Source organism: Protomyctophum parallelum, assembly GCF_964188405.1.
Source record: "Protomyctophum parallelum genome assembly, chromosome: 3".
In the NCBI taxonomy this organism is placed as follows: domain Eukaryota; kingdom Metazoa; phylum Chordata; class Actinopteri; order Myctophiformes; family Myctophidae; genus Protomyctophum; species Protomyctophum parallelum.
Genome location: NC_139698.1, coordinates 26430776 through 26502864, shown reverse-complemented (window position 1 = coordinate 26502864; position 72089 = coordinate 26430776). Strand labels below are relative to the sequence as shown.

General features: G+C 45.1%; 2 protein-coding genes across 4 annotated transcripts in view; one reads left to right on the top strand and one right to left on the bottom strand.

Moving 5' to 3' along the window:
* The first annotated feature begins 29806 nt into the window (after positions 1–29806).
* Positions 29807–51076, top strand: fam131bb (family with sequence similarity 131 member Bb). Its single transcript, XM_083761859.1, has 6 exons — positions 29807–29912; positions 32117–32341; positions 34086–34226; positions 43255–43601; positions 49240–49506; positions 50682–51076. The coding sequence occupies exons 1-6, from the start codon at positions 29813–29815 to the stop codon at positions 50892–50894; spliced, it is 1293 nt and encodes a 430-aa protein (XP_083617985.1). The 5' UTR covers positions 29807–29812; the 3' UTR covers positions 50895–51076.
* Positions 51077–59032: 7956 nt separating this feature from the next.
* Positions 59033–72089, bottom strand: part of clcn1b (chloride channel, voltage-sensitive 1b) — a 71907-nt gene continuing 58850 nt past the window's right edge. For all 3 annotated transcript variants that reach the window (XM_083761839.1, XM_083761838.1, XM_083761837.1), the window contains exons 20-23: positions 67269–67316; positions 66997–67101; positions 65516–65602; positions 59033–60443 (exon numbers count right to left, since the gene is read on the bottom strand). In XM_083761839.1, the coding sequence (XP_083617965.1) occupies positions 59847–60443; positions 65516–65602; positions 66997–67101; positions 67269–67316 (837 nt within the window). In that variant the 3' untranslated portion in view covers positions 59033–59846. The remainder of the gene's footprint in view (positions 60444–65515; positions 65603–66996; positions 67102–67268; positions 67317–72089) is intronic.

The following is a 72089-nucleotide window of genomic DNA, read 5'->3' as shown; positions in this document are numbered from 1 at the left end:
AAATATCAACTCAAAATGGAACTGACAACGATCACAAAAACCACAGAGCGAGATAAAGGCTATATTTCCAAATGGTAAAGTTATATAAAACGCTCAATTGTTCCCCAGAAGTTCAATCTAGAGTTAAAAAACTCACTTTACAACGTCATGTTTTCTCACTCCCATTCCCCCCCCCCACCCCTCTCTGTGTGGTGCTGACACACACCAGTGACACCACTAAGTGAATAAGCACTAGGAGCCAATTCTATTAATGCTGTGTTTGTGTGTGTGTGTGTGTGTGTGTGTGTGTGTGTGTGTGTGCGCGTGCGTGCGTTTATCAGGCTAATATCTGAGTGCATTTGTCAAGACTAGATGTTTAAACTAAAGTTAATATTTCATTATAATGTGCATAATTGGACATTTTAAATCTCGACATCCAAAGCAAGCACAAACTTATAGTAGGCTAATGTAGCCTCTGGCTGTGGCCCCCCATTGCAAAAAGGCTTAAAAAAAGCTTATGTGTTGATGTGTGTTTTCGCCCTCCTGAAGGCCACAGCCCCAACTTAAAAAACCTCTGACTTAAGACTGTATAACACTGTTTAGTTATTCAACTGTGTCAACTATAATGTTACACGTTTATTTTGTTTATCATCAATTAACCCATTCTGAACGGGCACCCATTTTGGTGTCAGCATCATGTTATGCTTTAGCTATTTAAAAATAGCAGATCTACAAGCTCATATCGCGCCACCGAGTGGCGCGATACGAGCTTGTAGGTCTGCTATTTTTGAAAAATCGAAGAGCGACTGACATTTTTAGAATCTGATCTCAGGTCAGAATGGGTTCATCAGACCAGTGTGTGTCCGGCGGAAACCTCGTATGAATCTGATCTCAGGTCAGAATGGGTTAAGGGTCTGAGATCTGTATAATTATATACTGTATATCGCAACATTTTGTCTGGATGGTAATCACAAGGTTGCCAGTTTGAACCCGGGCTCCCTACCCAGGCATAGTTAGTGTCGAAGTGTCCTTGAGCAAGACTCTGAACCCCTAATTGCTCCTGATGTGCTGGTTGGTGCCTTGCATGGTTTCTGCCGCCATCGGTGTATGCATGTGTGTGTGAATGGGTGACTGTAATGCACACTCTATGTGTATATGGCTGGACCATATGTGTATATGGCTGGACCATATTTAATCAAATGATTCCCGAGCGCGGCACGGCTGCAGCTCACCGCTCCTTGGCTGCAGCTCACCGCACAGCACAGCACTATAATTGCATTGTATATAGTCATAGCACGCCATAGTACATAATAGCATAGTAGTATATATGTATAGTTTCATTATATAGATATTCCACTGTTACTTTCTTAGCTTACGCATGTTTCATGATAAATGCTTTTATGTGATGTATTCCCATGCTTTTGTTCTTGCTTAATGTATGTCGCTCTGGATTAAGAGCGTCTGCTAAATGCCTAAATTGTAATTGTAAATTGTCTCACCGCTCCAAGTGATGGGTCAAATGCGGAGAACAAATTTCACTGTGTGACGAATCGTACGACTTTGACTTTGACCTCATGGTCATATGTGTGACATCCTGGGCAATTCTTTTTAGATCACATATTTCAAATCACATATTTTCTGTAGTGGTCCTCCTAGTAATATTTCTTGTTAAATTGCACTGAAGTAGCATTATCACAACACTTTACATGGTTGATCTACATTTGATTAAACCACACCAAGGAGAACTAGCCCTCATTAGTTTGTTCGTTTGAACACTTGCTACCCAAATGTCGATGACACAGTTGGACATACGGAGCGTCGCAGTCCCGTCATGACGAAGAGCGACCCGGAAGGTCGTTATAGGTATGGATGTACAGATCAATTCACGCAAATGAGTGAATTTTGTCTGCGATTTCAAGACGGCACCGTGTCATGATATTAGCTTCAGAGCAAGCTTCTGCCTGCACTTTTAACCCATTTTGGGTGGGAACCCCTTTTGGTGTTTTAAACATTGTTATCATTTTGCTATTGAAAAATAGCAGACCTACAAGCTCATGAGCTTGTAGGTCTGCTATTTTTGAAAATAAATGGGTTAACTGCCAGGCCAACATTTTAGCCACTGCTATACTGTCAGTGTTTATGAGAGATGGAGCACAATGCCATACAATAATCAAATAATAGGAAATTGTTTGGCTTTGGCCGAGTGCAGTTTTTACACAAAACCATTTGAGCTACAGTATGGTTACCTACAGAATATGCTTAAACCAGGAGGGGTGCTTTGAATGATGTTGTTACCATGGATGCGCATTGCTGTTTGATGACCTTGCGTAGAGTGGTCCTAATGGGCAAAAGAGGTGGCTGAAATGATGTGCCTGAATAATGTGTTTTATATAACTGTACACAATTGAAAGACAATGAGGGAGGGATAATAGCCTAGAACATTGGCAGAGTACTTAGTGTAGTAGTGGGATGAACAGCTGCATAGCATTAAAGCAAGAACAAAATAAATGTATTGCAATAATACATGTCTTATTGCAAGCTAACTTTCTGTTTCATTGCATGTATGATGGGGGAAAAGAACTGTCACCAACGCTATGCATCCAAGCCAATTAACATTGGTCTGCTACAGACTGCTAACCTAGTACTGCATGTAATTAGAAGATTATATTGGACCAGAAGACAATGTAAAGTAAACCCAGAGTGTAACAGAGATGTCTCCAAAGGGGGCCATTCAAAAATCTATCTGTGTCAGGTACTAGTCAGCTACCTTTAGCTTGCGTTAAGTTTGTTTGCCACTTTGCCATTCGGAATGATGTAGATGACTTTATAGGCTACAATTTACAATTTAGGCATTTAACAGACATCGATTTACAGTCAGCAGGAACAAAAGTCATGGCAATACATCAAATACATAAAAATAGTCATCATGAATCATATGTATGCTAAGAACCTAACAGTGGAATATCTATATAATGAACTACGCATTTATACTATATAGTGCTATGTCTACATAAAATGCTATCTAAGGTACATAAGTTGAGCCTTTGCGTACGCTTGTTGTAAGGTCGTCGGGCAGTGGCAAGTGCTATGTGCTAAGATGGAGTCTGACTGAGGTGGGTTTTCAGACAATGGCGGAAGATTGGGAATGAGTCTGCAGTTCTGATTGCAATGGGAAGTGCATTCCATAGTTTTGGAGCCAGAAGGGAGAAGAGTTTAGGACGTGTGGAGCGTTGTCCCGGTGTTTTTAGTGAAGATACTTCCAGCTTCCCTGCGTTGGCTGATCTGAGCACGTGGGAGGGCTTGTAGGGTTCGATCAGACTAGCAAGATACGGGGGGTGCCATACCTTTGGTTGCTTTGAATGCCAGCATCACAGTTTTGTACTCGCCCCGGGAGCCAATGGAGGGAGCGGAGAAAGGGGGAGACATGTGAGAATTCTGGCTGGTTGAAGACCAAGCGAGCTGCGGCCATTTTGGATCAATTGGAAAGGCTTAAGTGTTCATGCCGGTAGACCAATATGATGATTCATATGATGTTGAATCACTAATGTTAGACACACAAATGAATCACGTTGCTGTGAAAGTCTGAGGCTGCAACGTACACTCCTGTTCAGATACTTTCAGGTCAGTTTATCAGGACTGAATGTTCTACTAATATCATTAAGTTCTGTTGTGTTCTGTTTTATTGCCTCCGCCACCTGAAGAAGTTCCGAGTGAGCCCCACGCATCCTCAGAGCGTTCTACAGCAGCGCCATAGAGTGTCCTGACAAGTGGCAGCACCGCGTGGTTTGGAAACTGCACCGCTGTGGAACGCAGATCACTGCAGAGAGTGGTGCGAACAGCACAGCGCATCGTGGGCGGGGAGCTTCCCCCCCCTCCAGGAAATACATGAGAGACGCTGCGTGGCTAAAGCGGAAAGCATAATCAGGGACATTCACCACCCCGGCCACAGCCTAGATAGATAGATAGATAGATAGCTTTATTGTCATTCAGCAGATACATAAAATGCATAAGAGAACGAAATGTCGTTTCACTGGCTTTTAGTATGCTAGTTAAAAGAGCTAAAATACTATTAAAATCTAAAATCCACTTAAAAACAAATAAATTAAAAAGCACCATTAGTTCATTTGGAGACAAGATATTGCACAACAGGAGTCCTTATAGCAGCATATAGGGGGAAAGGTTAGGTGTATATATATAGGTGTTCAAGCCGCTGCCGCACCCACGGCCAGGCAAGCGTTTCAGGAGCATCGGGAGCAATACTACGAGGCTCTTGAACAGCTTTTACTTGTCAGCAATCAGATTGCTGAACAAGAGCTAAGTTTTAGACCTTTTGCCTAGTCGTATACATACATGCACCCATGATGAACTCTATTTATTTTGCACTCACTTTGTTATGTTATGCACTTTATGTTCTTTCTCTCTACCTTTAACTGCAATATGAGCCTGCACAACCACGTTTTTCACCCACCTTACTTGTAATGTGATGTGACAATAAAGATTGATTCTGATTCTGATCATCACTGATTTAACAAACATGGCTAAATTAAATTAAAGCTGTACTCCAGCCCCCCAACCTGCACAGCCCCATAGACTCCTCCTAATATAGGCCATATTTCTCAAACTGGACCATATGCCCACATGCACCGCCACTCCTACTCTGTCTCGGAGTGTAACTCTGTTTGAACTTGAAGCACCGTTTATCAAATGTAACTTCCCTCTCTCTAGCGGAAAGCTCTTTCTTTGTACACAATTCAATTCCATTCTAAAGAGCTTTATTGGCATGAAAAAACGGATGTTTATATTGCCAAAGAGAGTGTCAAAAACATAATAAAACTAGGATAAGTGCCCCTCGGGGCACAGGTCTCCACCAAGGCAGGTCAGGTTGTGGCCTCCTGGTGGCTATAATAGGCCAATGGGTGCAATTTCTTCTTACGCCTTGGATGGCAATTGGATGATTTGAGGCATTTTGTTCCAAAAATCTACCTGTTGGTGGCGCTATAACAGGCCAATGTGAAAAGGGTGCGATATAGTCTAGTAGGAAACAGCTCTTGAAACAGAGTACGTCTAGACCCCCCACCCCCTCCTGCACGCATTAGTCGAATCAAGTCATTTTATGTTTTCTGATACAATGTAGTTCCATTCATTTCTACTACAGTACATTTCTGTTCCTGCATATCTCCCTTTGTGATTGTTTTCATCATTGTCTCCACCAGGCCGAATCATGGTGATAGAATATGTTTTTTTCATTCAGAGAGCACAATGCAGCAAAATACAAGAGTATATATAGGCCTACACACTATAGTGTGAATTCCGTCTCATACACCTCAGTTGAAACTGAAAGGAGAGAGAACAAAGAGAGAAAGAGAGAGGACTTCCAAACCTCTCACATCAGAAGACAAAATGTTCAGCTCCTCACAATGCGTCTCGCTGCCGTGACACATAAGCTTTTAGGTCTATGCTTTGTTCCAGATTCATGATTTGAGGCATTTTGTTCCAAAAATGTGTTTTGCAAAAATCCACCTGTTGGTGGCGCTATAACAGGCCAATGTGAAAAGGGTGGGATATATTCCTCAACCTAGTAGGAAAGTCTGTAAAAGATTTCACGTAAATTGCACGCTACGTTCATAAATGGTAAATGGTAAATGGTGCATTTTTATAGCGCCTTTATCCAAGGCGCTTTACATAGATTGTGCATTACATTTACCCATTCATACACCGATTGCGGCAGAAGCCATGCAAGGTACCAACCAGCACATCGGGAGCAATTTGGGGTTCAATGTCTTGCCCAAGGACACTTCGACATGTAGACAGGAGGAGCCGGGATTTGAACCGCCGACCCATGGATCATTGGACGACCTGCTCTACCTCCTGAGCCACAGTCGCCTTGAACGGGACAATCCTGCAAACTTTGAAAGCCAATGTTAGCTAAACACATGCATGACTATAGAGATATAGTTTGTAACGATTTGCGGGATTTTTGGACAGAATCTGGAGTAGTAGGCCAATATAAAAAAATGTGGCGCTATAACTGGCCGTTCTGGAACATTTGGGGCAGAGGTTGGCATCCAGGGAGTGTGTGTGCAAAATTTGGCATCGACCGGAGATTAGCTGTACACGGACGGACGGACGGACGGACACACACACACACACACACACACACACACACACACAGACGGAGTGCAAATCATACTCTCTCCCCATGCCTTCGGCCTGGTGGAGACAACAATTGAAGAAAGATTAGGGAAAATGTGAACACTTGGAGTGGGTAGATACCGTACATCATTGTCTAAAGTATGTCACATTGAAATTTGGAGAAACTGTCTTACAAAATCACTTTATTGAATCATTAAAAAAAAAAAAAAAAAAATTGCTGTTAGAAAGTATACGGTATATTTGCATGGGTAGCTTGGTATAAAGCTTGACTTTCAGGATTTTTGCACTTTTGGGATAATCAATAGTATTTCTTTTCGCCAAAACTATATAAAATAGTATAAAAAAGCCTTACCGGTAATTTAATTGTTTATACAACTGAAATAGTTTATAATAGATAATAAAAGTCAAGACCATATTGAGATGTAACACTCAGAGGTTGTGAACGTCTAAAAGGATTGTCAAATGTATTATTTATTTCCATCTTATAATAAATGCACCAGGTGTGTGTGTGTGTGTGTGTGTGTGTGTGTGTGTGTGTGTGTGTGCGAGCACGCACATGTGTGTGTGTGTGCGTGCGTGTACGACGTACGTATGTACGTATGAACGTGTGTACGTCTGTATTCCACGTAACTCGAGAACCGTTCTTCCCCACCGACTTCAAATTTGACACACGTGTTAAAAAGGCTCTGGTCAGGCTCTGCCAGTGGACCTAATGAGTCCCCTCACCTGTAGAATTCCTATGCCTCAGCCTATTGATTGCCATGGCAACCCCACACCTGCCATTTGATTACTTAACCAGTCCACTTTTCACAGTCAGTTTGCACTCTTCGTACACAGGCAGACAGACGGATACAGAGATCACCATTATGTGAGCACAAAAGGGACACAGTTAAAACGGGTGCTATGACAACGGGTATTGCATACAAGGTTCCCAACTTGCCTCGTTCCCAAGTAGGCCGGTGGCTAACGGGAGACGGGCACAGGCCTAGTTGAAAATTAACCATTTTGGTGCCAGTACCGAAACACTAAACTCACGGTTGGATGGTTTTATAACCATTTATAACCAGATTTGGGATATGGCAAAGCCTGCAGTGGAAGTGGTACAGGGAGGGTGGTTTGAGAAAGGCCTACACTCAGCTCACTACATCCCATTAGGCAATTCAGGGATGTACTACATTGCCTGGAAAGTCAGTCAGTCAAGGACATTATGTCTGTCTATTGGGCCAATTTTCCCATTTTAGCTCTCTGGTTTTGGTACTTCAGTGTAGAGAAACACTGTCTGCTGACAGGCCATTCAGACTCTCTAGAACTGTCCACAAACATTATCCTACACAAACATTAAATTCCCATTGACAACCAGTATCTTGCCTTAGGGCGACGGGCGACCGAAGGACAAAAAAAACAAAAAAAACACACAATTAAATGTCAACCGCAATTATTTGTGTTACAATTACTGTCACCGTGTCACGTAACATTTCATAATCGTGACAGCCCATATAGTACAGGGATGCTGCAGCACTGTCACAGAAGTTTCATTTTAAATTGTCTCATACATATAAGCAGGGGTGCACATTAATATTTTGGGCTAGTTCTGCTAGTTCTCAAAGGAGCACCTGGACATATTAGTTGGTGCAGCGGGGGGGGGGGGTGTGTGTGTGTGTGTGTGTGTGGCGTCGTGTCTCGTTTCGCGTTTCAGGCAGCGTCATTGCACGTTTGCATAGTAAAGGTCATTACACACTGGCGAATTAGCGACGCGATGCGAATAAGCGATCTGAAAATGCGAAATATTGCATGTTGCAGTTCGCCTGCGAATCTCTGCAAAATACGACACCAGAGCGAACAAATAAAAGCGAAAACGGTCGCATTTTCGCACATTCGCTACTGATGTGGAAGCTTGCATGGACTTCAATTGTTTTTTTTTAAATGTGAATTATTCGCACGAATATATCGCGTCGCCAATTCGCCAGTGTGTAATGACCTTAAGTGTGCGACCTTCGGTCGCAATGAAGGGAGAATTTTACTTCATAGTGTCTGAGCAAATAGACAGTGTCTATTTCACGTCATGATGATGTACGATGATAAGTGCGCCCCTCACTTCACACGGGTGTGATTTGTTATAGTGTTATTGGGTGAAGATCATGGTGGAGTTCATATTTTTGCCTGTGTGTGTGTGTGTGTGTGCGTGCGTGTGTGTGGGGGTGTCTGCAGCTAATCTCACAAAGCTCTGTACCGAAAGGTGTCACACTTTACGCACAAACTCACACCCAGTAGGCCAAGGGAGACATTCCACCGCAGGTTCTTCTAATCGGCCTCATGGTAGCATTACAACAGGCTACTTTACACATAGACTTTGACCTATAATTAGTGTGGTTGCCAAAAGGGCAACCAGACTACTGTATGATATTGTCACACTTTCTTATTTTCCCTTTTCCGGAGTAACGTACCTAACTTCCGCTGTGATTGGCCGTTTGCAGTAGCTAATTGGCTGTCGTTGGTTACGTAACCAATCTATGTTTTACAATCGTTTATAAAGACATGAATTCCCTTGCAGGGGCAGAAGACCAAACTATTTAAGCGTTTCCCGTTTTTTGGCAAAGAGATTTGATGTAGAGGGAGAAATAAAAAAGTACCGGACCTAGTATATGAGCCCTAGATATGGGCTTTCAGTGGTGTTAACCACTTAACACTCTACCCTTAAGTGCTTTACAGAGTCGAACGTAATCGACGCAAGAAGCACTAAGCAACAGAGGGTGAGAGAAATCTCTCCCCTCCAGCGCGTCCCTTACGTGATCCGTCGGTCTGGGGGGCAAATCCTAATTACCACGCAACGCAAGGCAATGATGCAACGCAACACAGTCTGAGAAAAGCACCCCTGGCCACCTTTGGCAGCAGAGAGCAAGAAGGCTTTTCCTCCTCTGCTCTGCCCCTCTTTCTTAAAAGAGGACAACACCTCCGCCGGCACGAGTTGTAAACATAAATACGATCGGCGTGGATAGATCACATTGAATGTTAAACAATCATCGTTCGACAGCACAGCTGTGCAAACTCCAAAGCACTTTACATAGATTGTGCATTACATTCACCCAGGCATTCACACACGGATCCATATACACCGATGGCGGAGGAAACCATGCATGCAAAGGCACCAACCTGCACATCGGGAGCAATTCAGAGTCATGCTCAAGGTCACACTGAAGGACATTAACTCTGGGGGAGAGAGACCGGGATTGAACTGGGCGGTTCCCATCCAGCCGATTTACCGGCTCGGTGGCTACCGGCCAATTGTTTTCCTTCAACACCGAATCTCTGCCAGAAATAGCCCCGTGTTGTTAATAGGGGGGTGGATGATGGCATATAGGGGCTTAGGGTGATTCATACTTGGTTGAGCGAGTGCCGGTGTGGTGTCGCACAGCCATGTATAAATCAGGCCATAGTGTGACATACCGTGTGCGCGTGGCCAGCAGATATGCTCTTCACTTGTCACATTAATGTGAGGTCATGTGACTCTTGACTACCTGCTGTGCCCCATAGTGTACTGTGTCATTACGGCGTGCTGCCATGCCATGCATGGTGCCGGGTTACAAGCCACAATCATTATATTGGACAAACAGTGACATCGACGTGTATATAAGAGTGTATAGGAGAGTGTGTGCATACTACTGTATACTGGTGTGTGTGTGTGTGTGTGTGTGTGTGTGTGTGCGTGCGTGTGCGTGCCTCCCTCCCATATGTGTCACCGTATGCCAAATTTACAGCCCTGTATTATTACGTTGGAGAAAGAGAAAGGTTGTTGTGAGCATATAGTGTGCACGTGCACGTTTGCGCCTTTGTGTGTGTGCCTTTGTGTGTGTGCGTGTGTTTGTCAGTGGCTTTGTGGGCGAGGCAGTAGCTGCCCTCTCCATATCGCCGCTATCGTCGGGCAGAAACCTTGCATGTCCAAAACCATTGCTTTTTTCTGATCCCTTTAAAAACATTTAAAAACAGTGGAAATAGCCGATCTACAAGATCACAGCGGCTCGCAACGCGAGTCATTATGAACTTGTAGATCTGCTATTTTCACTACTTTCGTGCAACACTCTTGTATGATGAAGTAGGACATTAATTTACGGAGAAAATAAAAAGATAACAAGTTGAACCATGGAGATACAAGGCTTCTGACTGAACACGACGACGTGCACTGTGACTCAGCCTCGATCTGCCGGTCTATCATGAAACCCAAATGCAACGCTGTGAAAAAAGAACTGAGAGGTTTATCTGCAAAGTCTCATCTGTATGTGTTCTCCTACCTTTATGAGGACCAAAGGTCCCCACAAGGGCAAAAAGCTGAGGGGAAAGAAGAAACATTTTAATAGGTTAACATTTTTGCTAACTGTAAAGCATGCAGTGGGGACAGTTAAGCTTAGGGATCAGGTTTATAATGCGTAGCGAATGAAAATTCTTAAAAAGCTAGTAAGACGCGCGCGTGTGTGTGCGTGCATGCGTGCGTCTCAATAAAGGCGTTTCACTTGTAACTGCGTCGCATGTAGGGCTATTTTGCCTGAGGAGATTGAGCTTGATATGCTGTGTACACCAAACACTGATTTCGCCACTGGTTGCCCGTGCGTGGTTGTGCATTCAAACTCTGTAAATGTCAAACTCTTACGGTTTTTAAGTGTTATCTATCCGCCTCTGTTGAAAGGAAAAAGGCTGCATGTCAAAAATCTGTGGAAAGAGAGTTTCCGTCTGCATACAAAGTACCTCCTCTGTCAAGCATTCAACTGGTTTCTACTTTTATCTCCCTCCCTACATTCTATGTCAGGAATACTATATTTGGGGCTGGTGTATTCAAGTATATATTCATATATCATGTTCACGGTATACACGACAAGAACGTACATGAATGGCACAACGAGGTGGTATTCACTGTACGTACTGTACGGTGAAGTTGAACTGTTCGAATACTATGAGTTCACGACTTGTGCGATTTGTGGCCGTGTCTGTGATTTCAATATGGGAATCTAGAGATGGTGTTCATATTGATTGTCGATTGTGCCGTCATTGTCAGACAACCCTAATAGTCACCCTGTTCACTTCATAATGATTCTGCCGCAAATAATATGCCAGCAACAAGAGCGTGAGGAGCTTCCAAGCGGTGATCATTTTGCTGCTATTCGTGGCTAAAAGCACTCGGACACGTCGATATAATCACAGTACTCTTTCCAAACTTGCCAGCTCAGTGGGAACCACGGCCACTACTTGAATGCAGCCTCAGGCTCGCTGCTTGTTAATCTAGATGCTCTATCTAGGCAGTGATGTTTATTGGATGGTTGTACTTGGTTGCAAGTGCATTTGGATTTACAGCTGTAAAATGTAAAGAACGTTACAAGCGATAGTCCCATTATTTATCAGTCCAAAGGATGCAAGCGAGATCAGATTACAAAAAGGGTTTTGTCCATTACAAATAATGGTAGCAATTCGTTGTTTGTTCCAGAAAGGATTGGAAGGATTTTTCCAGTCATGAAGCCCATTATGCACTCAACTGGCCATTACGATATTTGTGTTGATTTGAGTGGTTGTGATTCAACTCAAATTAACCACTTAAGTCTATTTTATACCATGGCTCTTTGAGTAGTAGCCGATGTAATTGGCCACCGACCCCCATCTGAACATATGTAGTTCCAGGAACCCCCCCCAGAAACAAAGATTTGAGTTAAAAACGTTCGCTCTGAAAGTATATATATTCAAAGATTTGTGCCGCATTTTCACGATTTTTCAAAACTAGCAGACCTCACAACAAGTTGTGAGCTTGTAGATAGGTATACGTTCAAAGAGTCACGCCGTGTCTTGAAAACAGGGATGCCAGGATCGGCGCGGTTGAATTCAGCACAATCCAATTCAGCCTTTATGTGACTCTGATGAAAATCATGTCGCTGTGTGCGTTGTGCACGTGTTGGATGCGCGTGCGGCGCAAAGACATAATGCCTCCTTGCTCCTGGCAGGTTCTTTTAGCGTCCCGTGGTCGGTGCACCACCACTGCTGTAACCTACTTATCCTGCATCGGTGATGTGAACCTGCACTAGATAAACGAGGCTGCCAGCTTTTTAATGGCTGAACAGAGTAATGAGGCATGCCCTCTCTCTGCCCATGACAGCAGGGGCATGTAGCCTGGGCGTGGGAGAGGCTGACAGGCTCTTCTGTGCTGTCTGAGTCCCATGGCATTGATGTACACATGGCCGTGTGTGTGTGTGTGTGTGTGTGTGTGTGTGTGTGTGTGTGTGTGTGTGTGTGTGTGTGTGTGTGTGTGTGTGTGTGTGTGTGTGTGTGTGTATGTGTGTGTGTTTGTGTATTTGTGTGACTGTGTGTGTGTTTGTGTGCATGCAATGCGGGTAAGTGTGCATGACTTTGTCTGCGACCCATGTTTGTCTGTGTATGGCAGTGTACTGTGTGCTCAGGTAAGTGTGCACATGGTTCTGTCTGTATGCGTACTGCAGATGTGCTTGTGTAAACGGTGTACTGTACACATCTGTGTGTGCGGAAGTGCGCGGTTGTGTGTGCAGTCACAGTGTATGTTATGTCCTCCACAAAAGTCCCCTCAAACTCTTGGCCTTTCAGGCACATCTGTCTCTCTCTCTCTCTCTCTCTCTCGGTCTCTCTCGGTCTGTCTCTGTCTTTCTCTCAATCTATCTCTCTTTCTCTCTCTCTCAATCTATCTCTCTCTCTCTCTCTCTCTCTCTCTCTCTCTCTCTCTCAATCTCTCTATCTCTGCCATCTGGGCTCATGTGGACCTCAGCTGCTTTTCTTGCCGGGCCTGTAAAGCTCAATAGCCGCAGCATCTGCCTCGGTGGTGGCATCAGCGGCACCAGTAGGCTTTCCATCCACCCTCCCCTTGTGCCAACCAGTCATAATGCAGATGTCATGGTAAACAACCTCTGAAGCACTCCACAACATCCATCGCCCCCTCCGCCCCCCCCCCCCCCCCCCCCTCCGGCAACATTTGCCATTATTGCCGCGGGCCATCAAGAGCACATGCAGACAAACAGCAGCCGAGGAAACAGCGGAAAAACAACAAAACAAGCCGATGCTCGGTGATGGGAGATGGAGTCAGCGGGGAGCCTTCAGGCTGGCGCTGTCACATGTCAGAACCTGTGAGAGACCTGGAGCTGGTGCTGCTGTCAGAAGCTGCATGGCTCTGGCCGCCATTGTAGCTGCGTTGATTTTGTAGACTAAAACTATGCCGGAAAAAATGTTCATCGACTACGTTTTTTTGCTGACGAAAACAAATTCGAAACTAAATGAAAACCAAGCTATGATGACTAAAACCTGAGACTAAATATATTGACTAAAACGTTAGGGAGGGACTAGTGGAGAAGAGATCCAGTAGAACTAAAAGACAAGCCATTTTATGTGTGGTTGCACTCGGGTGTTATACTGTACACTATGAAAATGCTATTTTCAGCAAGCAACCAAGTGTAAAATCAGGCATTACGACCCCATCAAGGCCTGCCATTTCAGTCGACTAAATAAATAAACTGCAGATATAGTCGACTAAAATCTTATATTTAGTCGACTCAGACTAGACTAACACAAAAACCTTTCAGATGACTTTCAAATAATACTCAAAAACTAAACAAAATTGTATCCAAAAAGCCTATGATTAAACTAAATCAAAATCTGCTGTCAGAATCAACACCTCTGCCACTGCAGATCTCCATGCAGTCTCTGTCTCTAGTCGTTGGTTACGCACGGCCGCCTCGCTCCCCTGCCTCTTTCTCTCTTTTCCCAGTGCTCCTTCACCTCACCCCCCCCCCCCCCCACCCTACCACCCCCCGCCCTCCATCACGCTCACGCTCTTTTCTCCTCGCCTGAGCTGAGCTACCCCCCCCCCCCCCACACACACACACACCGTTGCTGCTGCCGGGTGGGGGTGTGTGGAGGTGGTGGGGGTGAGGGTTGCTGCATCCAGCGCCATACCACTGGGCCTGACGTATGTGTGTGTGTACAGTATCTGCGGGGGAGGAGGGAGAGAGAGAGAGAGAGAGTGTCAGGGGAGAGAGAGCTGGCTCAGAGCTTTGGTCATGTGCTCTGTTGTTGTTTTATTTTTTCCTTTTTCCTGGAGGGTTATTCTTGCTCGCCTCCTCGGGAGCAAATTTACGCTTACACTTTACTGTACTTACTGTAACGGCTGTGAGCCTCGCAAAGCCTTACCTATACTCTTCAAAAGGGCTGGGGGAGAGAATGCTGTATAGCGTAGGGCATGCTACGATGCCGGACTAATGACTAACGACCTTGTTTCTGCACTTCTTCAAGCATTATCGCGACCTCTAAACGTTTCATGTAGAATGGTCACTGAAGACGAGATGCTCAAAATAGACTGTATGGTGAGGCAACAACAACAGAACAACAGATGTTGGCTATTATTGCCATGGTGATCCATTGACACTCTTTCAGAACTATATATAGCCCGATGGAGATGTTCAACGACTGTGGTGCGCTGGGCGTGGAGTGGAGTGGACTATACTCACGTTATTTGTGTCCCACTTCAGAAATACAAGTGTTGTCAAGTACAATAAACCCAACCGCCATTTAACGGAACAAATTTGACAGATGACCTTGACCCTCAAACGTCTAACCCTTCAAATCTTTAAAGGATAGCATTATACTGTAGGTCGAATATGCAAGGGATGATTGTGTTTATGTAAATCATGCTATTATTTAGAGTAGTGTTTGGAAATGATCAAAGGAGAATGACTTTGACCTTTTTCATAACTGTTGACCTTGACACAGTTACCCACAAGATGTAAAGTAATTTGATCAGATAATCCGGGGATCCATTGCTCACCTTTCTGAAAGGTTTTTGTGTCATTCTGTGCTGTCGTTTTCCTGTACAAACAGACCGACAAACAGTATGAGTTGGTATTATGATTTGATGTCATGTCTTGTGAGAACTACATTCTGGGGCTTCTACACTAGTCACTAATAAGGGCCTTTCTCGGCCCCACGCCTCTCAGATTGTTTCTATTGTATTTAGGATCCAAGATGGCCGCAGCACCAGGAGGGGGTGGGGCGGAGGTGAGCGGGCAGGGTCGACATATGCCCTTACTGGGCTGCATTCAAGACACTTGCCTTGTGTCTGACACCTGACTTGTGTCTGAACACAGCTTTGATGGATGTGTTCTGCCCCCCCCCCCCCCCCCCCCTCCCACAAGACAGGTGTCTTGAATGTGTGAACTTAGCCCAGTAAGGCCACCCCCTCCTGGTGCTGCGGCCATCTTGGAAACTAAAACACAATATAAACAATGGGCGAGAAAGGCCCTTATTAGTCCTACACTAAACCCCACCCCAAAAGCAATTGTCCATTAATTTCCAATCCAAATAGTTTAGCAACCGTTGCTAAGGATGGCAAACTTGATCGTCACCTCATACAATGTTATTTTGCATGGATGACCGCAACAATACTATGGCATGTTGCTTCTTACTGTAAGTCAGACTATTGTATACACTACAGTGTTATTTTAGATTACTTTCTTTCTTTGTGAAAGTAATTTCTTTGTGACCTTGTGTATAAAGCAATATAATTACTTAATTTTTTTCACTACTGACCCACCCATGTGATGGCAATAATACTTAGGGATGCACCGAAAATTCGGCCACCGAAAATATTCGGCCGAAAATGGCTAAAAATGTATTTTCGGCCTATTCGGTTTCGGCTCAAATAAGCCGAAAAATATCACCGAATAGTAGTAGTGGTCCTAAAGTTGTGAATTGAACTAAACTGCGGGAAAAACACAGATGTACAAGCCCAACGCGCTGTGCATTGCGACGGGTAGACAGCTTGTAGATCTGCTACTTTCAGCGCAGGAAGGGCGCATGCTTATGACGCTCTTGCATCAGCTCAGCAGGCAGCAGCCAGCAGTCACAACACAACACACGAGCAGCAGTCACGGAATGCTTCAATGCACAGGCAGATCCGACACAACTTCCACACATCCACGCTTCCATAGCCTTTTAAATCTTATTTCCCATCCACGGGCACAAGCAACGTGATATCAGCAGCTCTTCCACCCAATCTGTGGATGGGTGGTGTTCTGTTGACGAGGGAAGCTATAGCTAGCATGGGAGCTAACGTTAGTTTTAACAGTAGGCCTACTTTCCATCCGTTCCCCAACACCTCAAACTCGCTGCTGCGTTTACACGGGCAGACACAAAAACGAATGGGAATATCATTTGGAGCTTTAACAATGAATGATAGACTATCGTTGCCTCTGCCTGTTTAATGGTCAGGGTTTCACTGTCCACAGCAGGCAGACCTGTCAAAACGATGCACTTCCCAAAACTCAGAGACATGCCACCACCGGGGGTCATCCTTTTGTCCGACAACTCATAGGCCCGACGGGGCAATGCTCCGAGGTCTGGAATATTGCTATCTCATTCCACTTTAATTTATTTTATTCCATAGTCTTAGTTTTTCTCTAATAAAGTTGTTTTTATTTGTTTTCTCATGTTCTCCTTGAAAAGTGTCGATAAGTACTCAGAGAAGCTTTATATAAATAATATTATTATCACTATTATTATTACTACTTGTTTTATTGCCTATGCTTATGTAGAAAAAAAAGGTCAAATAGGCCTATTGATATGCGATTAAAATGTGATTAATTGAGATTAACAGTTTCCGTGCCGGGAATGGATTACTCCAGGTTAATGTCGCTGCCGTATCGGACATACCCGCCTTTTGTTTTATGTGTTTAATCCGCCGTAATGTAATGAATCAAAAGAAAATCCGTCTTCGTCGCGGAGTATGAGACTGGATGCCTTCGCTGTGATGACGAAACCGGAAATCGTCACATGCTGTGGGCTGCTAGGGCTTCTGGGAAATTGAGGCCAATGGAAATGCATTGGATGCAACGCCTCATTGAAACCAATCTTGTGTGCGTCTTCCGGGTGCACCAAGATGGTGGATGCTACACACAGATCATAACAAACCACGGGAGCTTTTTTTGATGGATTTTCGCGGATTAAAAGCCCAAATAATTCAGCGTATGCTCTAAAGGTAATACAACAATCTCGGCAGTGAAGGGGGGTTGATTAAAATGCGGGGTAATCGTAAAAAACAGTCAAACTGTTAATTAATCACAAAGCCTCCAATTAATTAGATGTTTTTTAATGGACCCATAAGTGTTTATTATTTAAGTTAGGTTTTGCCATAATCATGTCTTTTGCCATAATCAGGTAGCTTTATAACAAATATGTATTCGGCTATTCGGTTTTCGGACAACTGTTTCCTATATTCGGTATTCGGTTTCGGCCAAGAATTTCCCTTTCGGTGCATCCCTACTAATCACCGTAGTCTTACGGTATTTCCACACAGCCTGCGTTTTTTCGAAATCCGCAAAAGGAACATCACGCAAAATATATTCTGTGTGTGCGCGTGCGTGTGCGTGTGTGCGCGCGCGTTCACACCCATCATGTTGGTCTGTAAGGACACAGCACTGCTGAAAACCTTTTATACGGACGCAATATTTGGCGGCAGTGTGCAAACGTCATTGACATTGCGTGAGGTCGATTACACAGGCGTAAACAGCACTTCCGCATACTCCGCATACGTCACAGTCTATGACTTGTACAACTTCTCAGTTATTGTACATATATATATATGTACAATAATCTATCTAATCTATAGTTCCTGAAAACACTACTGTAATAGTGAGTAATAATTGTCATGAAAATGTCTAGCTTTTTGTTCTCTTCATCTTGAACTGTCCATCTCTTCAATATAGACACATTCTGAAAACCATATAGCCTATGGACGTAACTACCGTAGCTGCAATTAATCACAGCACGATACAGACTCTTAAACCCTTGTGGCCCACTTCGCAAATAGAACATTCTTTGATGTAATTTCTCACGTGACGGTTCACTGTGGAGCTCACTAGACACTACTAGACAATGTACAGTATGTTGAACTACACAAAGGTAGGCCAGCTTCAGGGCTGCTCTCCCGTAATGCGAGCCACAAAGACGTTTCTGGTCGCGTGGCTTTGTATATGAGGCCTGGAAGGCTTCCCCGTGTCGTAGTGTAGTGAACACTGCAGCAGTCTGGAGAGCCCTCGGGCCATACCGGGGACTCATACGAGAGGGAGAGTGACTGATAATCTGCTAATTGGCTAAATGAGGCTGAGGGATAGCAGAGGGCGAAAACGAAACAAGAGGAAGGAACAGGGAGATGGACAGCGAGATAAGAGTATGCGTGCCTTTGTCTGTTCATGGGGCTGCCACGCCATATGTTTTGTGTGCGCCTCGACGTACTGTATACGGGTGTAACGTGTTCATGCATGTGTGCGGGGCAGGGTGGGTTTTAAAAGCAGCACAGATGGGGAATAATGTACAGTATATCTGGGACAGTGTGTTCCCCGCAGACAAGAGGAAGAGAAAGAGACCTCTATATGTCAGACCGATCGGTCTGTAAAGTTATCGTCTTCCATCCGAGCTGCGCGTCGGCTCATTAGGGATTTCATTTCAGAAAAACCTAACCTGCCAGACAAACGTGGGCCCTTTTGGTGCAGTTGAGGTGAAGCAGAGTTCGGGCTCATTACAATGAGCCCGACGTGCATATATGCTTCCTGCATATGTTGGCATAATATGCTCTCAAAACATTTCACTATTATAAAGGTTGGACTTGTTACCGCTGCCAGAATACTGTTGCGTCATTGGAAGGTCCCCAGAACGCCTGGGCTTAAAGAATGGAATGAAGAAATGATCAAAATAACATCATATGAATATATGTCGGGCAGGGTAGATGCAGAAAGCTAAATGAAAGAGACATGGGATGAGTTCTGGATGTATATGAACATTAATTTCCTTGCGGTTATTATTTTTCTTCTTTTTTTTAATTATTGTATTGTTTCTTGGACTGGCTATTTTGTAAGGTTTGTAATGTTGATGCTGTTTTGTACTGAACTTAGATCTTGTACGATTTTGAAAAACAAATACAAATTTGAATTATAAAAAAAATATGCTCTCAAAACAAAGCAGACATTGCCTCATTTGTTTTCATGGGAAGCAAAACTTCCTGTGCCTTACTGCCTTATTTGATGTGCATGATCACATCAGTCACTGTTTCTTTATTATTATTATTATTATTACCGCCATCCTCTGTTAGCAGATGTTCTCAAGCAGTTATTCATAGTTTTACACAAATCTTGGTGGGAAACGTTGGTCCTGGGCCAAAGGAAGAACTGATTTACTGGTCACATCGTTTTGTTGTCACCCTCCAGAGGTCACCGGGTGTCACTACTCTGTGTGTACTAGGCTAATGAATCATGAAGTTATTGGCCAAAAGAAGCACCACACCGCCACTCAGACAAAGTGCCACCTCGGTGGATCAAGGTCCGCCTTCAACTGTGTGTGCGTGTTCTGAGGCTTATGTCCCGCAAGACCGGCACTATACGGTAGCTTATCAGGTGCCTGTCCATTTTGATTGATTGAATACTTTATTAACAGTTTGCAAAGGTTACAGTTATACAATAATGCTAAAAGGATAACACAAAAAGCCCTGAGGTGAGTGGCCTTGTTTCCATTGGTCCTGCGTATTCAATTAATCAATTGGGATGTACCTGTACTAGCCAATCAAAGGCATGCAAAAAATGCGCTGGTACTAGTTTACGTTAGAATAACACTAGTCTCGCATAGCCAGACAACTATTCTACAATATCCGAATGCTTCTATTTTTGTGTGTGTACTGTGCACCTTTATTGAAAGGTACACAGTAGTCTGACAGGAAATGGGGAGATAAATGGAGGGTGACACGCAGCAAAGGTCATCGGGACCGTGACTCGAACCCGCGACACGCTAGCTGTCAAGCTGGATTACCAGCCTACAGTAGGTGCCCAGACATATCTCTGAATGCTACATAGAGCCTGGTGGAACTATACACGTCCCAAAATCAGAGTAAGGAAGCTGGCATTTCCGTTCACAAAAATACAATTGTTAATATAAATTTCTGCTAGACAGCAAGCTGTATTATGCTTAGATGATTTCGATTTATAGTAGGATAAATTTGACTGTAAAGGCAAAACGGAAGTGGGGAGAAGGCTTCACTTCACTTCATCACTTGCTCATGATCAGACCTTCCGTGCTCCAGACTATATTATGACGGAAACATTTGAAAATTGTGGGAGGCAACAGTCTGGATACGTGAGACTAGATTAACACCAATATACATTCATCAATGTCCCACCCTGCACATTAATTCAACAGCTTTCTTAACCATTTGTCTTAAGTTCTTTTAACCATTTGACTGTAATCTGTATAAAAGTATATGTGCAGGCAGGGCCTACTGAGACGGAGAGTCCCGCACACACACATATCGCATGTATTAACGTCATGTTTGCTCTAGTGATGACAACATGCCACAGTACTTTCCAAAGATTTGTCTCCGTACAGCCTGTCTTCTCGGGCTGCAGTCCTTTGTCAGTCACTCTATTATATTATCCCCCTCCCTCATGCCTCGTCATACACGCAGACAAACCCAAAAGATTGAAGTTGAAGACAGAGCTAAAATGTATTTGGACTGATCGAATCATTGAGGAATCAGTTTGAGAAATGTACGCATCTACATTTGAAACTGCGCATTAAAGGAGAATTCCATGCTAGAAGGCTTTCTTACCTTTATTTGTAGTTGTTACGTCCCCACCAAAGAGGTAATAGCGCATTATTGGCTATTTCCCCTACCATAAGCCCTCAATTAATTGAATTGAATTGCATTGAATGGGGCATTGGGGTGCTAATTCGCTTATTTCCATCGCTCAAAAATAAATTGTACTTATTCCAATGGAAATAAGCGAATTAGCACAAAAACCTAACCCCCATTGAGGGCTTATATAGTTATATTAGGGGAAATAGCCAATAATGCACATTTGCACAAAATGTGTCAATAGCACACTTTTGAATTGAAAGATTATCTGCACTCCAGTTCATGATCTTGATTGAATGTTTTCATGTATAATTAGGTCTTATTATACAGTATTACTATGTGTACTAGTTAGCCGAGTCAGCGGGTGTCCTTCCTTTTACCGCATGTGCAGAATTTGATGCAGCCACGGTAAGGTAAAGGCAGCAGAAACACATAATATTTTGTTACGTGATCATCTAGCTGTTGTTTGTGTGATAGTAGAAGATATTACTATAGGGATTACCTCAACAAACAAACAACAAAGGCAACCATGGAGCTCTGCACAGACGAGATGCAAAATGTCAACCGTCGACATACATTTACATCATTGTCTCAAAGCATCTATGAAACTGCAATGCAGGCACGCGGAAATGGTTTGAGACATGACTTTAAATGCAACCAGTCTTCTTATCTACGATAATTAGCTGAGAATGTATAGTGTTTACAATTATTGACCTTATTTTGTCCTTGACCTTTGACCTTCAAATGTTGTCAAATATTCAGTAGTTGGAGATCTACTGTAATAAATGGTGTTTCAGAGTCTTGTGATTTGATGTTGATTCATTGAGTCATTGTGGACATTGTGTAGACACACACACACACACACACACACACACACACACACAGCTTCTTCTTGCAATGTAGTGTTACTGGATGTTAATACGGCACCGCTCAACGTCCATTTCATTGCGGTTTGTGAGCACAATGAGCGCCGGGATTTCTTTCAAAATAGGAGCTCGGGTGCCGGGCAGATATGGCAGACACACACACACACACTTCCGTTCCGTACAAAAACCGGGGGGCATAATGTTCCGTCTTTACCTCACGATGTCACAAATAAAGTCTCTCTAGAAGCATTAATATTCTAAACGAGAGGCATGTTGAAGTCAGAAATGAAGACAGAAGTATGCCCATCTGGTCAAAACCTTGGAGAGCTCCCTAGATTAGGAGATAAGAGGCAATCTTTCTGAGCCGTAAACAAGGAACTTAAGTGAACGGCAGCGTGCGTGCACGAAACGGCAAGAAAATTTATCAGAAATTTAAAAGTGGGGTGGATGGAGAAGTTATATCTCTCTAGCATATCTCTCTAGAAATACCACACACTATCAAAGTGAGGCTAGGGGGTCTTTCTGCGAGATAACAAGCCCATTTGATTCTGCGACGAAGGCAAAAGATGATGTATGCTGATATATTCTGTTTATTCTTGCCATGCCTCTGTGAGAGGCGCAGAGGAAAAAAAACATCAAATGCCGTATTTCTAGCCTGGTATTCGTCTCTTAGCTCTGCTGGAGCAGCGTGCAGTGGCCCTGACAGTAGAAAGTGGCGGCTGTATACTCGACTGTTCTCCGTTTGGGAATGTGTATATTTGTATAACTGAACGTTGCAAGCCAGTGGACAGAGAGGATGCACTCTCGGCAAACGCCATTCCCTGCTTAAAGGTATATTCAGTGATTTCACTTAAATCTAATATCACTTCTTTTATTGTTTTGTTGTGATAATCCTCCCTACTATAGTGTGCTGACCATATAAGGATTTCCTCCCTGTCCCCAGTTAACCCCCCGGTCCCCAGTCAAAAAACTTTAGGTTTCGTTTTTGGCTAGGTGGCCCAGCCTTCATCCAATCAGGATAGAGAGGGGCCTTCTGCCAATCATAAGCGAGCGGGGGCGGGCCTTGGTGTGTGTGCTGTTGGCCTGTCGCGTGTCCCCCCACTGTAGTGCGTGCATGTGCACATCTTGTTACCTAGACTAGTTGAATAGTCGACTAGCTGCTTAAAGCCCTAAGTCACAGTACATTGACCCCATATGAATATTTGTGCATCTTACTGTAAAAGCGTATTCTACACTGGGTAAGTCACTCTGCATGCAGAAAGCGTCCCCTAAAATACTATAATATATACCCTAACAAAATATACAATGTCAGAATGAACTTGGTAGTGATACGAGAGGACTGGATGTTACGAGTTTTGGGGGGAGGGGTGGGAGCAGCGGAGCCTAGCGGAGACACAGAGTGGAGCTGATGTTTGTGAATCAGTGTCAGTGGGTCAGCGACGTCAGTGGCCTTCCAAACCCTTCGTGAGCCTCTACAGCGCCAAGGAAATTACTCATCATTAAGCCATGCTGAACGGGAACCCCTTTTGGCGTTTTAAGCATCGTGTTATACTTTAGCTATTGAAAAATAACAGATCTACAAGCTCATAGCGCGGCACCGAGTGCCGTGCTACGAGCTTGTAGGTCTGCTATTTTTGAAAAATCTGGGAAATGTGTCGCAAATCTTTGAATATATACAGTATATACTTTCAGAGTTTTTAACTAAAATCTTTGCTCCTGGGGGAGGTCCCTGGAATAACATATTTTCAGATGGGGGTCGGCGGCCAAATACAGATAATTCTGGGGCTCTTAGTTTGAGAACGACTGACATAGAAACATAGGGTTTTTCAGAAAACTGTCATGATTTAGAAGGCATTTATAGAATCGTCCTCAGGTCGAAATGGGTTAAGCCATGGGCCAGACCTGATCGACTCTGCAACAAACCGCCGCCACAGGGATGCACACACACACACACACACACATGCACATACACATCATTTGTTGATACATACGAGCAGACACACAGAATCAATTAAGGCGTGCTGCACACGCACGCATGCGCACACAGAGACAGAGGGCATGCTGATATGGGACCGAAGCCCCATGAGAGTGACACACAGAGAGGACAGACCCCTCTGATAGGGAGATCCTGTGCCCAGAGAGAGACGGCTGCTGTATTTAAACTCCATTACCAGCACAGTCACCCTAATTAAAGCAATGTTTTAATTAGGATTTGGACAGCCAGGAAAGAGCTGGGATAATAATTTCCATTAATCCAGCACAAAGCGTGCACTTCACCTGCCCTTCCATTGCACGTCCGTTGGCTGTGCGGACGTTTTTCTCCATCGCCGCTCCCCATTTATGATTTTTTTACAAAGTGATCGTACGCGTTACTTAAATTGAGGAGTCGTCCTCGTTCTCTTTGTGGTTAATGAGCCGATCGCCAGTTTTTTTAGGTTTGATTTGTCTGTGTTTTGGAGCCGACGCCGCTATCCAGAGACACTTAAAACAAATGGGGAGATTTCTCTGTGTTGCTCATTGCTCTACTGGGGCACATTTAGAGGACACACACGGCTACTAGTGGGAACTAAATCTATGGCTTGTGGTCTTTGAAGTGAAGGGATAGTCACTCTTGTTGCATTAGATGGAAATAAACAACACAATAACACTGCTTCTCTCGGCCCGGGCGGTTAGCTCAACCGTCTGGGCACCTAGGCAGCTGTGCCTGCCTGACGGCGTGCCGTGGGTTCGACTCCCGATCCCGATGGCCTTTGCCGTGTGTTTTCGCCCCCATCTCTCTCCCCATTTCCTGTCAGTCTACTTTCAACAGAGCAGAAAAAGCCAAAAATAAATAAAAATAATAATAATATTATTAATCTAATCTCTCTCTCTCTCTTTCCCACAGCGGCAGACGGCGTGCCAGTTCAGAAGGATGGAGAGCAGGTAAGTCCTCCATCACTCATTCTTATGCACCCAGCACACCTATACTGCCCTCTGTTTGGCCCCCCTCTTTGGCCCCTATGGTGGAGCGCTCAATCCGGACACACTCCACCAGAGGACCCAACATGGCTTCCGTAGTATAAGACCAGTTTCACTGGGTATATATATGGCCACGCAGCCGCGGTGAGTCATCTCTACAAGCCTGCAGTATGTCACTGCTTATATACTCAACCACCCTCCTGCAGCTGAAAATGGCCAGCGCTCATGCTAGCTTAGCCAAGTTAGCGCAAGGCACGCCAATGTCAGCCGGTGAGAATTCCACTACGCTCGGCTCAAGATGGCGCGGGGGCGTAGCTTGGAAGAAGTGACCAATCATTTATCGGTTGGCTCATTGCTGTTGCCATGAAATGTGCCACACTTGTGTCTGTCTGTCTGACACAATCACACACACACCACCCCCACCCCCCCCCAAGCCCCTCGAATAGTGCAACCGTAGAGGCATCATCCCCCAACCCCCCTCTCATAATTCTCTCAATAGTCTCCTCTCCTCCTCCTCTCCTCTTTTTTCCTCTCCTCTCTTTCTCTGTCGCTACTGTCCTGAATCACCAGCTCTAAAACCGATCCTTCTGGGACAGGACACAGGAGAGAGAGAGAGAGAAAGGAGGGAGAGAGAGAGAGAGAGAGAGAGAAAAAGAGGGAGAGAGAGTGAGAAAGAGAAAGAGGGACGAGGGGACGGGGGGGTGAATTTTGTGTGTAAACATGGAGCACTCGTAATTTTTCCTTCCTTGGCACCAAAAACGCACTGCTGGGGAGCAGCTATAGCTCCCATCATTTATTTATACCGTGTGCCCTGATACGCCCTTGGAGAAAAACAGCTAGGCTACATCAGCCATGTGTGGCTGATGTTAGCACAAGTGGACAAAAGCTGCTGCCTCTCAGAGGCTCCTTGAGTCCTGCTTTGTTGCTCTAGTGGGGTAAATCTCTGCTAAAACCCTCCAGGATGGCAGGATGAAGGGAGTAAGAGCGGCACGCACGCACACACACACACACACACACTCGTCCACACGCGCGTGGATATATATATATATATATATAAGGGAGGGGGATAGAGAACAGAATTAGATTTGGTTTGATTTCTTACTGTGCGTATTAAGGATTTAATAAAGAAGGCATGATGAAGGTCAAATCCCAGAGGATAGCACTTAAAAGCATGACTAAAAACCACTTATTTCCAAACTGGTCCTCCTTGGAATTAAAAGTAAAGAGAGTGTGTGTGTGTGTGTGTGGGGAAAACACTAAGACAGTGTGTCTATTAGCAGTGGTTCTCAACCAGTGGTATGGGGACCACCAGTGGCCAGGGGGTTCCAGGTGGTCCACAGCTAAATGATGATGGTAACCAAATGGACCCTCATAGATCTTTAACTCTTGAAAGAATGTAAAATGAAACCATATTGACCCTTATGGATCGGTCCATTTGGTTTCATTTTACACTCTCATGTAGAGTTACGTTATTGTTAAACATCTGCAGTGCTTAATTTATAGGAAGTCTAGACAATAGACAATGTATCCACGTTTGCCTTGTTGTCTCTGTTATGGTACCAACATCAATACAGCATGGAAGTGTGGACAAAAATATTCTAATTTTGGATCTGAGAGGCTAAATCTGGACCTTGATATGAAAAAGGTTGAAAACAGCTGCTCTATATAAACACCAGGAAGACATTTACCAATGCACAGGATTTGTAGTACTGTACTGTACTGTACTGTACTGTACTGTACTGTACTGTACTGTACTGTACTGTACTGTACTGTACTGTACTGTACTGTACTGTACTGTACACCTGACTTTGATCTTAGAGGAAAAGGGTGTGGTTGGAGTCTTGGAGAACAGACATTCGATCAGGGTTCATCAAGTGACAGCTAGCCTCGAGTCCCAATACAGATGTTTTGTTCAGTTAAGCCCATGTATGGTAGTCTCTCGAGACAGACTGTTGACTCAAAGGCAAAAGGAAAAGATGGCGCTGTTTTTCCTTTATTTGCCTATGGGTTCTCAGATTGAGCCCATGGTGGGAGATCGTTGAAGTGATGAAAGCAATGGAATTAGGTTACTTTCTGTAGACTACTTATGGGCTATTTTTGGGGGTACTTGTGAGCCTTTAGTTAGCATTGCTACCAGTCGGCCTGGGCCGTGGCTCAGCGGTCTGTACTGTACTAGTCCTCCTCCCTGGCGTGTGTGTCTGTGTGTTAGGCTGTGCAACAGTGACACTTGGTGGTGAACAAAGGCTATAACGCTATTTTCGTGCTCGGACACATTTCCGTGCTCGGACACAGGGGCACACACACATAGCTGTCTATAGGAGTGGTTGCACCACCAAAGGTCACTGAACTATATATTGGACCCAATTCGCCACGTAATATTCAGAACATTATAACAAAAAAAATGCATTTTTCAGAGGGCCACATCAGGAGAACTTTCTTATCGATCTTTCTCTATCTTAGCAACACACTCTTGTGGGACAGAATCGAAAATCATGTTTTGGGCTTGGGTGAGCGGCGCTCTTGTATTGTACAGGCCAATCACAGCGCGTTTTTTGACTTGGCACTACATTGCCATAGACTGTATATATATATATATATATATAGTGTATAGTGTATACAGTAGTATGCGATCTGCAGCAGGTTTGAACCAGATTCCACTCTGAGCCAATGAAACAAAGCTGTGGGACCTGGAACAGGAAACAGATACGCCACCTGCTGAAAGCCTGGCATGGGACTCTACGGTGGACCTTTTCCTCGCTGATAACCGTATCCATAGCAACTTAGGCTTATCAGGGCTGACGTGCACGAGGGAATATGTGCTCCGTCAGCTGCCTGCAACTGTACAGTATTTATCTGCTGTTGCACTCAAGAGGCAGACCCCACCAGTCCATGTCTATAAAGAGGACGAGAGGGGGATCGCCTCCCTACAGGAGGGCCATGACAGAAGCCAGTCACCCACCAGCGTGCCTCTGGTCTACCTAGTGACAATCCGGTGACAGAGGTTGCTTATCTCCGCTGTCACAAACATCCACCTCCCTACTGATGTCTCTCTCTCTCTCACTCACACACACACACACACATTCTGCCCCCCCCCCCCCCCCCCCCCCCGTTAGTACCCCAGGTCATTTCAGCAGCAGCAGATGCAGTTCACAAGAACAACACTGACATTTATCTCTCAACGCATGCACACACGCGCACACACATGCACGCATGCACGCACACAGTCATTCTGTACACTCAGAAAACGAATTCATACAGCATCTCTCTGGCTGGCAGGCAGCACATATATATACTGTGTGGGGGGTACTGTACAGCTGTACTCATAGGCGGAGCTTGAACTTGACGCCTGGGGGTGCGACTGCTTGGCCAACGACACCCGATTTTTTTTACCTTTATTTTATTATTTTAGCGTTTTTACAATGCCCTAACCCCTAAAAATGATATTTAGGTAGTACAGCAGCTCACACACATACACACAGGCAGACACTAGGCAGAACTAAGCAGCTATACGCATAAATTAAGCAATAGACTGATGCCTCTGCTCTTGCCCTCTGTTGCTCCGATTCTTGGCTCCTCTCTTCACTTTCCCTGGAAAAGAAAGCACCCGGTATATACAGTAGGCTACTGTATATGCAAGCAGAAGCACCACAGCATCACCACCGCGTTGATCAGCGTGTTCAGGTTCAATTACCCACTATTAAATCTGGCTGATAACAAAAATAAGCCTCTCCGATGATCCGACCTACTTACTTACCCAGTATTGGCCGGGTTGTTGCACATTTAAATAGGCTCTCTCTCCCCCTTCCTTCATTCCTTTTCTCACTCTCTCCCCCCTCTCCCCATCTCTCTCTCCCTATCTCTTTCCTATCCCTCTCCCTATCTCTCACCCCCTTCTACTTATGTCTCCCTCCCTCTCTCCACCCCCCCTCTCTCTCTCTCTCTCTCTCTCTCTCTCCTTTGCTCTGGCCTGATGTCACACACAACACTCCCTCAACTTCTCCTCCCTCCCCTCCCCTCCCCTCCCTCCGTCTCTCTTCTCTCTCTCCCTCTCTCCATCACTGATCGAGCCCCTGGTCTGACATCACACACACAACCCAAACCGTTCTCTAAAATGACGCCCACTGAATCGATGCCTATACCAATGACGGTCTGTGCTGTGTGACGTCAGCCATGTCCAAATTTGGCCACAATATGCCAGTGCTGTGACACCAGGGCATTGGGCATACCCCCCCCCTGCCTGCCACAGAAACACTACTTTAACTTCATATATAGTGGATGGATATCTTCTTTATACCTGCTGCTGCTGCTGCTAAAGTTATTTCAGTTCTGCATGTCCGCTGTGCTATCTCCCCTCTGTCACAATCTCTCTCTGTCCCCCCATCCCCCCCGTCCCCCCCATACGTCAACCTCCAACCGTTTTCCCACCCTTCTCTCTCTCTCCTGACCCCACCCCATCTGCCCTTCTCTTCTGTTCCGTTTTCTTCCTCCTCCTCAGCATGGACGTTCAGAATTTTCATGGGAAGGAATCAATGTAAGTGTTGTGAACGTCATTCCTTCGTTTTGTTTTTTCTCCGCTATGCTTTTAGCTTTTGTTTCTTTTGTTCTTACGTCATTGTTACGTTTAGCCTTTTCTTCTTTTGAATTAAACTCACTCTTTTCTTTTCATAAATCATAACTCATGTCCCCCCTTCTCCCCTCCTCTTACCTATTAGCTCTTTCAGTTTACAGTAGTGGTGCACACTGTAGTGGGCAGAACAATCACTCAATGTGTCCTTATTGTTGGCAGATGAAAAACTACACTTCCCTCAAAAAGAAAAGAAAATAAAGAAATGAGCTCACTGTAAAATCCAGATTTTTTTTTAAATATATATATATAGTTTTTTTTACAGGTGTACAAATTTGGGAAATGTAGGTTTTTGGCATCTCTATCCAAATGCTTCTCTTATCAGTTATTTAACAACGTGTTATTAACCCACCCATCTACATCATCACCTTTTCTTTCCACTCCTCTAACTCACACTCTCGCTTCAATGTCTTTGTGTGTCTCTGGCACACCTTCCTTCCCATCACCGTCACGTCCCCACGTTCTCCACCCTCTTCCCCCTCGTCCATTCCCTCTCTCTCTCTCTCTCCCTCGCTCTCTCTCTCCTCCTCTCTCTGTGTCTCTCGTCCGTCCCTCTAGCTGTCGATGGAAGACACCACGTCCATTCTGCCGCGGCTCAAGAGGAACTCTTCTAACGCCTATGGAATCGGGGCGCTGGCTAAGTCCTCACTGACAGGTGTGTCAGGTGTGTGTCTGTGTCAAAGCTGGGTAAACTGACCCCATGTTGTCTCCTTGCCCCGGCCCGGGGCACTGGAGCCAACATGGCACCCAAACGGGTTTCCCTCCCCCCCACCCCTCCCCACCCCCACCTGTGTTCACATACCTCCTCACACAGTAGCACTCGTCAATGGTCACCCATTGATGGAACAGCACTGCGTTCACGTCATGGTCCTGGAAATACACATGCTTGCCCATAATGCACCCTGTCATAATATGCATACACAGCTGCCGTTGCTCAGTGGAAGCGGTGCGTGGTGAAGTTTGACTGTTATAGGCCATTTCAAATGGCCCTGGAAATGCATGCTTGCCCAAAATAATGCATGTATTTGTTGAGTTGGTCTTTGGGGTGTGACTACCGTCTCGTTGTGTTGTCTCATAAATGAATATAATAACGATATATCGTGCAGAACTAAACTGTATAGTAACAAGGGACAGTACAACATTTAGTTTTTTTTGACTGATGATAGGTTCTTTCTTGGTTTACCTATGATCCTAGAGTATTAATTCTATGCATTTGATGCATTACCTTGTGGTGACCTTGCTTACTGTAAGTCACTCATGGATTAAGAGCATCCGCAAAATGCCTAAATTGTAGTCTGTATGTGGTAAAGTGAGCGATGTGCCGTTTTTAAACAAAACATAGTGTAGTGCGGCAGTGCCCGCACTGAAGTGTGCTTTCAATCAGTGTGCTACTTACTTTAGGGTTCATCACTTGGGCTTTACGGTGCAGTTGTTCTGAGAATGCAGTGGAATTTGTGTGGCAGTGCGTGGAGCCCAGCTGTCGCAGTGTGCACGGCGTGCATGGCACCGATGTGCTGCTATAAACTATTCCAATAATTTATTCATATTCATAGGCACTTTTCAATGCAGATAAAATAGCCACTCACTCACATAGAATAAAATATCAAGGGACGTGTGTACGTGTATACGGCGGTGTCAGTGCCGCTGTATCTTGGTCACATGTAACGGAACGAAGCCATTATGCAAACATGCTCCAGTATCAGCCCCATGGCACGGGTGGAATATGTTATTTTTTACTCCCTCTGGACAATAATACACAGAAATATGTATTATGCGTTATCTGATGCAGCCAAGTTGCCCGGGCGACAGCGAGGAGAAAGGGGAAACGTTTTTCTGCTTAGCGCAGCGCGAGCATAGCGAAGGTGCAAAAGCTAGCATGTCGACAAGCCAACCCCTCATTACTCACACCGCACGGCCACCTCACCCCAATTAACCTCCTCCGTCCCATAATGCACCTCTCCCAGACTAGACGTATCCTCGTCGTCGTCGTCCCCCCCTCTTTCCTTGTTGCTTGTGTACAGTACATGCAACAGCCCTCTCAGTCTCCTTAACCCCCTCACTCAACAAACCTCGTCATTTAGCCCCCCGCTGGGTGCCATGTTCATGTGATTCAACATTTAGCTCAAAGTCATCTTTAGAACCTCCCAGTATACTGTACACGCAGGCCTTCACAGCTCCCCGGTCTCTGCCATGGGGAGGCAGCCTTCATGTTCATTTCCACTGATCTTCCCAATCTTCTTCTTCCTCTTCTTTCTTTCCGCTCAAACAAACCGTGCCAATTCCTATAACACCGTGCTGCCCTCCCTCCGTCCCTCCCTCTCTTCCTCTCTTCTCCCGTCCTCCATGTTGACCTCTATTTTCCCACCCAATCCTCCCAAATCACTCTGCTCTGCTCTCGCCTCTCATCATTACCGCAACTTGAATCCTCCCTCTCTCCTCTCTTTACCCGAAACCGCCCCACACGCGCCGCTCTTCCTCCCTCCCTCACTCCGTTTCCCTGCCCATCCTATACATATCCTGTTTATTCCTACACTATACACACCCAAATCTTCCATTCTTCCACCCTCCTCCTTTGCCCGCTTCTCACCTTTCTCCTTCATTTGAATCCTTCCTTCCGTCTTCTCTCCCTACTTTCTCCTCTTTTTATCTCTCATCCCCTTCATAACCTCTTCATTCTGCTGACCACCGTGCGCCACTCATTATTTCATGGTGCTCTTTCTGTTTTGTTCCATCCTTTTACATAAACCTCTCTCCCCCCGCTTCCCCCAACCTCTCCCCTTCTCTCACCTATCCTCCATGCTCGCTCCATGCCTCCATATAAACCTTTTTCCCTCTCCGTCCCCTCTATGCCACCCTCCCTGCATGCAGGTTCCAGTCGCACCATGAAGGAGAGGGTGACGAAGCCCACAGGCCTGGCCCAGGGTCGCGTGGCTCACATGATCGAGTGGCAGAACTGGGGGATGTCGACGGTGGGCCCCGGGGGGGTGCCCGCGCCCCGCATCACCACCGCGGAGCGGGAGCAGGAGCGGCGGCTGGAGAACGACTTGTACAGCGACCTCAGTGACGGCGAGAAGGAGGCGCGCTTTGCCGCAGGTCAGGGTACACTGTAGCACGCAGATCACGCGGGCGCACACACACACACACACACACACACACACACACACACACGCATACACATACACATATGCCCATATGGAGTTCCGTGCGAGTAGGCCTACTCCAAAAATAGTGATAAAATCAGAAATCCCATGCATACTGCAGGGCTATTTAACTGCCGGCCCGCTGACCAAATCCAAAAAAATAAAAACACAATTTTAAAAATCACACCCGCGTGAAGTGAGGGGCGCTCTTGTCGTACATCATCCAATAAAAAATGAATATACTTAATTTGACAACACTGTCACACACTGTGTGTGTGTGTGTATGTGTGTGTGTGTGTGTGTGTGTGTGTGTGTGTGTGTGTGTGTTCACGTGTGTGACCAGTTGATTCTCGTTGATGCTCATTAATGCATCAAGGAAGGCAATTATGTTGCTGCTCTGTCAAATATATTGGTCTATACATCTATTCTAAGATAGAGACAATGTGATAGCGAGTTGTGTCAAGTGTAGATTAATAGCTCGGGGGGCAGTCTGGCCCTTTGGGTCTCTGAACAATTTAGTTGAATAGCCCTGCCATGTACTGTATCCGGGGAATACTTCATGGGGATTTGTGGTTTTATCAATATTTTTGTAGAGCCGCTGATCCGACCAATTTCCCACTTGGCGCATCAATCTCTCTGGTTCTCATGTGATTTGCACGCCGAGTTTGAAGTCATCTACAGGCCAATACTTGGGCACGTCCATATATGGACTGACTCGACGCCATGCACGGTACTCCCCCGGGTCGTCGGCTATATGCACACCGACTTTGAAGTTTGACAGTCGGATAGCTCTCGAGATACAGTACGTGAACTAGACAAGACACAGACAGAGATTCTGTGCATTTCTAATTTGTAAGATATGTAGTGTTCCTTGGCCTTGGAATGGCATCTATAACTAGAAATGCACTCTGTCGAGGTGCCAACTTGCGTCTTGCACATGACACAAGTAGGCCATACATGGCCTACTTGTGACTAATGTCTATTTCAAGTAACTGCTGTTCTAACTCCTTTAGACCCGTTATTGACCTTATACCAACCTTTAAATGTACCTTAGTTACGTCACCATCAACAGCCAATAAGGGACCACCGTTCTTACCACATACATACATACATACAGTCATGCATACGTACATAGTTATGTCTGGTGTAAAAGTATCAATACTCTAATTCCTTCGTAAGCAAAAGTAAAAGTCCGCTGTTCAAAATTTACTTGAGTAGAAGTACAAAAGTATAGGTTTCAAAATGTACAAAATGTCCCATTTCAAGTTTTCAAATGTATACAAATTATCTACAAGCTCAAGTCACAATGCGTCGCATCGCAACGCATTGTGAGCTTGTACTAGTACTGCTATTTTCAAATGGCCAAAATGTATAGAGGGCTTAAGTTGTTACGTTATGTTATGTTTTGTAATAATAACCAGAATCTACAATGTAACTAGAAACTGAAGTTTTCAAATAAATGTTGTGGAGTAAAAGTACAATATTTGTCTCTGAGAGTAGAAGTAAAAGTATTGGAAATTATGCGGAAATACTCAAGTGTAAAATACAAATCAAAAGTGTACTTAAGTATACAGTACTTAAGTAAATGTACTTGGTTACTTTCTACCACTGTGTCTGGGCACGAGGCCAACTAATCTTACACCGGACCTCCCAGTGACCCTGACAAGGCTGACATGTCCTCTCAACTCTGACCTCAGGTATCCTGCAGCAGTTCGCCATCTCAGAGGCCACTCTCATGGCGTGGACGTCCATGGACGGAGACAGCCCGCGGTCGGGCTCCAACCAGGGCAGCGTAGCCCACCTCAGTGAGGTCAACCAGGAGAGCATCACCAGCCGAGGTAAAGAGCACAGCAAACATGCATGTACTTCACATTTGTGAACTGACGCTGCATGTTGCTTCCATGTCTTTCTGGTTAACAAAAAAGCACTGAGCTTGTATGCTATTTTCAATATTTATTTATGAGAACTAGATTTTCAGGCCACTACGTATGTAGCCTGGAACTCAACTATGCTTTCTATGGCATAGGCAGCTCCCGGCAGGATCCGCCGGGAGAAACTGTGCGCAGCTGCTGCACATGAGACTAATTAATTAGAGCGACAGAGAGAGAGGAGTGCGTGTGTGTACGGGTGTGCATGTGTGCGTCAATTTAACAAAGGTGCAGACGATCAGAAATCAGCAGAGAGTGATCGACGTTTGCGCTACTCTATGCCAAATTGAAGTGGACCCAGACTTTTATTTTCTCCCTGGAAATAAAAACGTCTGGGTATCCGAGGCTACTACGTATGTGGCTTTCAAATCTAGTTCTACAGAGTATAAGGCACTCACTGATCAATAACCACTGAGTTATTACCACTACTGTACTGGTAGTGTGTTTGTTTTTTTGCTGTGGCTATTTGTGCCGCTAGTTTTGTGCGGATCGGAGCAATTGTGCGCCTTGACAAGGTGTGGCCCTAACCCTAACCGCACGTAAAGCCACGTTGTCAGGGTAATGGGATGCCGGATTTATGGGCAGTCCCCGTGGCCCTGTGGGTCCCCTGCATGGCAGCAGTAAGATGGGCTGTACAATGTGGCCTCCCTGGGGGGCCCCTGATACAGTAAGCTGGGTTATACAATGTGACCCCTGGTGTGACTATTCTCATGCCCTGCCGTTTATGTGCAAAGTGGTGCGGATGGTAGCAACGGTGCACCTCAACAATGTGTGGCCCCTGGGGTCGCTGGTGTGACCATTCTCTTAGCAGACCACTAAACAGTACTTGTTTGTGCCATGTTTTACCTCTTTTAAGTCTTGAAAAGACATTTTATCAGGCTTATGGCAAATGGTTTTTTTTTTTGGTTGTTTGTTGTTTTTTTATGTAAAGCAGGTAGGGGTTTTCAACAGATTTTGACCCAGGGACCACCATCCTGATTAAGAAGAGCAACCTGGCGACCAGTGTTGATTTCGTCGACTAAAACTAAGACGAAAGATGTTTGTCGACTACCTTTTTCCACTGATGAAAACTAAATGGAAACTAAATAAAAACTCTAAATAAAAAGCCATGATGACTAAAACTAAGACTAAATATATTGACAATTTCATCAACAAATAAAAACTAGACTAAAATGTCAGGAAGGGACTAGTGGACATAAGGTCCAGTATAAGTCATTTTACCCTTGCTTGCATGCTGAAAATAGCAGATCTACAAGCTCACAACGCGTCGCAGCGCGACGCTTGTAGATCGGCTATTTTCAGCAAGTGTAAAATCATTACGACGGCATCAAGGCCCACCAAAATACATGTTGGTTGACTAAATCAACTGTAGATTTAGTAGACTAAAATCTACCCGCAACATTTTTACATTAATGTTTTTTAACTTTTCTCAGAGTATAATTTGTCCTATAACTGTTCCTTGTTTGTTTTTTACCTTGCTTGCTTAATTGGTTACATTTGGTAATGGCTGAAATAAAGCTGAAATAAGGCTGAGATACAATCTTGTTCAAAGCACACACCTGACAAAAGACCATTGATATTAAATATTAATGATGATAGTTAAATTGAATCGTTTAAATCTGATGGTACATTATGTAGTTGGCCCTTGGGTGTTTTAATATTTAATAATATTTATTTTGGACACCCCTGCAAGTCTACAGTAGCTCAAACCAAAAGGAACAGCAAGTTCACTCATAGGATCAAGAGCCACATACACATACTCCTTATTACTGTTCCCTGTTACAAATACCGGCAGATACAACACAACATACAAAAAGCAGATACAATGGCCTGGGCCATGGCTCAGTGGTCCAGGCACCTTGGCTGGTAATCCAGTCTGGCAGTGTGCCGCGGGTTCGACTCCCGATCCCGACGGCCTTTACTGCATGTCAACCCCCCCCCCCCCCCCCCCCCCATCTCTCTCCCCCCATTTCCTGTCAGCCTACTGTCTATCCCTCTATAAAAATACAAAATAAATGACAGAATGACACCAGCTTGAATCACACTAGTGACACAGCATACAACACGAGTAGCAGCAGCAAAAAAACAAAGTTCCTACCTTGGGCCGTCTTCTACTTGACTTGTCAGTTTGTGTAAGTGATGCCAGCTGTCAAACTTTGGAAGACATGGATAGAGAGAGAGAGAGCCTCCGTCTCTCTCTAGTTCATGTCATGTTGAGCCCTCCAGCGGTGTCTCCAGTCATCTCCATACTCCATACATCTGGCTAGCTGGCCAGTATACTTTCCTCTCAGTATCAATGGCACCGACCAACCTCATTCTCCTGGCTGCCATCTTCTCACTCAGCCTTGGATGTTTAGTACTGCACATAGCGTTCTGGTGGAGTGACAGTGCAGCGATCAGGGATTTAGGGCAGGCTCTAGGGTCCAGCATTCACAGCATAATGTCACAGGAGAATGGACTCTGAGCTTGGGGGTCTGGGGTGGCTCGTGTACCTGTGGAGCAGGTGGAGAGAGACACCATAAGCTTTGAGGATAATAACGTAGAAAGAAAGACAGTGAGCTGACGGAGAGCAGCATATACTGCACCCTGTCACAATTCACTAGCAACTAGAGTTGTTCATATCTATACCGATACTGTTATCGGGTACTTGCAGTAGCAGTACTAGCAGTATACAGTACAAGCCAACTATATCCTGTCACAACAGAGTCAGAGAGCCTAGCATACGGTACATACAGTATGTAAAACTATCAGATAAAATAATACATTTTAGGAAGGAAGCTGTGGGAACTTTGGACTTGCCTGCCCTGGACTATGCCTAGCCCTACAAGCAGAACCCAATGCTACTGAAGTTTCTGACATTTTTTAGACCCAGAGCATTGGGTCCTATTCCACCTCCACCCTGCCACCGGGTACGCACACATAAATACACGTAAATAGCTTCGGAAACGTCCTTCTGCGCTCTTTGACAGCTTCTTTTCCTTTGAGGGCTTCTGAATCTGTGAACTTTAAGTACCTATAAATACCGCTGGGAATATCTCCTGTGGCGCGGAAGCCGTTAAGTATTTTTAATCTTTGTTTGACCGATTTGGTCGCTTTGATTCTTCTTTTCCTTCCTTGTTTATTGACACCTCATTGTACCGCCTATCTGGCTAGCTAGTGGCGCTATAGCTATGACAGAGCAGATCAGAGGCAGGAACGTAGCCGGCACAAGCCAACCGCACATCGGGAGGTGGTACAATAAACGGTAAATAAACAAGAAGAATCAAACAAAGATAAAACAAAACGGCTTCCGCGCCACAGGAGATATTCGCAGCGGTATGTATAGGTACTTATAGTTCACAGATTCAGAAGCCCTCAAAGGAAAAGAAGCCGTCAAAGAGCGCAGATACGATGTTACCGAGCATATTTATGTCCGCGTTCCAACATTCCCATACGAAAACATAGATACGCACAGGGACCCTACATAAAGTGACATCCAAATTTCAGAAAAGCTTTATGGAGGGTTCCGAGAGGGGCTAGACTATGCCTTGAAATAAATTGAGAGATAGAATAGAAATCTAGATGTGCAATTCAGGGTGTAACACGTGGTTCAATATAATTTTCAATTAAACCATCGAATGAAGTTTCATACAATGATTTGATGATGTGACACCTCAAACAAAACATTGTCTGTAATTATTCTATAAATGTATACTGTATGAGTAGGACCCATGCACACAGCACTTCAAGCACCTTTGTTTGTTCGTGCGTGCACACGCACACACGCTAATGCTATAATGTAGCTAACTCACCTGCAGAATAAAAACAAATCGACCAAGCAGTTTGTTATGAAGATGAATCAACTTCTCTTTCAAACTGTCACGCACTTGTTGTGACTGAGCAGTTTTCACTTCCTAACAACCCTGACTATAGGCCTACTCCACTCAACTTCCATGAGGTGTAAAAGTTACATTATAAGTTGTTTATTTCACTCTTTTTACTACTGTCTATATCAGCTCGTGTCTGTCTGTTCGTTTGCAGCAGGTGTGTCCGTGTGTGTACTGTGGACTGGAGGGGGGAGGGGGCGTGGCTACCGGAGGCTACCGGAGTGTCTACTTTCTAGGGCAGTGGTTGTCAACCCTTTTCATGTCAAGGCTCAAGGTCCATTTATTCTATAGCCTGATGGAGGGGAAAGGAACTGGTTGGAATAACGTGTTCCTTCCACGCGCTAAAGGAGCAACTTGGACACTCAGGCATGAAGGAAGCATGAGTTCAAGTCCGTTGCTCTCCCCTTGTCACATTAGATGATTGATACAGGGGTGAAAAATGGGTTACAAAAATCGTGGGATAAAAAATATATTTAAAAACAATATTCTGCATTTAAGCCTGCAGCATGCAGGGACCACCATTTGATGACATTATAGCCTCTCAGACCTGAAACGTAATTGTCTTAGAATATTTTGTTGTTGAATAAGAATTCCATGCATGCTGACATACTGTATTGATGTGGTAGGCTACCATAGAACAGGCAAACGTTGATCAAAATTACAATTATTTTAATTGAATTGTGTAGACTTCTTGTAAGTTAAGTAATGCAGATGTTTAACAATATAATTTAACTATTGAGAGTGTGAAATGAAACCATGCAAATTGACCATATGGGCCTTACGGGTTCATTTGGTTTCACTCTCTCAAGAGTTTAAAGATCTATAAGGGTCAATTTGGTTTAATACCAACTCTCCATAAGTTTAATTGGGGACCACTCCTAAGGACCACTGGTGGACAGTGGTGGTCCCCGTACCACTGGTTGAGAACCACTGTCAAGTTGAGAGTGGTTAAGGGCTGTTTTTCTAACAATAGGCCATTACACCACACAATGCCAAAAAAAGAAAAACAGCAACAAAAAAAATCAATCCATGACCTTGTGTTTATTGAACTGTTTATACTGTAAAACTCGGTTGTCAGCCTCACTAATAATGGCAAGGCAGCTACCATAGATAATGTTGACGCCGCAACCTAGAATTCTTTGTCTTCTTTTCTTTTTTTGAATAAGTATGGTTGGAGGTGGTCTCCCTTCTCTTCTATTGAGAAATGTGGATCATGTTGTCAGCTACTGTAGGTCCACTACAATGTAGCTCAAAGTTCCCCAGGCCAGGGCCCTATATTAGGTCCCCTCCTGTTTTCACTCTGCACTAAATAGTCTACAACAATAGGAGTACAAGCTCACAGTGCATCACACGTCTGTGATGTGTGGATATCTGGCACGACGCACATCTCAAAAGATTCTACGGGTGCTGAACAGAAATATGTACAGATCATTAGGAAGGAAGGAAGTCCGCACATCGATGTTAAGCTTTTATTATGCAACGTTTCAACCCTAGTGGGTCTTCTCTTCATTCTCTCTTCATTCCTCAGGAAGACCCACTAGTCGAAACATCTTATTTATTGATATGAAGCATGGGAGCTTAAGATCTGCGTGCAGACTTATTTTCCTTCATTCCGATCTGTTCTCTTAGCCCCAGAAGAGGGATGCTACAGTAGGGTCCAAGTGGTTGAGCATCAATGTGCTCATGTAGGCAGAGCACAAACAGTCGATCATTTCCAATGAAGGATGCATCTTCTCCCGCCGCCTTCACTCTCTCAGCCTGCAGGGAATGGCCGAGTTCTCATTTCACATTCACTAACATGGCCAGAGGGAGGGTGGAAACCAAGGATCTGCGATGTATAAATAGCTAGTTCAACTTGGTCATTATTATTCCACATCACTGTGTTGTCAGTGAGTGAAGTGTACTGTATGTATAGTTGTATACGCCCAACGGTTCCTTCATTTCTTATGTATAGTACAACCTTTTTTTTTCTTTCCATACTGCAGAGACAAGTATAGGACTCTCGATGCACCTATATACTGTAGGCAACATTTTAATAGTGATTTTTTTTGCATTTGTCCGTCTATGCAACTAACAACGAACAAGCAGTATCCTTATTCTTTAGGTGTGAAATCTACACGTATCATGAACAGCTGGGGTGTTTAACAACCATCTAACCGTATTTGTTGAACGTTTCTGAAGAATCATGGAAATATTGTTGAAAATGTTAATCTAAAATAGCTATAATTAATGTGGTTAACACTAGAAGGTCTGAAGAAAAAAGGGCAAAACTAGCATGTGCTTAAATTCATATTTAGAAAATGTTTCAGATGTAAAAAAAAAACCGTCAAAATGACCTCTCAGACCTTCTAGTGTTAATCCATATCATATTTATGTCCAAACTGCCAACATTTCTGCTGCTGATCTAGGACTGAAAGCCTGCATGGGTAGGGGAGATAATTATTTGATCTTCATGCAATAGGTCTACTTCTTGTCAGCCAATATCCTACCTAACCACATGATCAAAAATTCTCAACCAACGAAAGAACAATGGATGGACATTACTGAGGAACTGTATGTTATGGAAAAACTAACATTCATACTTAGACTACAAGAGGATAAGTTCTATAAAAAGTGGGAAAAGTGGGATCTCTTCTCTCAGCCTAATCAATAATTCAAGTTGATTTCAATGAATGTATTTTGTAATATGAAAAATGCAGCCTTGTCTTTTGTTTTCTTGTTTCTTGTCTTTTTTTTGTGCTTTCTTTTCTCGTAATGTTTGTTTTGTTGTCTCTTCTCAAGAGAATATGGCAGGGAAATTAACCTCCAACCGCTGCTGGGTTAAAATTATGTTTTATTCATTAAAAAGTTATGGAGTGCAGCTTTCAAATTGACCAAGATACAGCATCTAAGAAGTATCCTTTGTCGGAAGCATCTATCAGGTGGCATATGCGGTATCTTTGAGTTGCAGCTGATGAATCACCCGTGGTGGTGTGCCAGCATGGAGTTTGTTTGACTTTGTTGACACCTGTACTCAACGCACCTTGGAGAGCCTCGTCAGAACATATATTCTGCAGTGTTTTGTCAGGCTAGTGTTTTGGGAATATGTCTACTGAGGGGTTTTGATTTAGCGGCACACTACTCCTTTTTTCCCCGGTTGGACAGGCCAGGGTGCCGAGCCAACAAATAAACTGATTTAAGTGTCAATTCGGTAGCCTCCAGTGGCACAGGAGGTCTGCCATACGTCAAAAGTTTTAATCTTGTGATTGGTTAAGAGGGCTGTATTTTTCCCTGCGTAAATCGAAAGTCTCAGCTGTACTATACACCTCAGCAGCACAGGTTTGTTCAAGCAAAGTTTGCTTGATCAAATACGTCTCCCCTGACGATAAACCTCTTACTAGCCTACAGTATATTGTTGTCCGTTTTCTCTTTCTTGCCAGCCATATAACTTACTAGATACATAAAAGGCAGACCTTTATTGATCCTGTGGGAGAAATTCGGTTTCATCTGCACCCAGCTGATGGCTTCTCAGATGGTCATGATGATCGCACTCAGGGGGTATTAGGGGTCTTGCTCAGATATACTTCAGCGAATTGGAGAGCGTACCAGTGACCTTCTGATTGCCGACAGACAGACAGGAGTATCTAGATTTGTGGAGGTTGGAGATTTTTTCCAATCTGCTTTGATACTTCCCATCAGCATATTTTCTTGACTGTGACATCAGTCTCACTATAGGCCTGAGGACCTTGAATGAAGTGCCAATATAGTCGCCAGCTTGTTTCCGTGGAGCTATTTGTCTGATGATGGCTGTTGGAAGAATTGCGGGCACTGCACATACCCATGGTGACAGAGGTCACCGTGTGCAGTGATTGGTTGTGCTGAAATACATTACCTCTGATTGGTGGAGTGGACAGCAAGGGCTCTCCCATACCCCACATTTCACAGATCATAAAGTATCTGCAAGTAGTGATACAATTGGCATATTTGGAAACCCAACAACACTATGAGCTTCTATCAACGCCCAGTGTTGGCGAAAGGGCCTTTCTGTGTGAAGTTTGCATGTTCTCCCAATCTCCCCAAGTCTCCTAGGGTAGGTACCCTCACAAAAAACATATATCAAAACAGTAATCCTGGTCTCTATACTGCTTCCCCCTGGTCAGCCGGGGCGCCTGATGGAGGGAAAAGTAACTGATGGAATAACATTGTTCCTTCGACACGCTACGTCCTACCGGGGAAGCCACCCCCTGTCAGGTGAAGCGGCCTGCTCACTCCTCATGCATTGAAGGAAGCATGAGCTCAGTTCGGGGCTGAGGGAGATATAGAGCCCAGGATTACAGCTTAGGCAATTGGCATGGGGTGAAAAATGTGTTACAAAATATGATATCATCGATAATGATGTGGACATCCACACTGAAGAATGATAACAGCCTGTAAACAAACATGAGTGATGTGTTGAATGTGTTGTGGTCATCCACTTTGAAGGTTTTTAAAATGACATGCACTATTTATAGTAGTGCATCGTCCTTGGCAGGTGTGGACACCCCATGACACTCGGTATTTTACGGCGTATACCAGTGTTGTTTTTGGCAGCAGATTTTTATTTAGTTTTAGTCATATAGTCTCTTGAATAGTTTAAAAATGTGTCACCTGGAATGTTTTAGTGTTAGTCTAGTTTTAGTAAAATCATAAGATTTTAGTTGACTAAATCTACAGTTGATTTTAGTCGAACAAAATGTATTTTGGCGGGCCTTGATGCCGTCATAATGACGCCGTCATTCAACAAGTTTGCAGCGTGACGAGTTATGAGCTTGTACTGTAGATTGGCTATTTTCAGCATGCAACTAATTGTAAAATTACTTATACTGGATCTCTTGTCCACTAGTAGTCCCTTCCTAACATTTTAGTCTAGTTTTTATTTGTTGACGAAATTGTCAGTATATTTAGTCTTAGTTTTTAGTCATCATAGCTTAGTTTTCATTTAGTTTCCATTTAGTTTTCGTCAGTGAAAAAAGATAGTCGACGGACATTTTTCGCCTTAGTTTTAGTCGACGAAAACAACACTGTTTGAGCGCTTCCTTTTCCCGTCTCTGCAGATCAGATACTGCATCACTCCGCCGGAGACGTGTGGCCCCACACCTACGTCTCCCAGGGCCTGTACTGCCTCTCCTCCTCCGACGCCTGGGACCCCATCAACAACGAGCAGCCCGGCGTGGCGTCCGGGACCCCGGGCTCCTACGTCATGTCGCCCCCAGGGACCGAGGCGTTCGACTCGCACGCCGCCGCCGCCCACTTCCTGGCCCAGCAGCAGCAGCAGCAGCAGCTGCAGCAGCAGCTGCAGCAGAACCTGCAGCAGCAGAGCCAGCTGCAGCAGATGCAGCAGATGCAGCAGCTGCAGCACTACCAGCAGCAGCAGCAGCTACTGCAGTATCAGCAGCAACAGGTGAACGCAATGAACACAATCACTCAATAATCACCCAAAGAGTCCCAACGAACATCAAGGTGCATGCTGCGTACCTTGTTTTTGTTTTTCCCTGAGAGGTTTTGTTAAGGACACTTAATGACAAGCAAAACAAACAAATCTGTCACTCCGACGGGAACCAGCATGCCAAGCGATTCCTCTACACGTCAACCGTTGAGTTGAGTGATGACTATAGCACTATTGAAGTGTCATTGTATGCCTTCAGAATGTCAAAGCACTTCAGCGTTCATCTACAGGGGGCCTGAGACTCGTAAGCTCTGTGCAAGTTAGGCAGGCTACAGTAGTATATAGCCATTATGTTTGTTAACCTACAGTATATTGCTATCTTGCTTTATATGCCATTAACCTCCAGTTTTCTATCCAAATAGCTTGTTTGTTTCAGCAAACATCGTTATAGAACCACAGTAACAGTAGTAAACAGTTAGAAACAACTAACTATCACATTTTTTGACATGATTAATTTGACCAGTGACCTTTAGGGATTAGTGCTCCAACATGCAACAGATTGCTTACATACCATGTTGAAACTGTGGTAGCTCTCTGTGGCACAGACGATATGCCAGAGAAATGCATTGTCAAGGCTGTTGGCCTCAAATTAACCTTTATTCTGTACTGTTTAAAAGCAACAGAGAGTGTTGGAAAGAGAAGTGTCGCACCCTCATGCACTCATGTAGTTCAAGTGGCATTGTGAAAACAACAGCAACATAGGTTAAATTCCTACAAAACCTTTTTCAGAATTATAATAATAATAAAAGAAACTACCTGACACTGTGTAACCTTAGTTGTCATTGTCATTTTATATCAAGAGAGCTTGTGACTGACAAAGCAGCGCTCACTGGGACAAAAAGCTCCCAGCTACATCACGAACGATTACACCACCATTTGTTCTTTCGACCATTTGTCTATCGCCACTTGTTGCCCACAGGCAGTTGGACTGACATAAATTAGGGGAAATTATTGCGTAATTACCAAAACAGTGCTTATTAATAGAAGATACGCTCCAGTACTTCAATGTTGGAACAGTGTGAACACATACTGCAACTATTTGGTTCATTTATATGGAAATTATACGACAGACGCAATATAAACTCTACGCAAAATGAAAGTACTGTGTATTCTGTATACTGTGTCAATATATATTCTAAAAGGAACAGACACACGCCTACCAGGTTTGCCAGAGTAAAAAAGAAAGCTACTCATTCACTGCCACACTGAAAGTGCACTAAAGTGCATTTCAAGTGAGTGACGGAGTGCGAGAGCCTGGAGTTTAGAATCCATAGTCTGGGAGGACGTGTCGTGCTGATTGATCCACTCAGTCACTGCAGAGCTGCTGGCTCCAGCCAAGTACTGAAACAACTGGTGAACTAATCATTTGAACGAAAATGTTAAGGGAATGTTATGTTATGTAGCTCTCCACCGCACCGACGTCGGCGGCTGTAAGCGTTAGAAAGAGCCTGTTGCTGAAAATCTGCTGTTGAATGTGAAGCACCATAGCCGACAGTAGGTGTCGGGTCTCAGGTGCATTCAGAAATTTGTTTTTGGGAGACATTTTGGGTTTATGATCCGGTCGGGAGCAGATGATAAGTTACGTCATGTTGTAGTCTAGTTTGTAAAAAGCAAGCATCACTTTAAGATGCTCCACAACTTTATTTAATGACAGGCAGGCAGAAAATACGATGTTTTGACCTCACAGTCTTTGTCAAGTAACTTGACAAAAAGCTTTGATGTAGGCAGCGTATGCGATATGCATCCGACAATCATTAATTCATAGTCACCTCAGCTCCTACGACCTGTGAAGCTGATTGGCTCATCGTTAGAACCAATCAGAATCGCTTTTCCATCCGGGAAAACAGCAAGTTCAAAACAATGCCAGAGAACCAGAGAACTTGTGGGGCAGAGTCTAGTGTCTGTACCCCGGCAAGTAAGTCGAAGTTAGGTTCGCTGCTTCCGTTTTTTTTGTACTTATTTTTACAGTGCAGACCACATTTGTTTTGATGTTTTCAGCATCCACAGGTGATCAGAGTTGTGGGGCATGATCGAGGCCCAATTCATTACGCTCACGCGTGCCCGAGAGTAGCCATCCTACAAGCCACATGAAACGCAACATGTCACGGCTGCAACGCGTGGGGTATGATGGCCCGATTTATTACGCGTGCACGCGAATTGCCTACTGTACAAGGTCACAACGTGTCACGGATGCGGCACGTTGCAAGCTTGTGGGCCTTTTATTGTTTATTGTTGGTTGCTTTGTTCCCCAGTGTGCTTATGCTGGTGTCTCTTGAGAATCTTCAACGTACTGAAACACTTGATCGTCTATTTTCAAAAGATTTCTATACATTTGAAAACTTGAAATGAGACGTTCTGCATAATGAGTAGTTTTACTTTTAGTACATTTAGAATTCCGGACTTTTACTTGTAACAGTGTATTTCTATATTGCAGTATTGATACTGTTATTTAGGTAAAAAAACATTTGATTACTTTTTCCACCACTGCTGGTGTGCCTGCAGAGTATTATCTCTGAAACTCTTGTGACATTGTTGACAGCGGAAAGGTTTTTCCCAGGTGTGGGCCGGTGTCTGATTAGATTGCCCGGCTCACTGAAACACTTACCAGCGCTATGGTTTTTCTCCGGCGTGGCGACGCTGGTGTGATCTCAGGTGACCGAACTGATTGAAGCTCTTGTCACACCGTTCACAGTTGAAAGGTTTTTCTCCGGTGTGGACACACTGGTGATGCTTCAGGTCACATGAGTGACTGATCAACTCTTAGAACAATAACAAAACCGTTAATTATGGATGAAGGCACGGCTCTACTCAGGGAGTCAAGTTGATATAGTCTCTGCAGCTGATGGGTGCAGATTCTTGAAGATCAATGGAAAAAGGGGAATTATCCACACTCTCTTGTATATAAAGTTTGAGCTTCTTTATTTCATGAAAACAGCAGCAGTCCACCTAGAGAAACGAACACGTTTCGGCACGATGTTGGCACATGATGTTTCAAAGTCAACTCATGTTTGAATGGCTGAGGAAGGCGCTGCTCATGTGTTTTCATGAAATAAAGAAACTCAAAGTTTATACAAGAGAGTGCGGATATTATTCCCTTTTTCCATGGACTGAAACTCTTGCCATACTCTTTACAGACATGGATTTTCTTCCCTGCGCAAGACAGAGTAGAAGAAAGGAGAAAGAGTGTATACAGTAGGTCTGTTGGGGCTGAAAGACATTACTGTTTTTTCCCCCTCGCTGCCTGTCCTGTCTGTCCTGCCTGTCTATCTGTCTCTCTAACCTCTTATAAAGTAAACTCACTTAAGGCAAACTACCTTTAAATTGCACTTACAGTAATTGAATTGAGAGTCTAAACATTTTCACGTCTTGTCAGCAGCTCTGATCAGCTCCTGTCTGACGTCACACACTAACCATGTGCATAATGTAAAGCGGGAACAACTGCCATTCTATGCCCTGCTACAACATTGCCCACAGCCTATGATGTGTGTGTTTACTAGATGTAATCTGTTGCTATTGGCTCTCAGCCTCAGAGAGTTCTGGGTATTCTGTTCAGCCCGCCTGGTTTAAGTCAGTTATGTTCCGGTGTTCAATGAGTGTAGACGTACCGAGGAATCCTCCGTCTCCACCCGACCACCACGGACAGACTCACCCACCAAAGAGACAGTAGTACTAGTGTGAGTTTACATGTACTGCTGCCGTATTATTGCCGACCTATGAAGTCCTGTTGTTATTGTGCCAACCTGTTGGAAACACACTGTATGTCTGCCGTTCTGCCAGTAAACAGCCTGCTATTGAAAACCCTTGTTGTGGCATCATTCCTCGCCTCCAAACCACAGAAAGTTAGTCCACAACAATATTAACAGGCGCCGGTGCACTTCATGCACTGTCCTGAATGTTGAATGTTATTTATTATTGGGCTCGATCTCCATATTTGGTGAGAGCCCAGTTATGCACGCGCTCTTGTTATCTCCATATTGATTCGTGGATTTCATAATCAATAGATTATCCATCGACAACCAGTGTGTTATTACTTGTTTTATACTTTGTTGAGGGCAAAAATAGTTACATTTAATTAGCAGATCTACAAGCCCACAAAGTTTATTTTTTAACTACAGGGCATAGAACTGGGCAACTGGCACAGATAAAACTAGAAAAAGTGCCCTTCTGGGCACAGGTCTTCACCAGGATAGGAATGTAGGACATTGCAGCTTGCCTTCACCTGGTGGTTGGATAAAAGGGCAACAAAAGTAAACTAGGGAGTTGGCATACAAAGTTATCCACAGATCCGTGCAGTTAGAGGTAAAAACACTTTTCGGGCAGTTATAGCGCCACCTTGAGGCTGAGTTGAAATTGTTCATGTGGCATTTCTTCCTCGGCCTAGTGGGAATGTGCGTGCACAATTTCACGGAAATCACGCGATGTGTTCATGATTTGCAGCATTTTGTTTGAAACTGAGCACTCCTGTGAACTTTGGAAGCCAATCTTAACCAATCAGGATGGAGTCTGAGAAATCTGAAAGACCTGTTTCGTTGAATGGCTCTAGAGAGACTGTGTACCAATTTGCGTGATGTTTGGACAAAATCTGTAGGTGTACTTGTTTTGCACAAAGCGGCCTCCTGGTGGCGCTATAACAGGCCGTTCTGGAAAGTTTGGGGCAGAGGTTCATCGTTGGCATCCAGGGAGTGTGTGTGCAAAATTTGGCATCGACCGGGTTAACGGTGGCCGAGATTAGCTGCTCACGGACACACACACACGGACGGACACACGGACACACGGACGGACGGACGGAGTGCAAAACATACTCTCCCCCCATGCCTTCGGCCTGGTGGAGACAAATATTGCCAGACTAGATAAAGTGGTCCTCGGAGCACAGGTCTCCACTCTCCACCAGGTAAGCTAGGTTATTATGGGACAGCCTACAGCAGCGTAACTAGACGTCAGTAGGCTGCAGGCCCCCGACAGACTTCACTTCACTACAAAAATTGTAGATCTTCTATTTTCTGAATATCAAATAATCCACAAAGTCAGGCAATGCATTGCTTAAAAAGGGAAACAGTATATTCCTCACCTAATCTTCAAGTCAGGAGGCCACAGCATGCCTTCAGCACTTCCGCTTGACTTTTCCTCCTCCCGCTGGAGACAGGTCGCTCAAACAAACCAATGAGGCATCAATATTTCCTAATATCTATGGTTCCTGGTACCTCACTTCCTGGAACTACAACTAACCTGCTTTTACCCCACAGCTCCCCCTATGAGCAAACCTTGTCAACAAAAAATGAATGACCATATTCAACTACAAGCAATTCTGTACACTACATTTTGTGGTAACCATATTTTAATCAATTTATTCCTTTATAGGTTGTTTCATTTTCTTTCAATACTCATATCAGGACACTGAGGACAGAACCTACATTTATTCACACATTTATGTGGCAGTGTCACAGCGGCCCCCAAACTAATCAAACATAGTGTTGCATGACGCGCGTCTCCTGTGACTATACAGTATGTCTACATGAACAACAATGAATGCATCCAGAGAGCCATACTAATAAGTCTAACAGTGACTTTCTCTTGTCGTTTCTCCTCTCCCCAGGCTCTGGAACACAGGCTTAACAGTGCCAACCAGTCTTTACAAGCCACGCCCAACAGCACCATCCACAGCATGACGTCGGCCACCCACGCGCCCCTGGTTGACCTGTGGAACACCGTGCAGCAGGTGGAGGCCTACCAGACGGAAGGTGGCTACATGGGCGTGGCAGCGGTCGTGGAGCAAAGTCTCGGCGTGCCGATGGGGGACGACGTGTTGGGGTTGGAACACTCTCCGCTATTAGAGCAGCAGGAGTTAGAGGAGGAGCTCAAGGTGAGGTCAAATAAGGAGGACATGTATATGCATGGGGCCAAGGGTTAGGTTGAGCTGAGGTTTGCGCTGCTGGGTATTGGCAGGAAGTACAAAATGACGTAATTCTGAACTTCAGCGGGGGCTGGCTCTCTTATCGTGGCTGTTCTTGCGCCTCCAAAAGTTTGGCTTAACTGTGATTGGTCAGAAGTTGGTGAGACGTTCAAGGTGGGTGTGAGATATTTCATTTTGTTTTTCCGCATTCAGCCCAAGCGTTCATTCTGCCAGCAGCAGAAGCAGCTCTATGGTTTTGAAGAGAGGTTGGCTGTAGTCTCACGAGCCAACCTCCAGGGGGTACAAGTACATCTGTAGTCCCTGCGTCTGAGTGTCCATGCATAAACATAGCCTGTCGCTAGAATTGGCAAAACCTCCGTACCTCCACGGAGGAGTAGATCAAGGTATCAGCACCACTGCTGCCAGGCCTGGCTGTACTTGGTCTGGCTGCCACAGTGTTGCTAGGCAGATTCATTGAGCTTACATTTTGAAATAATGTAATGTCTAGCTCTGGTCCATATAGCCCTGCCCTAACCCTAATGCCCTTTGCTGCCGTTGCATTAAAGCTATGGAACCGTACTCTTCCTCGCATGAAACGCAGACCAGCCTCTCCTCTGTTACGAAAATAAAAAGAACGTTTCATCTACTCACCAATGCAAAGGTGGCTTGTGTTATTAGAAAGCCTACTTTCCTTAGTGGACACACTCTGAGCCCCCCCCCCACCACACACAGAAAAGTATAGGCTTTCTAATAACACAAGCCACCTTTGTATTGGTGAGTATAGGTACAACCGTACAACGTTCTTTTTATTTCCACAACAGAGGAGAGAGATCGAGGCTCGTCTGCGTTTCATGTGAGCCAGGAAGAGAAGAGTAGCAGAGCTCTAATGAAGGCATTAAGAGCTCTGGATCAGAGCTACGTAATTAATGTCTTGCAAAAGCAGTCCCAGAGTGAGTGAGCCACTAGAGGGTTATATGGCTCACATGACAATAACAAAAGCTAAACAGTTATATTAAACAACAGAATTGCAAACTAGGGCATCTTTGCAGATCCTATGAGTTCAGGGGCATTTGCAATCTCCTCATCTCATCCCTGTGTGTGCGTGTGCGTGTGTGTGTGTGCGCGTGCGTGTTTGTGTTGATCAGGAGGTGACACTGTACTTGGAGGCGGAGGCGGCCATGTTGACCCCGCCCAGGCAGCAGCAAGGCGATGCCTCCGGGGGCAGTAGTCGTCACAGTAGCCCGGGGCAACCGCCGGCCGAGCTCCTGGCGGAGCGGAAGGCCTCCGACGTCTCGACCTACGAAGGAGTCGAGAGGGAGGAGGAGGGGTCAGCACTGGTTGCCGCGTCAACCAACTGAGTATCCGACCTGTCACGAGACTCTCTCCTCCAGAGACTGACCGCTGTGGTCAGCGCAAAAGGATTGAGCGAAGGAAGATAGGAAGGAGCATATTATATACACTATCTTATCTATTATAATCTGTTCCTTTTTCAGGTATAAAGGACACGGTTGTTTGGGTTTGTTAAACGATGTGGCAGGAACTATAGGACGTTTTTAAAAAAGGACTCTCGGTTGAGAGGTGCAGCCGATGCTGAACGGAGAACACACGTTTCTATGGAAGCCTTATATGTCCCGCTGGGAGAGGGGGGTGGGGGTGGGGGTGTTGTAGAAGGGGTGGAAGGAGGCGAAATTCATAGCAGGGGAGAAGAAAAGGAATGAAATCACATACACAGAGGTCAAGGAGAGAGAAGAGGAGAAACAGAAACATGCATGCTTTTTTTCCCATAAGACAAGAGACTCCACACCGGTTGTCTTGTAATGGTACAAAGAAAATATATAAAAATAAATCTATCATAGCAAAACGTAATGATAACAATAATTTTTTTAGTAAAACAAAAGAAGAAAAAAACAAACTGTTACAAACAAGAGAAAAATCTATGTATAAGTGTATTATAAGATATATAACAAATCACAGTTTTCCAATGGGAGAGCTACTCTGTTTACAGCTATTAATCAACATATTAGAATAGTGCATAATCAAGTTACTTTCCCCCAGTTACCTTGAATAACAGCTTCACCTATACGCTGTGCTTTCATTGCAGTCTACGCACTGGCAACCCAAACGTTCTCTCTTAATAAAAGCAAGCCAATTTAAACCCAAAACTATAAGGACACAGTTACGATGTTCCCCATTCTGCAATGTGCTCCAATCTGAAACACAGTTTAAAATGGATTATGACATTAATTTGGTGCTGTGACACAGACTGAGGATGAGACTTGTCCCGCTGACAGCAGAAACATACACGAACGCACGCACACAAACACACACACACACACACACACACACACACACACACACACACGCACACGCACACAGAGCACTGACTGCACAGATAAGGATTGTACTGTAAGATAAGCGTGCTTCCTTCTCTGTCTCTCTGTATGCATGCGTCATAGTGCTATGGAGAACCTGTCCTATACAGCAACTGTATAGATTTTGCACTGAAACCATAGTATCCTGGGTGCGGGCCGCGGTGCTCAGCCAGTCTGTGTTGGGCGTGTGGGGACAGTGACTGGTGACACTTCGGGCCACAAGAGAGGACGAGGACGAGGAGAACGAGAAGGAGAAGGAGAGGATGACGGCTGTATGAGTGAATCACTTTTTTTGCACTGATGCAATCCAACAGATCAGAGGTCACCGATGGCCTGCTGAAGTTCCCCCGATTCCAGAAAGCTTTTCCGCGCCATCACCATCACCATCACCATCACCACAACCAACAGTTACTCTCAGCTGCTCTGATACGTCGAGGAGGATTAACCACCTTGGAATGTATACTGAGGACTGGCTGCAGTGATCTGTTTTCAGCCGGGGAGAGACGAAAACTTTCTGACGTCTGTTCACTTGGGATGGTATCAAAGCCTTTTGTTATGAGAACAAAGTGATCCTGAAGTTAATCTGCAGGAGATTACTGCATTGGGGTGCACGCACGCAGGCACGCACGCACCCACGCACGCACGCACGCACGCACACACGCACACACGCACACACGCGCACACACACACACACACACACACACACACACACACACACACACACACACACACACACACACACACACACATTTAAATTGTAACCAGCAATAGACAGACAAAAACACTGGCCTCCCAAGAGACTGGTGTCGCCTCTGTCGCATACACATGTAAATAAAGTATAATATGTAAATCAACTCGCTCACACAACTGGTATAGTTCAATATAATTTCTTTATTTTTCTACACCTCTCACTCTCAGTCCCCCACTTGATTTCGGGGAGCTCCGTTTCGAGTGCCCAACACCCCCCCCCCCTCCCCCAGGCCCCCACTCCCAATTAAGCCTGTATTTTTACGTTGACGTCTGCTGACAACACAAAGTGAGGGAACTAACAGAAGAATGTCTATGCTGTGAAGTGTAAATAAGAGCGCTTGCTGGGACTTCGGTGGTAGGTTGGCTTGTAATAGTCATCTAGACACGGAGCGTTTCAGCACATGAAGTGTCTATTCGCTATTCGTACAGACACTTCATCGGGTGGGGACACGCCATTGGCCTGCTCCACTAAAGAGCCAATCAGGAACAGAACACTAGAACAGGGGACAGAGGTTGGACTGCAGGACCACAGAGCCCGACAGACTTGTCTTCCTGCTCCTGCCGATTTAAAGCGTGATTTGTGTTGGGTTGCGCGCCGGAGCCTTGTAGCGGAAATAGCCGAGTTACAAGCTCACAACACTTCAATGAAAGGAGAGATCAAGTTGTTGCAAATGAATAGTTTTGGCGATTAGACTCCAATTGCATTCACAGAGGGTTTCCTGGGTGCGGCCATTACTGAGGTGTACCATTAAGCGCAACAGCACTGATTAGCTACACCTGGCCTACGGAGCACCTGCTCCATGGATTACACCTCAGTAATGACCGCGCCCAGGGCACCCCTCTGTGAATCAGTCTATAGACGCTGGTGGTGGTGGCAGAGCAGCCTCCTTCCTCCTCAACACCAGATGGACAAGGTGGAGTTGGGGATGGAGGTGGGCTGATTGTTGCAAACTGAAAAGAGAATGGCAAGTGTCAGAGGCAGTGATATTTTAAAGTCCAATCGCCTGATTGGCTGACTGCAGACTGGCTAGATGAGCTGGCCTCTCAAGCTGTAGATGACGACAAAGATCTTCATCATTGCTAAAAGCTACAAAACGCAGCGCGATTACGTTGTGAGCTCGTAAATGTGGACTATTTCCGGTGTGCGTCACAACGCGCACACAAATATGAGTCAGTCATCAGTACTGTGATGCACCTGCCTTGAGTGACCGTGATGATGATGATGATGATAAAGAATAGAATGATGTTTGAGTAAGCATGTGGGGTTTTTCCCGCCTCCCTCGAGGTGGTGTGTGTGTGTGTGTGTGTGTGTGTGTGTGTGTGTGTGTGTGTGTGTGTTTTACCAGCAGAGGAGAGCTCGCTGTAGTGCGTAATAAGAATCACATTGGAGAACAGTACTGGAGCTCATGGGACAGCCACGTGCATGACTCACCAACAGACAGCGACGATGACAAGAACACTGCAGTTATTACAATCCCTCGACATCCGGGAGACCACTTTCTCCTCTCACTTTGATGATTGTGCGACAAACTTTTAAGATGAAAAAGAAAAAAGACGTTTATTGACTTGAATGAATTTATTTATTGATCGCTTATTTATGCAATGTTGGGACATCATTTATTTTTCTACTGAATTGTTGAATTCCCCCCTCCCTCTGGTATGAGTCTAGAATAGGTGTTAGTTGTTGTAAAGTGGTCTTTGGGTCAGGTTTTGAGCACCTCTTGGAGCGTACGGAAAGGCACGCTTCCTGTCATATCGGGCCAAGTACAAGCCGAGGCCTTCCCAGGCCAATCCATCCTAATTTTATTTTCAGAATGTCACATTGAGTTATGACGCTGTTTCATCATACGATGAAGCAGTCGTGCCACATTAGGGCTACATAACTTTGTAGTAAAATAATAATAGAAAGTGATAATGTAACATTCATAAGCCGGACACTTCTCACTGTAGTCTATTGTGCAGAGTGGCATTTGAGTTATATAAACTGTCAGACGTCATTGCCACGTCTGCACGTCAAGTTTAAATCTTTCAAAGAGAACGGTTTCTCGACTGAATCGGAAAAATAAAAACAGACATTTCCCCTTATTTTGGCTGCGCACAAATAATGCATCTGACAGACCATAGCAACAATTAAGGCCAAGAGGTCTCAAACCTTCCACGCAAGATGTCTTTACACAATGGCACTTATTTGTTTATTTATTTAATGATTATTTGGGGTTGGGAGGGAAAAACATGACTGCTTGTACAGAATCTATGGTTTACTGTAGGTACAGACCCATTTTTTTGGGAGCAGCATCTTTCTCTTGTAAAACTTTCCAAGTGGGTCAGACGCGTTGAGGTTACTGTTGTGGTAATGTGGTTGACTTGGCTGTACAATTTCAAGAGCCTATATATATATATATATATATATTATAGGCTATAATATACAGTATATTATAGCCGTTATATATATTGAAGGACTTGTTGTTGGTGTTCCGAGAACAAGGAAAGATACTGCTTCAATTCGGGGGTTTATTTTATTGCTTTTTATTGACGATTAAGATATCGATGAATGAATAAACTAATAATTAAGAAGCCAAATGTATTTCCATGGATGTTACTGTTACCCGACTCTGTTTTTTGCCGGTACATTCATTTCAGGATGAGTTCCTTGGTTTCTTTTTGTATAATTCTACTGCCATCTTTCAAGACTGGCCTGCAGGCATGCAGCTCAGTCCCCCTCTCCTCTCCTCCTCTAGCTCTATCTCTCTGCAGACTGGCCTGCAGGCATGCAGCTCAGTCCCCCTCTCCTCTCCTCCTCTAGCTCTATCTCTCTGCAGACTGGCCTGCAGGCATGCAGCTCAGTCCCCCTCTCCTCTCCTCTTCTAGCTCTATCTCTCTGCAGACTGGCCTGCAGGCATGCAGCTCAGTCCCCCTCTCCTCTCCTCCTCTAGCTCTATCTCTCTGCAGACTGGCCTGCAGGCATGCAGCTCAGTCCCCCTCTCCTCTCCTCCTCTAGCTCTATCTCTCTGCAGACTGGCCTGCAGGCATGCAGCTCAGTCCCCCTCTCCTCTCCTCCTCTAGCTCTATCTCTCTCATTTCCGTTTTCTCTCTCTATCTCTTTGTATCTGTTCTATATATTCGTGTACGTCTGTATGTCTGTCAGTCAATGTATACAGTAGTTGTCTGCTGTCTTGTTGGAAGAATCACTGCCTGAAAATAATAATAATAATAATAATAAACAAATACCTTTTCACACTGACCAAAGGGGGATTTTGAGGCAATCAAAGACATGTAATGTATGAAGATACTGTATGTGTGTTCCTGTGTGGCACGGAAAACGAAAGAAAGCGAGCGCTGTATACAGTACGAAAATCGGACAGATTTTTGGAGAAAAAACAAACGCTGTGTAATATTTGGATGGACTTTGTCCGTGTAAAAAAAACGCTGTAAAACTGAATGGATTGAATTTGTTGGAAGTGAGATACACATGACATGACTGGCAGTGTGTGCTGTAACACTCATACCTATGCATGCTCCATGGAAGGTTGTCCGTGTGGCAGTTCTTCCACATGGTACCCACCCCCCCCCCCCCTTCCCTACTCTACCATCAACCAATGTCTCTCTCACTTCCTCTCTCTCTTTCCCCCTCTCTTCCAGTGGTGGAAAGTAACTAAGTGCATTGCCATTTACTAGTACTTAAGTACATTTTTGTAGGTACTTTTACTTTTTACTGAAAACTTTAGTTTTACTAGTTACTTTGTAGATTTTGATTGTTATTAAAGACACACGAACCACTTCAGCCCTAGTATATATACACATGTTGAAGTTGTGAAATGGGACATTCTGCAATATGAGAACTTTTACTTTGAGTATTTTGAATAGGCTACTTCCACTAGTAGCAGTATTGCAGTATTGTTACTTTTACTTAAGTAAAACATTTGAGTACTTTTTCCACCACTGGCCTCTTCCTCCTGCACGAGAGAGCCTCCTTCGTCCCTGTGTCTGCCCTGTCCTCCACCTCTTCCCTCTTTCCCTCCAGGGGAGAAAGGGGCAAATAAACAAACCGACCAATGGAGTTTCTTGTGTTCGTGTGTGGATGTTGTGCTTTTTTGCATTTTAGGCCTTAACTTTCAACCAGAGGGACTTACAAGTTGACTGTAGAAGAGTCTTCAAAAGCAACAACACTGACATTACAAGCAGCTAATACCGTATTGTGCCAAATATAAAACGACTCTAGACGAACCCCATTTTTCAAGACCTCATTTGTGGAAAAAGAACATTGAATGTCAAATAGTCTAGTCCCCGATTATAATACGACCTTGCTTTTTAGGATATTTCCATTGGAAAAAAACAGTCTTATATTCAGCACAATAGAGTAGTGCAAACTGTCCCAAGACCCGACAATGTTAGTGTTACCACAGAACGAGAGGGCCTAAAAGGTTAGCTGTGTGCTTGTGACCAGCATGGAAGATCTGGATGGGCAGAGTGAATAAACCACACCCTCGCTGAAAAGACCTTGAGCTGAGGGCAGATGGTCATAATGAGCGCTTGGGGGGTGGTGGAGAAGTTGGGGGTTAAGTGTCTTGCTCGGGGACACTTCAACATAGTGGGCTAAGAGACGAACCTGCAGTGACCTTCTGATTAGCAGACATCCTCTCTAAGTACTAAGCTACGGCTGTCCCCAAAGAGTCCACAGTGTGTGATATTTGGTTTTGGCTCAGGAGCCAATTTTTATTTTCTCGATTAAGCCACAGTAAAAACATAATCTCAAGGCTAATGCATACTTTTCTTCAGTTGAAACTACTACATCGGCTATGTACTACGACGGTATGTACTGTACGTCTTCTTTGCCAAATGACACATGGCCAAACGACAGTTCGGTTGGCCAAGTCATAGACCGTGAGTATATACGGACAAAACACTGTCAGTGGCCAAAGACACATCGCTGTCTGCCTTTGTTCAAAATGTGCTCTTTGTGTGTGTGTGTGTGTGTGTGTGTGTGTGTGTGTGTGTGTGTGTGTGTGTGTGTCTCACTCGGACACACAATATTCACAGAGAAACAACACGGACGCGTGGCGTTATACCTGAGCGGGCTGCAGGCACCAAGCTTCTACAAACGCTCCCTCACCGCGTCCTCTTTTCCCGCTGGCTAGCCAGAGTTTGCTCTGGCCTGGTTCGTTTGTGCCTGTCAAGAGTAAAACATGGCAAAAAGGTTCCACTAGCCTTATTATTGTAAAAAGGCTAGTGGCTAGTCCAAGAGAAAGAAGCCTCCTCCTAGCTGTTCCATCGTGGCCCAGCATCTCAACGCTAGCCTCCTCCTAGCTGTCCCATCGTGGCCCTGCATCTCAACGCTAGCCTCCTCCTAGCTGTCCCATCGTGGCCCTGCATCTCAACGCTAGCCAGAACCTAGCTCTCCCATCGTGGCCCTGCATCTCAACGCTAGCCTCCTCCTAACTGTTCCATCGTGGCCCTGCATCTCAACGCTAGCCTCCTCCTAGCTGTTCCATCGTGGCCCTGCATCTCAACGCTAGCCTCCTCCTAGCTGTTCCATCGTGGCCCTGCATCTCAACACTAGCCTCCTCCTAGCTGTCCCATCGTGGCCCTGCATCTCAACGCTAGCCTCCTCCTAGCTGTCCCATCGTGGCCCTGCATCTCAACACTAGCCTCCTCCTAGCTGTTCCATCGTGGCGCTGCATCTCAACGCTAGCCTCCTCCTAGCTGTCCCATCGTGGCCCTGCATCTCAACGCTAGCCTCCTCCTAGCTGTTCCATCGTGGCGCTGCATCTCAACGCTAGCCTCCTCCTAGCTGTCCCATCGTGGCCCAGCATCTCAACGCTAGCCTCCTCCTAGCTGTTCCATCGTGGCCCTGCATCTCAACGCTAACTTGTGAAATGGGACATTCTGCATAATGAGTACTTTCTACTTTTGGTACTTTTAAGTACATTTTGATGCCAATGCTTTTGTACTTTTTGAATTTTACTTACAGAGTAATTCTATATTGCAGTAGTGATACTTTTACTTAAGTAAAGAAAGTACTTTGTCCACCACTGACCTTCTTCCTGGCATTGAAATGTTTCTGTGTCCCTCGACTGTCTTCTGACAGTCCCTCGACTGTCCCCTCGACTGTCTGACAGACTGTCCCCTCGACTGTCTGACAGACTGTCCCCTCGACTGTCTGACAGACTGTCCCCTCGACTGTCTGACAGACTGTCCCCTCGACTGTCTGACAGACTGTCCCCTCGACTGTCTGACAGACTGTCCCCTCGACTGTCTGACAGACTGTCCCCTCAACTGTCTGACAGACTGTCCCCTCGACTGTCCTCTGGCAGACTGGCTCTTTCAGAAGCATAGGAAGGAAGGTGGTGGAATGAATTGGAAGTTTTCGTAAGCAGTTAAAGTTTAACAGGTGACAAATTGAAACATTTATTAGATTTCAAAACAACAACAACAACAGATTGGTATGATCTGAATTTACTATACAGTTAATAGTTGTAATTAAAATTTCATCTCAATCAGTAAACATTTTAAATGCATGACAGCATGACAAAATCAAAAATAATTGATTAAGCTGTCAGAAATAATACATTATTTAATTATCAAACAATTCATTGCTGTCAGTTAATTTGCCACGAGGGTACATTCAGTGCATACCGTAGCTACACAAGCATTACTTCATACATTCAACATTTTGAAGATTGCCATTATGAACATTGAGATGGGGTTTTGAGACAAGTTTGTCTGTCCGACCGCCTGTTGATCAAAAGACAAAGGGAGACACCTGAGAAAGAGTGGAAAAAAAACATTAAAGAAAAGAAAAACCAACAACAACATGAGGCTGCTTTAAGAGTAGAAAAACAATCCTTCAGAACTACAAGCTCTGGGAGCGTGTGTGTGTGTGTGTGTGTGTGTGTGTGTGTGTGTGCGTGCGTGCGTGAGTACGTGTGAGTGTACTGTACGTGTGTGTGTGACTGTGTATGTGTGTGCGTGTGTGTGTGTGTGTGTGTGCACCAGTAGTTCCTTCTTCCCGCTCTTGTGAGAGCTGAATATCCAAGTGGGCCACGGACGGGGCCGGGGGAGGGGCTGGGGGAGGGGTACGGGACCCTGAACCCCAGGAGGTGACTGTGCTGTCACTGGGTGCGAGGAGCTAAAAGGGAGGGAGGGGGTTGTCAAAGTCTTTTTCCTCTGAGAACCCTACAGTAGTCTTGGCTAAACACGTTTGTCCAACTCCTTGCCCTCCCTCTCCTCCCCTTCTTCTTCTTCATCCTCCCACTCCTCCTCCTCCCCTTCATCCTCCTCCTCCTCCTCCTCCTGGAGGGAGGAGAGCGCAAGGACCGTGGCGGAGGGCGAGACAGGGGAGGAGGAGGAGGCGGGGGGCGAGGAGGCGACGGCAGGGCGCGAGGTAGAGGCGGAGGGCTCCTCCCGTAGGGGTGACCCCGCGGTGACCTCCAGCGGAGGAGGGCAGTCTGCCTCCACCGTGGTGACGGTGACGCCTCCGCTCGCGCTGCCGCCGCGGCTCGACGACGTGCTGCCGCCGGGGGACGACTGGGCGGAGTCTCCACCTTTGGAAGGGGAAGGGGAGGGGGAGGAGGAGGCCGGCCCCTTCCCCTCCGCGGAGTCCAACCCCCCGGGAGGCTCCTCCCCCTCCGCCCACATGTCCACCTCGCGGCTCGGGGAGGAGGGGGCGGACGACGACGGGGGAAGCTGCTGGTGCTTCTTGGCCTTGCGGCTGCCGTCTCTGAAGCTGGCCAGGGGCGGGCGGAGCCTCACGCCGCTGCGGGTGGAGCCCTCGATGGCCTTCTGCAGCTGGAGGGTGGAGGAGAGACAAGGAGGTGGTCAAGGATCTGGATCACATGAAGACCCTCTTCTCCCAGATCAGCCTTCTCTAGTCTACACACTCCAACATGTCCTTGTATGTCCTTGTAAATATAGACAATACAGGAGCCATGGCCCCACTATCTAGGGTTAGTATATTAAAATATTATATTGAAAGCTTGATGTGATTTTAATATATAATTCTTCTTCATGAGCTCATCAGATGGTAAAATAATATGGTCATTATAATTTTTACATAAAAAAAAAGCCATGGTCAGTATCATGACAGTATCTTGGTCAACATCATGGTCAGTATCTTGGTCAACATCATGGTCAGACTCAGTATCATGTCAGTATCTTGGTCAACATCATGGTCAGTATCATGTCAGTATCTTGGTCAACATCAAGGTCAGTATCATGTCAGTATCTTGGTCAACATCATGGTCAGTATCTTGGTCAACATCATGGTCAGTATCATGTCTACAATCTTAAAAGGGAGGGGAAAAGCCACATTCTGGCTCCATAGTCAGTGACGACCAGGCACAGGCAGAGATGTGAATGTTCAAGAGGTGTTATTCTCAAAAACCCACACTAGGAAAATAACAAGGAACTTCAAATATACTCTAACACTGACCACATAATTTACGACGCTGACACTGCCATCCCAAATTCAAAAGTGCTGGAGTTTGGACACGCTCGTTGACTATCACTCCACAGCCCATGCCCTTGACGTTATTTAATACAATTTAATAGGACTTTTCTGTTTGGATGAATGGGCTGTCTATGGGAATTTGCACCTAGTTAGCACCTTGCTGGCAAGATGGCAGCCGTCTGCATATTTCTTCCTACACGGATTGTGTTTATAACCACGCCCCCGGGCAAGTTAAGTTTACTGAGGTTAAGGTTAGGGTTAGGGTTAGGTTTAGGTATAGTTTTTTTGAGGTTAGGGTTAGGGTTAGGTATAGGGTGGCCAGACGTCCGGTTTCACGCCGGACAGTCCGGTTTTAGACCCACCTGTCCTCCTCCCACCTCAACCTCTGGCCGGACACATAATTGTCCGGTTTTTTGTGATATACAGTGCTTGTGTCATTACTGTCATTTACGTCGTCTGCCTGGGTATTAAAATCTCCGCAGCGAGCCGGCCACACTGTCTTAAAAAGAGAGAGGCTAGTGGAGACGTTCAGAGTGTTGCCATGTCCGCTTAATTATAAGCGACTTTGGGCTTGTTTTATATAATAGGCTACTAAGCCTAGTCAGGCTTCTTTTGGGCTTGTTTTCATAGACATGGTTGCTTGGTTCTCTTCCAAAACCTGGCAACACTGCCAGTGGGATGGTCGGTATGTTTGTTGTGCTCTCACAATCACTTTAGTATAGTTAATGCAGAGATAAACAAACCAAATATGCCGAAATGAAAAACTACATTTAATGAGCAATGGAGCAAGGAACTCGATATCATAAAGAAAGGGAACATATAGGCTACTGGCATCATTCTATGTCCCACACCGATGACCATAAAACTGTATAAAAAAAACCCACAAGAAAGAGATTAAACATAAAACATATCTAAACATGAAATAAAATAAATTGATTATAAAATTAATGGCCTTTGTGGTACCCTATAATTTAAAAAGGTTAATTTAATTAGCAAATATATGTTCTCTGTGGACATAATGCTGGAGATGATGGTGGTGAAAATCAGGTGCAATAGTAGTAGTAATAATATTAATATATGAGGGGGGGGATCTGGGAGGGGGGTCGGGGGAGCGAGCCCCGCAAAAGTGTCCTCCTTTCTGAGGTCTTGCAGGTGGCCACCCTAGTTAGGTATAGGTATAGTTTTACTGAGGTTAAGGTTAGGGTTAGGGTTAGGTTTAGGCTGTCAATCACAGCGACTGGCCAATCACAGCGCGTCGACTGCACAACCCGTGTAGGCTTTGGTATGTCGCGACAAGGACTAACTAGACACAGGTGAACTGAAACAGACAACACAGGTGACTGGGGTTACAATAATACAGGTAGGTGATCAGGCAAGGCAGGGAACAGCAAACAAGGCAGGAAAACACAGAACATTACTAAAAAAATAAGATGTACTTAGAAAACAACAAACTACCAGAATACAAGACTGAAACAGAACAAGAATACAAGTAAAAGTCAAAAAACGAATAAATAAACACATCTCATTTATCAACCGTGCATACGCCAAAATATGGGTGCACGCCGAAATTACCAACATTTCCGGCATTTACCATTTCCGGCAAAGCTTTAAATTGAACTTGAGTAGGACAAAAAGTCACGTCTGGTCGGCAGCTGTCGTACGCTTTGTCCTTGGCTGTTTTTCTGTCGTACACAAGCGGAGCAGCATTGTCTGAACTGCTGACACGCTGTCACAGGCATCTAAACATATGTTTTCACTCCTAAAATGTTAATATAAAACGGTATGTGTATGTCAAAAAAAGGGAGAGATTTCCAACTTTACAAGTAATTAAAATCTCGCAATTAAAAACAATATATGTTGTATACAATACATGTTTACAATGTATTAGTTTGTGCTTAATGAACCAGTGCTTTACTGGCCTTGTTATGCAAGCGCACTTGTGAGATGATTTGGGAGCGCATGCAGTGATGCAGCATATGTGATTATGATATTATAAAAAAGGCATAAATAGACTGCACGCCTTTATTTCCAAGTGACAATGACAAGCATAGCTTGCCTATTTGCAAGTAGCAGGCTATAGGCGTAAGGGGCTTAATCATTCACCATTTAAATAAGTGCTTTGACAGTTCAGATAAAAGCAAGATCATTTTCGGGGGTCGGGAGGACGGGACCGCGGCGTGCGTCGCCAACACATACCAGCGCAAGCGGCATGCCTTCATCCATATGTTTATGATTCGTTCATCAATGATCAAATCACTACATAAACGTTAATTATGACTGCCTTGATGACATGATAGCCTATCTCTCATGCAGGCATCACTGAGTCACCCACAGGACTTTAATATCACAGCAGTGCGCAGCCTCACGCCTTCGCCGTGCACTGCGCACGAATGGGTAAAATTAATATAGGCCAGCCCAAACGTATTCCATTCATGGCGATGCGATGTCGATGTGTCATGTAGGTGCGTGCGTGCGTGAACATGACAGCAAGGCAAGCGAGGTGAGAGGGAAACAGACAGGGTAGGCCTACAACTTTATTTAATTCATGCAGGTGTTCATTCTTTATTTATTTAACAACACACCAGTTAGATGGGCTTGCAAGTTGCGTGTGCGTGCAGCGTGTGTGCGTCTGTGTGTGTGTGTATGAGAGAGGGGGGTGAGGCGGGCAGAAAGGCACCTTAACCATGGTTTCCAGATCGTATAGCAGTGGTTCAGGTCGCAAAAACGAGGGCGAGGCATGATTTCATAGGGCGTGACAGATAGATTTCAGCCGTCACATTTATTAACGTCAGAACGAAATTAAGGAAGGATCAGCTGTTTGCGATCACTTTATAAATAGCGTGGCGACGTGGGTGTACTACGAAACCTGCACTCGAATCTGTGGCAGATTTTACACTCGATTGATAAATGAGGGCCATACAGTCCAAGGGCAGAGGAGCGACACAGACTATTTGATATTTGCAATACTTGACACATGTAAAAAAAAAAAAAAAAGCCTTAAAGAATCCTGGTTATTTAGCTGACTGAATAATGTATTCTCCATATAATGTTTAGGTCCAGAGTTCCAACCCCGCACTGGGATGACACTTCATGCATACCGGTATTTGTCAGGATTTCCGGCTTAGAGTGCCTTGGCTGATCATCATTTTGGAATATACTCTCACACTGTGTGTATGAAAGTGTACAGTTACAGCAGGTGCATGTTTTATTGGTTACTTTCCACCCCCGCCTATGAGGTCATTCTAGATTAGGATTTAGGATCACAGTTACTGTATATCGTCTGGACACCACGTACGTGGCTCATATATTCCTGACTGCCGGGTGGCCACTGGATATTAAATGGGTACAGAAAGAATCACAGGCTAAGTAATGAGCTCTCAATGGGAAAATATCGAGTTACTAAGGAGAAAATCCAGGGAGATGAGAAGAGACAGCGCGCAACGGCGTAACAGCGTGAATCATAACGCAAACTGCGAAAGCCGTAGGAGAACAACTGGCCATACTGTGAGCATGCGGCCGTGAGCTGTCACGCCACGTTACAAGATCCAGGCTGCTGAGGAAAGGCGTGTGGAAAAAAAACAGACGTGGAAAACACCGCCTGATTTATGATGGACTTACTGTAGCCGTGCGTGATTGTCTTGCGCCGAAAAGAGCTGACCTATAAGCTCTCAAGAACACAGTGTCACTCACAGCTTGTAGATTTTTTGGCTAAGCACGTATATACTGTATCAAGGGGGAGAAATTGAGTGAAGTCACCTCCTGATGACCTGTAAGATGCGAGCCACTTGACCGGTCAGGCTCGGTCAAGTACTCAGATTTCTCTCTTTTACCGCTGACTTATGCCGACTCCAAAATGGGCCGAATATTAATGAAAAGGGCAATTTCTGTCCCTCTAATGTAATATAGATATAATAGATCGACACTAAAATGGAGTCGGTCATTTAAATGATAATTCCATTTGATTTCAAAAGCCTCTATAATCTGATTACTGCGTAGTAAAAACGGATTTCCGACGCTGGCTGTAGCGTAGGGCAGTGGTTCTCAACCAGTGGTCCAGGGACGTAAAATGAACCCAAAATGTTGTTTTTTGTTTTCATTTTACAATCTCAAGAGATCAATTATTTTTAAACCTCTGTATTACATAATTTCAGATGATATTTACACAATTAGAGAATGTAGAAGAATTGAAGAATTGCCTGTCATCTATCTTAACCACATCAATACAGCATGGAATTGTGGACAAAATCTTATCCAAATGATAACAACTCATTCTATGTTTTGGGTCCGAGTGGTGGTCCGTGGCTCAGATGCCGAATAAATGGACCTTGATATGAAAAAGGGCATTACAACAAGGAGCAGTCTGAAACAGACGTGTTGTAGAAAGAGATACAAACAGGATGAAAAAGCTCACCTCTTTCAATGCCACGACGCCCACCAGCTTGCCAATACTGGTCACATAGGCATGGCTGAGACCCAGCAACGAGAACAGAGTGTGGGTCTGAGAGAGAGAGGGAGGGAGACACAGAGAGAGAAAGATAATTTAAAATGTATTTGGTTAAAAGTACAGAACACGCACACACACACACACACACACACACACACACACACACACACACACACACACACACACACACACACACACACACACACACACACACACACACACACACACACACACACACACACATACACTTTGTGTATCTTTGCGAATTCTATGCTAATATTATGCCCAGCTGCAGTGTGATGACACTTAACTGGCTAGCTCCCATAAGTAGCATCCCAGCAGAATGGATGAATCACAGTCAGCGCTCACGCTCTTCTCCTCCTTTTGAACCACTTAAACCCTACGCTTCATTAACCCCCACACTGGTTCCCCAGGGCTCCATCCAGGCCCACACATACATTCTCTCCCTGCACTCTATTCCAAATCTCTTCGTCGACTTGTGACACGTAACGCTGATCGTGAATGTTAATTTGCCCCAAAACAGGGAAGGCATTTAGCAGACGTTCTTCATCCAGAGGGACTTACAGTATAAGCATGGTGAACACATACTATCAAATGCATTAGAGACAGTGTAGTGCCTGAGGATTTCTAGGATCATAAACCAAAAACCTAGCATCGGTCTTTATAAAGGTACAGTATATTCAGTGATTTCACTTCATTCAAATATCACATCTTTTTTTGTTTTGTTGTGATAATCCTCCCTACTATAGAGTGTGCTGACCATATAAGGAGTTCCTCCCTGTCCCCAGTTAACCCCTGGTGGTCAAAAAAACCTTCGGTTTCGTTTTTGGCTAGATGGCAAAGCCTTCATCCAATCAGGATAGAGAGGAGCCCTCCGCCAATCATGATGGTGTGTGTGCTGTTGGCCTGTCGCGTGTCACCCCACTGTAGTGCATGCATGTGCACATCCTGTTACCGGGGCGGACCGGGGGTTTTTCCAAATCACTGAATGCTCCTTTAACAGTATATTAACAAAGAATAATAATAATAATTACGTACATTGCAACTACAGAAACGACTGTATAGGATGCCAGGTCAACAAATGAACCTGGCATGCCATCTGTCTAAATAACATGCTATATAATAATATAAATAACATTTTAACCTTTGCATAGAACTGCACGCTCGTCATGGTCGTCTAAGTGCTACGAGCTAAGGTGATGTCTGAACTGAAGTGAGTCTTCAGATTACGGCTGAGCATTGAGAGTGAGTCTGCAGTTCTCACTGCAATGGGGAGTCAGAGTCTGGGACGTGTGGATCGCTGTCCCGGGTGTTTTAGGGAAGGTTCTAGATGCCTTCATGAAGGAATAATCACATGACTCCTAATTGTGTAATGAATGGCTGCACAACATGGCGTCCGGGTGCGAGGCGCAGGGGTCAGGGGTCACCTTGTGTAGCGAAGTTCTCTCCACCAGCTGAAAGGGGGAGGGGTCTATCCGGATCTGATCCATATCCATTGGCTTGTCCAGCACCTCCTCTTCCCAGGCTTTAGTCTGCACGGGCCAATCACACGCGTGCGAGAGAGAGAGAGAGACAGAAAGAGAGATTGGAGGTGGGCTCGGATGGTAAACAGAGTGATTGGTTGTTATGGATCGGTATATTGTTTGATCATCTGATGGCTGGCTATGTGGAGATTCTATATGTGGATAAGGTTGCTTACCTCTTCTGGAGTCATGGTGGGGTCAGTCAACGCAGGAGGACTGACCTCCTGGGAAGAGAGAATGAGAACAAGAACATGAACATAAGTCTTCAACACTGTTACAAACACACACGCACACAAAAAGCCTATTCTGGGGGAAACATTTGCCAAAAATATATTTACCAAATATTTTTGGTGAAGAGATTTGGTGTAGATGCAAAATAAAATAAAATAAAAACGGTCCGAGTAGGCTATATAAATAATCCAAGTCCGTTTCGATAGGACCTGGGTTTAGACCACCCACCTCCATGCAAACAAGCATGAAAGCATCAAGGCTGCCTTGTCATCACTCTGTAATACTCTGACTCAGCCCTGTCACTCTGTAATACTCTGACTCAACCCTGTCACTCTGTAATACTCTGACTCAACCCTGTCACTCTGTAATACTCTGACTCAGCCCTGTCACTCTGTAATACTCTGACTCAGCCCTGTCACTCTGTAATACTCTGACTCAACCCTGTCACTCTGTAATACTCTGACTCAGCCCTGTCACTCTGTAATACTCTGACTCAGCCCTGTCACTCTGTAATACTCTGACTCAGCCCTGTCACTCTGTAATACTCTGACTCAACCCTGTCACTCTGTAATACTCTGACTCAGCCCTGTCACTCTGTAATACTCTGACTCAGCCCTGTCACTCTGTAATACTCTGACTCAGCCCTGTCACTCTGTAATACTCTGACTCAGCCCTGTCACTCTGTAATACTCTGACTCAAACCTGTCACTCTGTAATACTCTGACTCAACCCTGTCACTATGTAATACTCTGACTCAACCATGAGTCCATCTGCCAACAAACCCTTCATCATCAGACAGACAGAGAGAGAGACAGGGAGAGAGATACGGTGAAGTTAAGTGGATAATGATGTCCAAACCAGAGGGAAGAGAACATTTGTGAGAAATCATACACCGCAAGAGAACACAAACATTCTGTTGTACACACACAAAGCTAATGAGATGACAATAAGTAAAGAAAGGCGCGCACACACACAATTGCGCACGCACGCGTGCACACACACACACACACACACACACACACACACACACACACACACACACACACACACACACACACACACACACACACACACACACACACACACACACACACACACACACACACACACACACACAGAAGGGCTCAGCCACTGAGACGTGACAAAGATTGTCAGAGACAGAGCAACAGAGAGTCAGTCAAGAGACAGGCGGTCTGTTCAAACAGCTGTACGGGGCTTTTCTAAATGTCTGCGCCGGTGCCCCCTGGTGGTTTGATGGACGCATCCATCACGGGATGTGTCAACTCCCCATCAGAGCGACTGCCATGTCACACATATCATGTCATCGCTGCCTCCCTCCTCCCTACCGAGGAGGAGAGCCTGATCCCTCGGAGAAGAGCAGACATCCAAGCTCGCCGTGCGTCGCGGGCGCAACGTGCCGTGAGCTTGCAGATCGGCTCTTTTTGGCACGCAGCACCATCGGGTGACAAAGCATACAGCAAATCAGACTTTAAGCTCCTGTCTGTCCCGCTTCAGTCATCTGATATGGCATCAGTGACGTGTTAATCCTGCTATTCATCGCGGTTAAGATAAAGGCCATACAATGCCGAATCTTGCTTCAAGGACAACGGGCTTTCGTGACATGTGACATTTTGCCGGACACTTTTATCTCAAGTGGGCCATACGAAACCAAGGGTGCATGCTGGAATGTACAGGATGTAGAAACAACGTATCTCCATATTTCATATTTGTATGTTTTCTTTTTACCCGATTTTAAACTTCGCTGTAAGACAGTGTCACTCAAAAGTAGTAAAAAATTAAAATAGCCAATCTACAAGCTCACACTGCCTTGCGTCGTAGCGAGTTCTGAGCTTGCAGATCTGCTACTTTCACCGTTTTTTAATCCTGGACTCCACTGCAAAATGCAAATATTATTGAATACCGTATATTGACCGTACAGCACTTTTGGAGCCAAGTATTAGCCACTATTATTACGTATTATTCATATTAACAGGTGCATAGATCTTAAAAGTAAAACATATCATGATACTGTACAGTAGGGAATATATATGACCCACACACTGTTCAAAATGCACATAAATGTACTGTACAAAAAAAATACCATGGGAAGGGAAGCACTAAGAATCCTGGACTCCACTGCAAATATGAAATCCAAAAGAACACTTGTCGCGCTGAGCATTAGTCACTGTGATTAAGTATTATTCACCCTTAGACGAGTCTCTCGAATTCATGATAGGGTATTGACCCACACACTGGTCCAATGCACACAGGGACATGCAGAGGGCTGAAATCCAGTAAGAGGGCACTTTTGGATAAAAATAGCAGATTTTCAGGGGGCAACCCAGCACTCTTTAGCTAGTGGATCTTTAGCTAGTGGAGATGCGGTGTACGACATGGCTTTCGAAATTTGTTCAACACAAAATGCTGCGTTCAAGTTCAGGAGACTTTGGGAAAAAGCAATTACCCTGAATGCAGACTTTTGGTATGGCATGGAAAGGAAAGGAGGGGCATGTGCATTTCTTTCACCATAGTAAATCCTGCATTTGTGGTCTGGAAAGGCCAGTTGTTTTTCACTACAGACGGGTAAAAGGGAGGGAGGGCAGAATCCATTTGGCCGGTGCGATGGGTCGGCCGGTCCGTGGGTGGGCCGGCCGGCCGACCCACCCACGGACCGGCCGACCCATCGCACCAGCCGACGGGCCGGCCGGTACAAATGGATTCTGCCCTTGCTGGTAAAAGGGCAGGGGCTGAAGCCCCCGTTGATGTCTACGGTACAATCCTATCCGTTTCTTCCTCGATCTCAAAATGACATCCATGGGTACCTACAGGTATCTATGTTAGACACACCCACAGACACACCCCCAGATTCTCAGCCACACCCACAGGTTTATTGTGGAGTGTGGAGTAGCTATTCAACCACCAGGTGGCGTCGGCCCATGATGAGCAGAGCTATTAAGTCTTAATAGCAGGGACCCCCTTAGCTGAGAAAGATGAAGCAGGGACCCCCTTAGCTGAGATAGAGATGAAGCAGGGACCCCCTTAGCTGAGAAAGATGAAGCAGGGACCCCCTTAGCTGAGAGAGATGAAGCAGGGACCCCCTTAGCTGAGATAGAGATGAAGCAGGGACCCCCTTAGCTGAGAGAGATGAAGCAGGGACCCCCCTTAGCTGAGAGAGATGAAGCAGGGACCCCCTTAGCTGAGAGAGATGAAGCAGGGACCCCCTTAGCTGAGAGAGAGATGAAGCAGGGACCCCCCTTAGCTGAGAGAGAGATGAAGCAGGGACCCCCTTAGCTGAGAGAGATGAAGCAGGGACCCCCCTTAGCTGAGAGAGATATGAAGCAGGGACCCCCTTAGCTGAGAGAGATGAAGCAGGGACCCCCTTAGCTGAGAGAGATATGAAGCAGGGACCCCCTTAGCTGAGAGAGAGATGAAGCAGGGACCCCCTTAGCTGAAAGAGAGATGAAGCAGGGACCCCCTTAGCTGAGAGAGATGAAGCAGGGACCCCCTTAGCTGAGAGAGAGATGAAGCAGGGACCCCCTTAGCCGAGAGAGAGATGAAGCAGGGACCCCTTAGCTGAGAGAGAGATGAAGCAGGGACCCCCTTAGCTGAGAGAGATGAAGCAGGGACCCCCTTAGCTGAGAGAGATGAAGCAGGGACCCCCTTAGCTGAGAGAGAGATGAAGCAGGGACCCCCTTAGCTGAGAGAGAGATGAAGCAGGGACCCCTTAGCTGAGAGAGAGATGAAGCAGGGACCCCCCTTAGCTGAGAGAGATATGAAGCAGGGACCCCCTTAGCAGAGAGATGAAGCTACCCCCTTAGTGCATTTAAATAAGTGGTTCTCAACCAGTGGTCCGGGGACCACCAGTGGTCCTTGAGGGGGTTCCAGGTGGTCCGGGGACCACCAGTGGTCCTTGAGGTGGTTCCAGGTGGTCCGGGGACCACCAGTGGCCCTCGAGGGGGTTCCAGGTGGTCCGGGGACCACCAGTGGTCCTTGAGGGGGTTCCAGGTGGTCCGGGGACCACCAGTGGTCCTTGGGGGGGTTCCAGGTGGTCCGGGGACCACCAGTGGTCCTTGGGGGGGTTCCAGGTGGTCTGGGGACCACCAGTGGTCCTTGGGGGGATTCCAGGTGGTCCCCATATGCAGCCTAAATGATGGAGCGTTGGTAACCAAATGGTTACCAACTGTCATCTGGGGCAATATTACTTAAGAGTAATATGTTTACTTTACTTATTACTCATTAGAAATAGTAATACTATGACATTACTTATTACTTGGAATCAAGAGTAATATAGTTACATATTACTTTATATTACTTTTCAACCGGGCCCCTTCCACCCACTAAATAAGCCAGCTCTTTTTACAACTGAATCCAATTCATTGGAATAATCAGCCAAACTGTATAATTACAGCATGTAAAACAAAATATTCAACAAAGAACCTTTTTTGCATGGTGGGGAACATAGAACCTGGGGAACATAGTTACGCTCCCAACAAGAATTGAACTGGCACAATATATCTTGTAATTTTTTTTGAGAGGACTCCCTGTTCTGAGGACCCCCAAAGTAATCATATTTGAACTGGGGATCCCCCACCCAGACAAGCAACAGAATGGTTCCACAGATAAATATTGTGAAAATAGCCAATCTACAAGCTCGTTGTGAACTTGTAGATCGGCTATTTTCACCAGTTTGACCAGTTTTTATAGCATGGTTTGCACTGGGCGCAGTAGGCTATGCACAGGAGGAGAGGAGAGGAGAGCAAAGACTC

Bases quoted from the DNA above. Each gene is read 5' to 3' on its own strand.
- fam131bb (XM_083761859.1), top strand. From the start codon at position 29,813: ATGGAAGACACCACGTCCATTCTGCCGCGGCTCAAGAGGAACTCTTCT. The intron at 29,913-32,116 runs GTGTGTGTCTGT...CCCTGCATGCAG, and splicing joins CTCACTGACAGGTGTGTCAG to GTTCCAGTCGCACCATGAAG. The intron at 34,227-43,254 runs GTAAAGAGCACA...CCGTCTCTGCAG, and splicing joins GGAGAGCATCACCAGCCGAG to ATCAGATACTGCATCACTCC.